Here is a 71903-nt window from a genome sequence, read left to right on the forward strand (position 1 = left end):
CGTGACAGGAGTTTCAGTATCTGTGCCCTCTTCGAGTTCCCTCCCCACAGTTTTGCACCATTATTATCATCTGGAAAAAGCTACCAACCTAGTGGTCTCTACCTTTACGTTTTAACCTTCTGAACATCTTATGTAAATGGAGTGTGCAGGCGGTGCTCTTACGTGATGCCTTTGAGGTCCACCCATGCTACCTGGTGTTTAAGCGTTCCACTCCTGTTTACTGAGGAATAACATCCCTTTGTAGTCATTTGACAGGCCTGAGGATGGTGGTCCCTTTGGGGTTGGTGGGAATAATGTTGCTACAAACATGGACATGCAAGTCTCCCTGTGGGCTGCTGTTCTCCCTCTTCTCCAGTGGATAATTGTGAGTGAAGCTGGGTCAAATGGTGAATTAGCTTTTTTTTTTTTTAAATACAGTGCTCTGCCTGCCAGTACAACTGCAGGCCAGAAGAGGGCATCAGATCACATTATAGATGGCTGTGAGCCACCATGTGGTTGCTGGGAATTGAACTCAGGACCTCTGGAGGAGCAGTCAGTGCTCTTAACCTTGGAGCCACCTCTCCAGCCCCTGTGAATTAACTTCTTAACAAATGGCAAAACTGCTTCCCAAGCTGGCTGTGCCACATTATTTTCCCACCGCCAATACACGAGGCTCCCCTGTTCACCACATTCTCGCCAGCACTTGGTATTATCTGCGCTTTTTAACTAGTGTCATTCTAACAGGCATAAAACGGTACCTCACTTTTCTTTTCATTTGTATTTCCTTAAGAACTATTGATGTTAAACTTCTCACGTGCCTTTGGGGACACATCTTTCCCCTGTTTAAAACTGTCTTGAACAGGCTTTTTCCATTAAAAGCTTGTATGAAAGTGAAACCAAAACCAAAGTAAATGTGTCCATAACCCAGGGACATCAGAGAGACAATAACGGTTGTTATTATTGTAGGTGTCATTGCTTGTGTGCTCTGACTGTAGTCATGGCAATGTCCTGAGACATCCAACTATAAACCTGTAAAGCTCTGTGTTACATGGCTGTATTTCTGTCCCTCTGGGAAGCTGGCTTGGCAGGTCTTTGCTGTTCTACTCTCTACAACTAGCGTGTGTTGCTGTTATGATTTTAAAAATCCAATAGCGCCATTAAAAGCCAGTGCACAGGGAGATATGACAAAGAGAGCATACCAGAATGATAATAACTATGCATATGTAAGATGGCGGGATTTGGGGTACCCACTGCCGATTTTCATTCCCGTGTCATCTCATTATCTTGCCTGTGTCTCTCTCATAATCCTGTATATATGCTTACTTCTCAGCCTGGCTATTTAACCCAGTCCTGTAATTAATCCTTTCTTCTTTGGTGCTTTTTATTTCCTCCCACCTTCTTATTGGTATCTAGTATCTTTTTAAAAAGATTTACTTATTTTATTTATTGTCACATTATAGGTGTCTGTGAGCCACCATGTGGTTGCTGGGAATTGAACTCAGGACCTCTGGGAGAGCAGGTTGGGCTCTTAACCACTGAGCCATCTCTCCAGCCCAGTATCTAGTTTCGTAACTTTAAACCAAGTCCTTTCTCCTTCTTTCTCATCTCTATACTAGTTTGTTGTTGTTGGATTCCCCCACACCCCCCCACCCCCGCTTTGTTTTGCTTTGCTTAATTCTAATTTTATTCCTGATCCTAATTTCCAGTGTTCCTAACAAGCAGGAACACACCTCACTGCTTCCCTGAGGCCCTAACCATGCCACACACAGAGATAACCAGGATGAGAAAGCTTCTGTGGCCATGTACACAGTTGCGCCAAGGCCACAGGCTAAGTTCTCCTGTTGAGAAAGAATGTGTTCCCCATGGTCTGAAGACTCACTACCTCTGAGCCTCTCCAGACACTGGGCTTTTAGTGGCTGAGACAACCTGCACACATCTGGTGATGGCTGCCCGCAGCTCCTTCGCGGCTTCACCTGGGAGCTGGAATAGAGCAGTCTCCGCACTGCGCTGCTATATTTCAAGGCGAGATGCAGCTAAATGGTTCCCGCAGCTGAGCTCTCAGTGTGATTTATACTCAGCACTCTGACCAGTTATGAATCTCTGCATTAACCACTACCCACTGGAAGAAGAAGAAGAAGAAGAAGAAGAAGAAGAAGAAGAAGAAGAAGAAGAAGAAGAAGAAGAAGAAGAAGAAAAAGCTGCTTCTCTGAGCGAAGTTGAGAGCAGCACAAGCCTATGGGTATAAACAGAAATATTTACCAGCAGTAGCCCCCCTCAAGGACACATGATTTCCCCTAGCCATGGCCTTTGGTCAGGTTTACCAGCCATACATGAGGTCTTCCCTATGGATCAGGCCTCTTATCGGGCCAGAGAGCAGTTGCCTGGTCCCCACATAGTTATGCCACCCTACTTCAGCAGTGTGCACATGCTTCCAGGCAGGTTGGAATTGTAGCACACCGGGTGTAGCACTGGGCAAGACCACTGATGCTTTCTTTCCCAGCAGCCTGCCATAGCCTGTACTTCCTGACACTGCTGTAAGCCAGCCAGCAGGGAAAACATTTCCTGGTCAGTTCGAGATTTGTTTCTCTATGTCCGGCATCCAAAGGGAGCATTATCTTCAGCACTAGGGCCTTACTGGATAGGTATGGAAATTGTTTCTTGGGTTGGAAGATCATAGATTTCCACATAGCTTGTCATGCACTGTTCATTTTGGTTAACCTTTCTGCCAATACCTCATTTCCCTAACCCTGCCCTCCTCTGTGCGGAACACTTCCCCTCCTCTACTATCATTTTACCTGTATTTCACTATCCCTCCTCCCTTAAGGTGTTCAAACCAACCCCCACCCCCACCCAGGGGCCTTTTCTAGTGTCTTGGCTTCCACATGTACTCCAGGCTAAACATACAAAACAAGAGATTTAAAGCTAGAATCCAGCCAGGCTGTGGTGGCGCACACCTTTAATCCCAGCACTTGGGAGGCTGAGGCAGGCAAATCTCTGTGAGTTCGAGGCCAGCCTAATCTACAAAGTGAGTCCAGGACATCCAAGGCAACCACAGAGAAACCCTGTCTCAAAAAACAAAACAAAACACATGAGCGATAACATGCAACGTGTCTTTCTGTGCTAGGGTAGCCTCATTCACTATAATTTTTTCAGTTCCACAAATTTAGCTGCAAATTTCATGATTTCATTTTATTTACAACAGAGTAATACTCCATTGTGTATATGTACTACATTTTTCTTGTCCATTTGTGAATTGATGGGCGTCTCGACTGGTTCAGTTGCCTAGCCATCGTGACTTGAGCCTCAAGGAACGTGACTATGCAGTTATCTCTGTAGTAGGATATAAGTCCCTTGGTTATATGCCCGGGTTTAGAGAACTTCAAGGAACAGGCAACAAATAGGGAGGAGATCTATGAAATGCAGTCATGGCTGTTGTATGCATTAATTCACAACAGCTGGTCACCTGTACAACACGTATACATGTCAGAGGTCTAAGATAGCTTGCGGGTAGGGAGCTGAGGGCTGATCCCGTCAGAGGAGCTATCGGCAGGGGATAGTGACTGTGGGACATCACTGTCCATTGAGAACATGGCCACTGGGAGGCTGTTCATGCGCCAGTGGATGACCTCACGCCCATGTGCATATAGGCAGAACAAGCTGGCCTCCAGGGTATTAGTAACCACGTTTAAAAGAGAACATGAAGTTGGGAGGGTGGTGAGGTAGGGGTAGGAGGAGTTGGAGGAAGGTGGCTGTGGTCAGTACACATTGTATAAATTAAAAAAAAAATTCAAAGAATACAAATTATTCAACAAAATATTCTTCAAGAAATATCAACCTTTTAAAAGCATGATTGATTCTGCCGTTTCTCTGATCAAAACTCCCCCAGTGCCTCTCTATTAAACTGGAGAATGATAGAAATCTCCCCCTGGGTTCTTAGGATCTGGCCCAGTCAATTTCTCCTCCACCCGACTCCAGTCCTGCCAGATGCTGACCACATGCCTACCCTGTCGGCCTTCAATTCCTCCCAGTGCCAGGCTTTCCTTTACCCTCTGCTTATTCTTTACCCATCAGTCCTCACTGCTTTCCCCAATTCTGTAGAAGGCCCAGCCTCTCACCCATGAGGCCTCAGGCTAACACAGCTCAGCCACACCTGCCCTGTGCGCCTCTCCACAGAGCCCCTTCCTTGCTGTCCTCTGTGTGAGAGTCTCACCTGCTCTCCACATAGCACTAGCCACATAGTTGTCTGCTTGCCAGTCCATTGTCCATCTCTTCCATCGACTACATGGATGTGCCAAAATCGAAGCCTTGTTTTGTTCAGCACTCTTTCTAAATACGGGGCCATAGAAATTCAGTGGAACCCTGTCCCATGGATGCAGGAAACCAGAGTGGCAGGAACCTTAGCATCACTGGTGGTGACGGCATCCCTAATAGATGTGGCACCAAAACTCCTGATCACAACCGGTTGTCTATTTATTATCATATATCAGTGAATTCTCATGCCTACTGAGAAGAAACCGCTCCACCTGCAATGTCCACCTGTCATTTGAAGTTACGTGGGGGACATCAAGTCTTTTCTAATATTGCTTTAAAATATTCCAATTTCATCCTCATCACATATCAGGTGCATTTTTTTCCCCTCCAGAGAAACCGTTCCAACTGCTGCAGTTCTTTCCCCCTCAGTAATGCTTTTCAAGGGATATTTGCTTCACTTCCGGTATCTCCACTGGGAGTACTGTGGGATGGTTATCTCCTGGCTCTCACCAGTTTATTATGTGGCTCCCCCTCCCCTCTCTCTTTATGGCAAATACACCCTGCTAGTAATTTATATCGAGAATGCGATCAGTCAAGACCACGGCTTTCATTTTTCACACATAGACTCAAGAAATACAAATACATCTAATTTGCTTGAACTTAGCCTGGATTCTGAATTTCATTTTGTTAGTTTGACCCATCCTTCTAGCTGGTCCAGATCTCTTTGGCTTTTACTTCTCAGGCCTGACTTACTAGTGCTACTCCCGACTGAACGCTTGACAAGCCTACCTGCCCTCTTTTGTCTTCAGCAGTGCTGCCTATAAAAACGCTGAGCCTGGCAGAGCATCCCTCCAGGTAAACATGATGTCATGGTTATTCAGTCAACAATGGAGTGACACAGTGTTCGCTCTGTTGCCCTCGTTCATGGATGCTGCCCTAGGGTTGACCCTTTCCTGATCCGAATTCAAAGCCTAGCAGAAAATGAGAAGTGAGGCTAACCTTGTGTGCCTTTTTCTTGGTTAGTGGCACAGGAAGAAGGCCAAGGCCACCGAGGGATGTGGTTCTTCAGGACAAAGCCTTACCCTAGCCTGGTGATTCGTTCAGCCACACCACCTCCTGCCTCGCTGATTTGCCTCACAACATCTGGCGCTCCCTCTTCCCGACCCTGTCGGCCCCCTTTTGCTCTTCTCTCAAGATTTATATGTATTTGGAAGATTCCAAGTAGGGGATTTGCTGCGTGAGCTCAGTGAGAAAGGTTAGATCTTTTGATGAGCTCTAAGGCTGCGTCCTTATGGATCGCAGTGCAGAAGCCTGGCTGATGCACACAGTCCAGCTCGCCCCACTCATCACTTCCTCTGTAATACTTCCTCACCTTGTTTCCTAGACTGACATTGCCTCATTATAACTGGAAGCCAACAGTCTTGTTCCTGTACACAACAGACACTGTCTGCCGTGCCAATGAGGCAGGAAGGCCGCCTGAGCTCTGTGACACTTGCTTCCTCTGCCTCTCAGGCTAGCTAAGGGACTTGTTCCTAAAAGCTTGTGGTCTTCTCTCCCACGCTCCTGGGTAGGAATCAGGGAGCCCACGAGGGGGCAGCGAAACTGGTTCTTCCCTCTGTGGGCTGCCACCTGCTGTTTCTGCTTTCTTGCCCTTAGGAGTTACTGCCCTTGTTTCTTCTCGTCCACTCCTGCTTGTTCCTCTTCCCTCATTCACGCGTTTCCTTCCGTGCAGGGCAGGTGAAGGCAGCATTGCTGGCTGGCTGTGGTGGGAGCGCTTGCACCCCGGCTCTCTGTGGCCCTACTCCAGAGCTTTGCATGCATCCTTAAGCAATTTAAGCAATGCCTCTGCGTCCCTAAACATTTCCATGATGACACCATTCCTGCCACTTCAGTAATCGCTTATTTCTCATGGAAGAGCTGGAGCATAGCTAAGTGGCAGGTGGGGAAATTGTGCTCACTTCATTTGACTGATTTTGCTTTTAGGTTGTACACGCTACGTGTGTGTGTGTCTGTGTGTGTGTGTACTTATACAATAAAACATAACAAGCCTATAGCACTTAAATAAATAGCTTACCTCCATGGAAACTGTTATCAGGCTTGAAGAACATTCACGTAGGGTAAATACAAGACAAACAGCTTGTTGATTATCCTGACAATTCTGCTACGGTCTTATGGTCCCCACATTTCATACACTGAAGCCAATACACTGATACTTAGAGATGGTGTTTGGGGAGGGCAGTTAGATTCAAATGAGGTTCTAAACGTGAGGCTCTGGGACAATTATGAATGCCCTTGCCAGAAGATGCAGTAGGGCTGGGGCGATAGCTCAGTGGGTAAAGCACTGACCTTGCAAGCGTGAGGGCCTGAGTTTGGATCCCCAGAACCTAGGCAAAGACTGCTGCAGTAGCACACATCTGTAATACCAGTTCTCCCACAGAGAGATGCCAGAATCCCGGAAAGCTCGCGAACCCACTGCTCTGGCATATGCAGCTGCAAATAAGACACCCAACATGATGGGAGGCAGAGCCCAACACCAAGGCTGCTGTTCTCTCACATCCATAAGTGTGCATGTATCTGAGGGGGGCCGTTGTTCACTGAGGAGGAAGGCAGCTTATCTCCAGGCCAGAAAGAACCCTCAGCTGACAGTGGGTCAGCATCTTGATCTGGAATTCAGCCTTGAAAACTGTGAGAAAATACATTTCTGTCGCGTCAGTCACCTGCGTCTGGTGTTTTGCTCTAGACCCAAGCACGCCAATACAATCCCCAAGCTAATTGTTTGCTGTCTAGCACAGCATATATTTCCACATACAATGTTTTCCAAACGTGCCATTTGCACTCAAATCTACATGTAAATTGAATTAGCTAATTAATACACGTATAATGTATCCCAGGATAGAACTCTCCAGTGGCTCAGTTTCTTATTATTTTCCATGTATTTATATATCTTTTCTTTGAACCCCTGGACTAGATCACACTGGCTTTTCATTTTACTGAAAAGTGCCCAGACCACATTATCCAAATGTCCCATCATTCCCCTTGCCCTGGTAGCCAGGTCCTTCCCGGAAACCTTCTCTCCATTCGCCTCAATAGCTGAGAAAAGGCAGGTATTCTTGTTTCGTGACTGAGTCTATGACTCTGTTCAAACCCCACATCTTGTTCTCTCTAGCAGAACGCCAGTAATTGAAACACAGGGAGCTAGTGTCTCCTTTTCAATAGTAGAAACGATTAAAATGGGATCTGGTCAGCAATGAGAACAGTGCCTAAAGGTATGAATGCCAACTCCTTCCCCTCCATCTCATTTCAGCCTTACACTGAGCCCTGCTAGGTCCCTGTCAAGGCATTAACCTCACTTTGTGAATCTAAAGGGGGCAAAACGTCAAAACTATTGGTGAGAAGAAGTCGTATTTAGTAGCTTCAGCCTGTCATATTGAAGCTTGCTTCTCTGGTGAGCGCTCCTGTGTTTGCTACTTCCTGTGAGGAAGGACAAACGACTGGACAGGGCAGGTGACCTACAGGGAGCATGGTGGCGAGCGATGCTTATTTCATGCATGGATGGATGCTTTCCTCACTCAAGCACCACAGGTATACGTGAATGCACCTATCACTAGGACAGGATGCTGGGCAGAGTGGCCAGCCCACTCTGCAACTCACATTGGAAGCCAAATCCTGCAGCTACAGATGCCCGCAGCTCCATGCCACCTTTTGCCCCAGTAGAGCTATTCTCTATGGACACAATTGCTCTTTGTCAGCGTTAGGACGTAAAAGGCATTTGAACCCTGCGTAAGGGAACGTGGGCCATTCTGATATCAGCACTCTTTTTATCAAGCAGGCCGTGTCTTGAGCAGTGGCCACTAAAGAACCCTCAACTTTTTGTAGCCAGCAGGGTGGTACAACTAGTTGCTGCCAGCCAGGCCAGTAAACAATGCAAAGACTCCCTAAAGACAGCCTTGGGAAGTTGTAGCATCTGCCTTCAGTGACAGGAGACCATCACAAAACGTACTCTCCTGTGTCTGTGCAAACTGCCTTGTAAGGCAGCGCAGAGTGGCCATGCGTTCAACATGTGTTGGGCTGAAGGAAACTGTGTGGAAGTCAGGGCTGAGTGCAAAGGGCTCCCTTGCTTTCCTAAGCCATATGTGTCTTTCTCTTAAGAGCTGGCTGGCACTTACAGGGTCCTAGGACCTATCATTGCTGGTGTCCCATGGTCCTTTTGTTACTCACGTCTCTCTGTTCACGAGAAGGTAGAGTCTCTGTGTACTGTGATAGAGGAGCAATGCTTAGGGATGTCCAACTCCTGCCCTTGAACACCAGAACTTTTGATCCTTGGGGCTGTAAGGCCTACATGGCTTTGCCCTTCGGTGCTCAGACCTTAGGCCTTAGTGTGGGAATCAACCCCTCAGCTCCCCGAGTTTCTCAGGCCTCTGGGTTCTGATTAAATCACACCGTTAGCTTCACTGGTTCTCTGGCCCACTAGAGACTTCACTGCCTCCATAAGTGTGTGAGACAATTCCCAAAACTAAATTCCTCTTACATCTCTGCTCAGATGCTGTTGTTTCTGTTTCTCTAACTGATGGCATCTTCTTCCCAATGCTGTCACAGAGAGCCAATCCTCCTAAGGCCATGATAGCTGCTCACTGAAGTGAATGTTCACTCCACTTCCCTCTGTGCTAAGAGAGGGGACTCTGTCAGCACTTCTACTGCCTGGCTCTAAGTATAGCCTTGCCACACAGTCAGTACCATAGGATGCTTATTAAATATGTGTTTCTCATAGGTTCTCTTTTACCTACTCAAGCATAATTCACTAAAAGAAGTATTCTATCCTCAGTAAAGTAGCACCAGTAATAGAAATTAGATGAATGTATATGTATAGATTTATTTCTGGTCCCCAATTCTGCACTATTGGGTTCTTTGTTTATATGTAGACATACTTTAGATGGTCTTAATTATTGTTTTACAGAATTTTCTAGAATCTGATCATGTAATTTCCTTCAACTCTTTGTTTTAAACCCAAATAACTTGTATTTTTATTTAGTACAAGAATGAGCATGTTGATACTTACAAATAGCTGGGATTTCAGCCAGAGTTCTGTGAAGTGTGACACTGATGATGTTTGGACAAGTATTTACCATGGAGGGGGAGGCTGTTCTATGCATTTCAGGATGTTCAGAAAATACCTAGTCCCGTAGTCACTAGCACTTCCCCAATATGGGACACCAAAAATGTTTCCCTGTACTGCCACGTATTCAGGAGGGAGCAAATTTGCCCCATCCCTGCATTGTTAACATCTGCTTTCCATCAGTAGATCAACTCAAAGATAATTGACATGCTAATGATACTGAGCCTTTTAACTATGAAAATAGACTCTCTATAATAGGTCTTTTCCAGCCCCGCAATGTCTTATAGTTTTAAATGTAGGATCTTTCCACATATTTTTAAAAAATTTATTCCAAAACATTTGATGCTTCATTCTATTATAAATATTATTTCTAAATTATTTGAGATCAAACTACAGTTCATTTTTTTTTTTTTTTATTGATCTAGTACTTTGATTTGGGTTTCCTGCAAATGTAATCAAGTCACCTGAAAATAAAGACAGTTTAGTTTGTGTTTCCATCTTTTTGTCTTTTATTTCTTTGTTCTGTTGTATTGTGAGGTAAGCCCAACAGAGACAATCAAACAGACATTCTTAAAGACAAAAGTCTTTATTGCTGGCCAGTGGCTGCGCGGGAAACTTGCCCAAACCATGCAGCCCAAAGCATTACAGCCCTTTGTCTTCTGTACACAAGAACTGCGTCCTGGTTGGCATGCTTCAGCTGGCACAAACAGAACTACAGAAGTGAGAAACAAGGTTAGTACATTAAGGGACTATTTACTCAGGACTTTCTTGGAACTGTGGACTATGTCTTTGTTCCCACTTTGCCAGGCATTGGGGCCTACGTGATGGGTTTTAAGGTCAGAATGGTGCCTCTAACACTGCGTCAACAGTGTTAAGGTCTGGGGAACTGTTACAGTATTGCATTACAAGAACTTCCAGTCAATATTTAAGAGATACAGCTCTGGTTAACTTGACAAAGTTTCCCTCTGTTGTCTGTTTTCTGAGAAACGTATTGGACTCGAGCACTAAAAACTATTAAATTCTTTCCTTGCACCTACTGAGATGATGAGGGATTTTCTCTCTGTTCTGTTAACACAGTGATTTACATAGATTGAATTTGCATGGTGAACCAGTTTTGCATTTCTTAATAAAACCCGCACAGTAGTAAATTGTGATTAGATCACAGTTGACTGTGATTTGATGTATCATTAAAGTCTATAGAGCATAGTCAAAGTGTTTTTATGTTTTGTTTTGGAGACAAGGTCTAATCATGATCTCCATATCGTCTTAGCTGGCCTCAAACTTGCAGTGTCCATGCCTCTACCTCCTGAGTCTGGAATTAGAAGCACGAACTATGATGCTTGCCTTTTTCTTTCTTTGAAACAGGCTCTCCCTAGGTAGCTAAGACCGGCCTCAAACTCATGGTCCCCCTGCTACTGTCTCCCAAGAGCTAAAATTATAACCTTGTACCTTGACACCTGGCTAAGCAATGATTTCCTAAATGGTATATACATTATAGCAGCTGTGTCTTTTTTTGTTCTCAAAGTTACTACATGAGGAAGGAGATATACTCTTTAGGGATATGACCCCAGAGGAACAGGATAATTATGGGGAAAAAAATTGGTGTATTATCTTACACTTTCCAAGTGTGTGTGTGTGTGTGTGTGTGTGTGTGTGTGTGTGTGTGTTTATGTACAGGTTAACAGTCAGAGGTCAAACTCAGATGTCTTTCATAGGAGTTGTCCACTTGATTTTGGGGACAGGGTCTCTCATTGGCTTGGAAGCACACTGACTCAGCTCCGCAGGCTGGTTAGTGAGGGCCAGGGGTCCACCTGTGTCTGCCTCCCCAGTTCTGGGATTACAGGCACATGCCACCACACTAGGCTTGTTTGTTTGTTTGTTTGTTTGTTTGTTTTTAATGTGGGTTCTGAGGCCAAACCTCACATCTTCAAGCTTTCCCCAGCAAAGCCTTTACTCTCCACACCACACTTTTCAACGTGCTAAAACTCTATGTAAAACTTCCTATTTTCCCACGTAAGTGCTGCAGGTTTCTGTGGTATCCAGTTCAAGCACACTGCTGTGCAACTGCCGCCATTCAGCTCTGGTGAGTTTTTCATCTTCCCAAAATCAATGGCCTCTAATGAATTAAACAAATGTCCCCTATTGTCCCATCACTTAGCCCTAGAAAACATTATTCTACTTTGTCTCTATAAATTCGATTTCTCCAGGCTCCTCTCACGAGAGAATCATACACCACTTAGCCGTTTATGATTGAGATGTTTCCTAAGAGTGCCTCCAAGGCTCATACACGTTGTAGTATGCGCAATAATGCCCTTCCTTTTTTAAAGGATGACTAATTATATATATATATATATATATATATATAATCATATTCTCTTAATTTATTCATATATCCATGGGCATGGGTTGTCTTAGAGTGTTGGCTATTGTGCACGCTGCTGCTATGAACATTGGGTATACAAAGTCTCTTCTTGTCTTTGCTTTAAAAATTTGGTATAAACCTCAGCAGCAGGGTTACTGAATTATATGGTAATTCCATTTCTATTTTCGCAGTAAGATAATGCAACTACGATAAAGGAAAGAAAGGAAGGAAGTGACTTACTGCCAGTTCACAGCAGCAATGCTGCTTTACATCCCAACCATGCACTCAAGCTTTCTACCTCACGTGTTAGACACGAAATCACTTGCAATGTGTGACAGACATACTTCGAACAGTGAAATAACAAAATGGCTAGGCGTGTAGCCTTCTGATCTGTGGCTGTAGTCATAGCCTTGAGACGCTGTTTTAATGGCGGAGTTGCGGTATCTGTTGATGGCTTCGGGATGAGATGCAGGATTCCAAGGATTGAAGCCATCCTCTTAAGCCTTCGAATTCCTTGCACAATTATCTAATACATTACCTTGGGTCTGAGTGCCTTAAATAGAAATGCATGCTCTGTCTGCATCACTCCCTAAGGGCTCTCCTCAGACGAATTGTTTTTCTTTTAATTTACCTGCTTAAATCTGAGTTGATGATCCTTGCTCTATAGTATTATCGTACCAAGAGCTATTAATGGTACATGTTTCAATTGGGGATTCATTGCACGCCTACTTATGTGTGTTATCAAAGGACACTCTCTGCCATTGTCATAATATATTTCTATCTGCCCAGGACTCTCAATGATTATTCTGTTTGTTTGTTTGTAGGATTTCATAAAGTACTGTCCTTGACCTCATCATTCAGCTGATGAACTCCTGATCACCCTGCCTCCACCTCCCATTACTGGGACTAGTGTGAACCCCAATACCGGTACTCCCAGGGATCTGTGTTATAACAACCAAAGTGTTGAAAATCTCCCATGTTGACAAGTGGCTTACTCTAGTCACCATGGCCAGTTGCAAACTCGCACCAGTGATAAGGGCAGGTTCCATATTCTCCAGTCTCTCCACGTAGCACTATGTGTGACATCAAGCTGTATAGAAACGCTTCCTGGCATCAGCCTCAAATAAGAAGATGACCCAAGAGAAGAGCAGGGGCACTCACAATCTCAGTTACCAAAGAGTGTGCAGGAGAGCACTCTGACAATCTGTCGTGTACCACAACTCTACCTGAATTTCAGTTAGTCTAGAACATGCAAACAAAAGAACAAACCGTACAGCTTTCTCCTACGTCCTCCTAAGACTAAGTGTGGTTCTCAGAAATACTGAGATCAACTCAAGGAATTAGTCAGGGTCATATAAGAAAAATAAAGAGGTTTTCACAAATAAAAGACACACAACCAGAAACACAGTTGGGACCCAGTGAAATGTTTGCTGTAACTGGAGCACAGGGTACCAAGAAGAGATCAGGGCGAGAAGAGTTATCAAGGATCCTGCATCGGATGTGCAGATCAAAGTAGAAACTGCCCACACCCTGCCTCACAGAAAGAATAGTTTTGACCTTTCATACACTGGTGGGGATAGTCTGTCAACTTCCAAAATGACGTCTTTACCTAATGTGGTCTTTTGTCTCAGCAAATGGTTTACACAAAACATCTCACGTTGGTAGTTGGTCTAGAAGTGACCTTGGTTCAGAGGTGGTGTGGTAGAAGCTTCGAATTTCTAACAGGCAAATTAATGCAGAAGTGAGTTAAAAAAAAAAAAAAAGATAAATGGAGGCAGGCATGATGGCACATATACCCATAACCCCAGCATTAAGGATAACAAGGCAAGAAGATTATAGTTCTGAGCTAGCCTGGCCTACATAGCAGGATCCTACCTCAAATAAAAAAGACAAATAAAAGACCAGTTGAGATAGGAAAAGTAACTATTTGCTATTTCTGTACATACCACGATGTGTCATTGGATTCAGCAAATAAATATTAGCTACTTTGTGACCTTCATGTAATACTTAGAATTTCTTTCCGTTTCCTCCTCCTCCTGCTCCTTCCCCTCTTCCTCCTCCTTCTTTTTTTGGTCTGTTTGTTTATATGTTTGTTTTTTGAGTCTCTGAGTCAGAGTCTTGTTACATGGCCCAGGTTTACCTAAAACTTGAAATTTTCTGATAATTTTGTTGTTTTCTAAGGCGTTCACAAAAGTGATGCCACTTCCGCTATTCACAGACGGGAAATGAAAATTGTTTTCCAGCTGCCATGCTTCACTCTGCTGCCTTCCCAGCCCAACTTCAGGCAAACTCTTCCCTGGTAATCCCCATTCCTGAACACTCAGCCTCTCCTTCCTTGTTAAGCCACACTCCGGGGCTAGCCAATTGTCACCATAGGACCCAAGTACCTATACACACTTGAGATCCCCTTCTCCCAGCTGTCTCCAGGGGTGTGGCACTTAAACCAACCCAGAACTATGTTGTGGAGTTTTGGTTTCTTTAAAAACTCCATTACGAGCCGGGCGTGGTGGCACACGCCTTTAATCCCAGCATTCGGGAGGCAGAGGCAGGCAGATCGCTGTGAGTTCGAGGCCAGCCTGGTCCACAAAGCTGGTCCAGGACAGCCAAGGCCACACAGAGAGACCCTGTCTCGAAAACTAACAACAACAATAACAACAACAAAACCCTCAGTTGTCTCAGTTACGTTATGTAAACATGTTTTTGTTTTAATCTCAGGTGTAAGATATGGAGGCTGCTCCAGTTCGTCCACAACTGGTCACAGCCTCGTGAGAGGGTGCGTGATCTTTGTCAGCAGGAGACTGCGTCTTGTGGGGCCGTGGCTTTTGCCATCTGGAAAACATCTTGTGCAGACTCTGAGAGGGTATAAAATAGGAGAGCCCAGAGATGAAGAGGGTGGAGGTCTGCGAGAAGAATGCATGGAGGAGGCGGTTGGAGGAGGAAGAAAAGACCGCTGCTGCATTTCTTGTTGCTGGCTGAATATCCTGAGATGGAGATTGGTCTTGCCCCAAGGAACCCTACAACCTTAAACAGCAGGAAGTAGCCAAAGAGAGCTACACCTCTTCTCCCTAGTAACCTTCTTCCTCTCCTACCTGGAAGGGATTGAGGCAAAGAAGGGAGAAGGAGATATAAGAAACCAAAATAAAAACAGATTTTAAAAGTATGCATACAAAGCTACTCTATGCATTGGTTGCATTTTTCTTGAGTGTTTCCTCTGTCTAGACTGTTTACCTCAACTCAACTTTTCTTTTAAAGATGTGCCATTGCTTTTTAATCCTCCGTCCAATAGTATCTCTTTTATGGTATTTCTTTCATTTCAAAGTGGTCATAGCACTTAGATAATTAGGGGTAAAATGAGCAGCCAATGTAACAGAAGTGCCATCTGAGAGAACAGAGATGCCTTGGAGCCTGTCTGGTGTAGCGCCCCCTCGAGCAGGCTTGTATGACCTCCTTGCAGGAAGCAAAGGGAAAGAGGTCATGCGCACATACCCGAGGCCGTGGGACAGGAAGTGGAGGGATGAACAAGATGCTCGTCTCCCATTCTGGTCCCAGACTGGTCAGTGTTTAGATGTTACAAAGGAGGCATTGGGTCAAGGGCATAGAACTATTTTAGCAGGAGAACAACTAGAGGTCAGAAAGTCACAGTGTCCTTGGATTCATCACCTTCTCTGTCCATGTGACACAGGTAGAGAGTCACCAGTGAGTGCAATGCTGCCTGCCCATCTCTCCTGCTCTAGCACCTCAAACTCCATAAAGCCCATGGTAGTCCACTAAAGAGTGGAATCACAGGAAGATACTTCACTTTGTGAGTGCATGTGAATCCTCAGAAATCTGCAGAATCTTTAGATATATTTGAAGGACATTATTGATGGCTAAGAACCCGTTGTAAGCAAGCCATGACAAAAGCCTATAAAGTCTGAATTACTACTACTGATTTCATTTCATGCAAGGACAGGTGTAGCCAAAAACAAAACAAACAAACAAACAAACACAAATGAGATTCAGTGACATTTGCTTATGATCTGAAGTTGTTTAAAATCTATTTGTAAGTTGGCTTCTGAGACATGAACAAGCTGCTTTCTTGGGCTCAACTATTATGGGCTGGAGCTGCTTCTACCACCATGAACCCTACCACGGAAAACAAACAAGCTCCTTTGTCTACATAAGCACCCATTTGGAACCCCATCATGTGGGTATTACCATCATCAGAACCCCTATGCTGCCCCCCATTGGGTGCTCTCCATAGCAGTGAATTTGAGCACAGCGTTTGTGGTAGGAAAGTCTAGGACAGCAGTTCTCACTCAACCTGTGGGTCGTCATCCCTCTGGGGGTCGAAAGGGCCTTCCACGGGGGTCACATTTCAGATATGTACATCACTGTTCATCACAGTAGAAAACTTGCAGTTATGAAGTAGCAATGAAAATAATGTTATGGTTGGAGGTCACCACAGCATGAGGAACTGTATTAAGGGGTCGCAGCATCAGGAAGGCTGAGAGCCAGCAGCTTAGGTAAACCTATATTTTGGTTCTTGTTCTTCTGCATAGTCCTAGTTGATCCTGGATAAATCCTAACTGCTCTGAGCCTCAGTCCCTTGCTTGCAGGACAGAAACAAGCCCTTCTGTGAAGCATGCCAAGAAACTCTCTGATGATGGATAAATTCTGAACAGTCATGAGGAATTAGCACAGCTTGCATCTTTTCACTATGGAGTTCATCCTCAGCAATAAATCAGTCAGGGTCGCACATGTCTCCAAAGACTAAAAATAAGGAAAGGGCCGGCGTGCCTTATTCATCTCCGTATCAGCTTGTCTTGCTTAGAGAAGGTTCTCAGAACAGTGGTGGCAAGCTTTCTTGCCTCACTGCCATCCTGCTTGGGAGCATCCCAAGTGCAGAGCGGCTTGGACCACACATCAGTCCAGAGAGCCTAAGACTGTTTATTAAGTCAACCAAATAAGCAACAACAGTAGATAAAACAGGTCAAGTCTAGTGTTTTGGGAACACAATACATGGCTACAGTGGGCAGAACATTCACCAGGAGAGACAGAAGCTGGCAAACAGTCCTCATGAAGAGTCAAAGAAATCGTTTTAGGCTTTGTTAAGTCTCATGGTGTTCCAGTTTTCTTTCTGTTGCTTTGATAAAGACATTCTGACCAAAAAGCAACCTGGGGAGGAAGGGTTTATTCGCCTGATGCATCCAGCTCACAATCCATCGCTGAGAGAAGCCAGGACAGGAAACTGAAGCAGAAACCACGGAGGAGCACTGCTTACTGGTCAGTCTCTGGCTCGCTTAGCTAGCTTCCTTACACAGCCCAGGCCCACCTGCCTAAGGACGGCACTGCTCACAGTGGGCTGGCCCCTTCTGTGCCAACTAGCAATCAAGAAACCCCGCCCCCCATAGACATGCGTCCAGCTCAGTCTGATGTAGGCAATTCCTCAATTGAGGTTGACTCTTCCCGGGGGGCACTCTGAGTTGTGTAAAACTGACAAGAAAAACTAACCAGCACACACGGTCCCCTTAGCAACCTCCCATTGTGGTCATCATTCCTCACAAAGGCAGCCATGCAAAGAATGTAAGGGGAAGAGAACAGCTATATCCCAGTAAATTGTATTTAAAGCACGGGTGTAAGGCTGCATCAGGCCCTTGGACTGTGGCTTGCCAATCCCTGAGAGAAACGCTTGTCTGGCTGCCAAAGAGGATTGATAACAAAGCTGAAAATAAAGCCAGGTGGGGACACAGAATAGGAGAGTTGCAAGCACTAAGCACAAGGGAAGCCCTCCATGAGGTTCAAACATAAAACAAAGAAGGACACAACTGGAGAGAACTGTCCCAGCCCAGCTGTGGAAGGAACTGTCCCAGCCCAGCTGTGGAGATGGCTTGCATGGTAAAGCGCCGGCAGCACAGGAATCAGGACCTGAGTCCCCAGCGCTCACATAAGAGCAGAGTATGGTAACGCTTGTCTGTAATCCCAGCCCTGGCTTGTCATAAGTGTGTGCATGTGTGTCATGGGGGTGGAGTGGGGGGGGGGACATAAGACCAGCACATCTTGGCGGTTCACTGGCCAGCCAGTCTAACTCAAAGCAGGTGAGCTCAGGCTCTGTGAGAGATTCTTCCTCACAAAAATAAGGCAGAGTATCGACTGAGGAACACATCCCAGGGTCTACCTCTGGCCTCCGCACATAGGTGCACACAGGTGCACATATCTACACACGCAGGTCAACACAGGTAGGCACGCACACACATACACGAAGTTCAAAAGTTAGAGTTTGGGGGTTCAGTTGCCTAAAAACTGACTGTTGGACCAATAGTACAATGTAATTCTAAGGCAATCAGATGTGCCATTCATTCTGCTTATGAAAGAAAGCACCCAGAATGGACCAGGCAACATGGCCACGGAGGTGGACGTATTTGAGTCACCACCCTTCAGCCTACCACAGTGCCTGACAAGCAGGGAGGGTTTCTGGGACATATTTTCCCTGGCTGCACTCTGACTGGAAAAGTTTGGAGTCCTGTCTCTTCTAAGAAAGTCTGTCCTGGGTTCAACAGAAAAGAAGTAACGCCTAAGCCGGGAGTTGAAAGGTAAGGACAGAGGGGCACCATTGGGAGAAGTCTCCAAGCAGACTGGATAGGAACTGCTGCGGTGTCTTCCAGGGTTCTCTAGCCAGGGTTCATTTCAAAGACAGTTTCTTCCAGGCATGGTGGCCCATGCCTTCTCAGAGGCAGGCAGGCAGGTCTCTGTGAGTGCTGGGTTAGCCTGGTTGACACTGTGAATTCCAGGTCAGCCATAGCTACATAGTAAAAACCCTGTCTTTAAAAATAAATAAATAAATAAAGGCCTCTGGGGCTGGAGAGATGGCTCAGGAGTTAAGAGCACTCACTGGCTGCTCTTCCAGTGGTCTCAGGTTCCTTTGCCAGCACCCACCCACACAGAAGCTTACAACTATCTGTAACTTCAGTTCTAAGATTTATCATGCTCTGTCCTGACCTTAGTGGGCCCTGCATATATAGGGTACACAGACATACATGTAGTCAAATTACCCTTACGCAAAATAAAAAATAAAAATTTAAAGGACTCTAAAAATGGGGGTCGGGGAGTGGGGAGCCATCATATTTGTTTCTGAAGAACTCCTCGGTTTCACTTTTCTTCTCATCCTTACCTGGGAGAGAAGAAGTTAATGTGTTGGTTGGGTGTTTAAGAAAACATTTGGAATGTTTCAAATGAGGCCTTAGGGGGAGTTGGATTAAAGAACCCGCAGGTCTACAGTGGGAGTTCTCACAGCCACCGATAATCTGCTGGCAAAGGAGCAAAGGAACTAATTATCTTTGGAGAGGACTGTGTGCCTGATAAAATAATTAAAAATAAATGGCTCTCCTTAGAAATGCAAATTACCAAGTACTGCAGAAACCCTGGTGGTCACACAGACAATAAATAGATGTGTTATCTGAGGTGCTTTACTTGATTGACTTTCAGTTCTGGCTATGAGCAGGCTGGTGCAGTGGAGACAGCTCCTGAGAGCCTCAACCTATGACGCCTCCCCCTTGGGACTTTCTAGGGTGACATTAGTAAACTTGGGAACCAGACTTGACCTGCTGTTTCCCTTGAGCACAAACTCCGATAACATGAGATAGGGGGCATTACTGCAGACCCCTCTCCCAAGTTCTACGGAAACTGTTTCCTCCTACCCAGTGCTGTCAAAGAAAAGAAGGCAATTGGCCCAGCACTGCGGTGGTAGGGTGGGGGTGGGGGTGTGGAGTGGTGTGAGGAGGAGATGGAGGCCTTGGAGGCTGAGTGGAACACTGTGGCATGAGGAGGGAGGATGTTTCTCAATGATGACTACTAACTTAAACCAAGCATGCAGAGGGGATGCTCGCCCCGCCCTCCTCCCCCGCCTCCTCACCTCCCCTTTCTCAAGCGGCCTCCCCCTCCCGTTGCTCCCCCCATCTTCCCCCCCTCCCTTCTCTCCTACCTCCGCTCCTCTCCCTCCCGCGCCTCCTCTCCTCTTCCTCTCCTCCCACTCCGCCTTCTCCCCCCTTCGTTCCTTTTCCTCCTCCTCTTCCTCCTCCTCTTCCTCCTCCTCCCCTCCCTCCTCCTCCTATTCCTCCTCCTCCCCTTCCTCCTCCTCCTATTCCTCCTCCTCCTCTTCCTCTTTCTCTTCCTCCTCCATCTCTTCATCCTCCTTCTCTTCCTCCTCCTCTTGCTCTTCCTCCACCTCTTCCTCCTCCTCTTCCTCCTTCTCCTCTTCCTCCTCCCCCACCTCTTCCTCTTCTTCTTTTTTCTCTGTGTAGCCCTAATTATCCTAGAACTCACTCTGTAGACCAGGCTGGCCTCAAGCTCAGAGATTCCCCCACCTCTGCCTCCTGAGTGCGGAAGATTAAAGGTGTGTGCACCACAGCTCAGTGCCAGTTCATCTTCTAATGCCAGCACCCCGGAAGCTGCTCTTGGGAAAAGGAAGACTGCGGTAAGCTGGAGAGCAGCCTGGACTCCACAGTGTAGGGATACACAAGGAGACCAAGGGTGAGGCTAGCCGGGGCTGTATCATAAGACCATTTCTCAAAAACTAAAAACCAAAACCAAAAACCACCCCCAATTCAGAAAGCATAAAGCCAAATAAGAACTTCAAAAAGGCCACAACGTGTTATACTTTGTCAAAAGAACCATTATTGATAAGACACCTGCTCTTACACTTTTCAGCATGCATTTGTAAAAGGGATTGGGGGGGGGGGGGAAATTGGATTTCTGCCCAGAAAAAAGTTGCATCCTGACTGGGAAGTCCATGCTCTCAAGTCCTTGCTTTGCCGACATCAGGTTTTTCCTACATTTCTTATCTAGAGGAAAATGGTTTCCCTTGTGACTGGGCCAGGCTGATGTTTCCAAGGGAATAGATGATGTTGGAGAGAGCCGAGAGAGGAAGGAAGGAAGGAAGGCTCACCAGCTGCTGTTCCTCTCTTTCCAGAGGAGGGTTGGACCTCCAGGAGGCGAGGTCTGTGCAGGCTGGGGCAAGGATGCTGTCTACTGCTGAAAGCCGCAAACATACTAAGGTGGGTGCTACCCAAGGAAACACTTATCAGGATCTGGCTAACAACATATGCCTTCTGGTCCCTGGGTAAGGTGGCCAAGGCCTAGAGCAGAATTCATTCACCCTGGTCAGTCCAATCTAATCCAATCAATCCCTCCACACTCCTTCCTCTAGCACAGGCACCTCGTGTTCAGCAGCCGTCAAGGTTCCCTCCTACTTCCTTCCGAAGTGTGGTCCAGTCTCCAGTGGTGCTTTCCATGTCCACCCAGAGAGCTTTTTCTTTCTTTGCACTGAGGCTCAGCTGTGACAACTTCCTGGCCTTCCAGTAGAGGCAGAGGAGGGGGATGAGCAGAAGCGACAGCACGATGAAGGGGCAGACAACGAGGAAGTGGAGTAAGGGCTCAGAGGAGCAGATCCGGGACAAGAACGTGGGCTCTGCAACCAAAGAGAAACACAGAAGAGAGAGATCAGTGTCCACATTGCCTGGCCCGCGTAGTCACGTCCACCTCCCTATACGTTATTATAGGCAGGTCCATGGAGATGACAGGGTGTGGTGGCTCAGGCCTTTCATCCCGTGAGGAGAACAAGCCTAGGACATTCCTGACGCATACATTCTCCCCCCCCCCCGCCCCCCGCACCCCCTGCACCCACTGCTCGACCATTGCAGCTATAAAGCTGCCGATGACCTACTTACAACCATCAGCCAAAAAGAAAAGCAAAACAAAAAAGAAAACCTTTCCTTTAATCTTCTTCCCTCAGAAAAGATATGTATAATTCAGCCCTCGTTCTCAACTGCGGAGCTGGCCCTGAATTTTTAACTGAGCTATTCCCACCGCTGCTCCTGAAACTCACAGCTCACTGTGCTGCCCCCGCCCTCAGCAGCAGCCGTACCCACAGAGGAGGGTGTTTCTCCCCCAATCCATGCCACATAGGTAGCTCAGCCCTTAGCTCCTTGTCCTCCATGCTCAACCGTCACTTCCTATATCCAAGCCCTTGGGAATAGCCCCTGTCTGGGTGGATCTCATTTCTCCCAGACTTCTCACATGGACTTACACACACACACACACACACACACACACACACACACACACTTGTTTAGTGCCTCGTCTTCCCTGGATCGAGACTAAGAGTGTCCTGGGTTCCTGCATCACCCACAGCGCCTAGATATGTGCTCAAGAGCTTTTTCTGATCTAACTGACAGCTGCTACAGGGTCTAGACTGTACAGAGACATTCCAAAGCATGTGATCCCCAGGCAGGGGCAGGAAGCTGGGAGGGTACCATCAGCAGACAAACGTGGGCCAATGGGGCTCCCAGCCTTTTCCCACGGAAGCAAAAGAGGGAGGGCTACAGACAACGAAGGTCCTGGGAAACGGCCCCCTGAGCTAATGGCCAAAGGTCCACGTTACAGGCACTCAGCAGAAAGCCACATGTGTGACATGCTAGCAACCACTCGCTGTAGTTTTCCAACCATGATATCCAGATAGCCAATTATGATATATTTGAAACTGGGAGTGTTCTGAGCAATCTGACACTAACAACAGCTGTGCTTTCCTTGGGAAACTGTAATGACATGAGCCCTCTCTTCTTCAGAGGTTAAGCTACAGAATTTATGAGATTATAGATTCTCCGTGATAAAAACGGGTTTAACAGGTCATTCTGACCAACCTCCTGCTGCTGAAAGAAATAAAAAAAAAAAAAAAAAAAAAGAAGAAGTTCCTTTGGGGCCTCACTGATGCACTTTACAGTTCAAAGACTCTTTGCCAAAATCAAGAGAGAACCCAAAAATTTGCTTGAGGCTGGCACTGGGATCTCCTTGAGGGTCAGGCCTGTGTCATCTGTCTTTGTCTCTTGTGAAACACTTCCTCTAGAGGCCTCCAGGGTCCTGATGAAGGAATCAACTGCCAAGTGTATCCCCCATGCCAGAGGCAGGGTGGCCAGCATCACGCTATGCAGAGTGACAGTCCTTGATGAACAGGAGGCTGTTGGTTCTGGTTGGGGTTGGCACAAAGCGGCAGATGCCTCAGCTCCTCAAAGGCTAGGATTATAGGCGTGTGTCACCAAGCCTGGTTTAATTGTTAACTCTTTTCTGTCCTCTTTCTGCAGTCTTCTCCCAAATGATCCACTTGGACTGTAATTAGTCTCCCAGGTCTCATGTGATGACGTTTGCGAACATGGTCAAAGGAGGCAGAGCCTGCAACACTGTGTTAGAATAGGCCAGACTGCTCAGCCATAGCTACTGACAGAAACTTCTTTTTATAGCAGCAGCCACTGTCAGGAAATGGCAAACCCCCTACGGGGAGCCCATCCAGGAGTGTGTAAACAGTCTCCTCAGGAGTCCAGACTCCTAGAGAATGACAGCCAGCCAGGATTGTCACCTCCCCAAGGAAGTTTACTAACCTCAGGGTTGGACTCTCTGGGATATCAAAGGGTACCAGTGTTGATGCAGCCCTCCCCCCCCCATACAATGGGCACACTGCCACTAGATGGGACCTGTTCCTCACTTTCCCCACATCCTCAGAGCTGTACATCCTCCACCTTGAATCTTCTCTGCTCTCCACTCCACCCACTCTGTCTGGCTGCAGGCTCATAATGTGAACCCTCCCTTTCCTGAGACATCTAAGAAGAGACCTCCTGCTCTGCTTGAGGGCTTGAACTCTCCTTGGGGCTCCCAGGATGCTGCTGTCTGTCCTCAGCTTTAATGACGCTGAGAGAGGGTGGGGCCATGGAGTCCCAGCTAAAAGCCTGGCCGTTGAGCATCACTACAGAGGAGCGAATGAGCACTGGCTGTACTGCAGAGAGAGCTTGGCTCACATCCTCACTCCTCAACTCACTCTTACGAACAGTGGATAAGTTATTCCAACCCTTTGTTGTCTTATCAACTAAGCAGGGATAATAACTTATACAATACGATACAATGATACAATATGTAATAAAACATTTAATACAATACCTAGGCCACTTGGTAAGCGGACATGCAATAGACATTAGCTAGGATGTTCCTAGGAATGCTGAGAAACCCCCAGGCAACTTACTCCTAAGCTTCCTGATTCCTCACAGAGACCTCAGCTCTCTAGTTTGGATCTGGAATGTCCACTAAAGGGCCTGGTAGTAAAAATTTGGCCTCAGCTTGGTGCTACTGGAAATTGATGAGACCTTTAAAAGGGTCAGTGGGAGGTCATATGTCATTGGAATTCTGGTTCTCTCTCTCTCTCTCTCTCTCTCTCTCTCTCTCTCTCTCTCTCTCTCTCTCTCTCTCTCTCTCTCTCTCTCTCTCTCTCTGTCTGTCTGTCTCTCTGTCTCTCTCTCCTACCAAGATGTCAGGAGGCCAAGAAGCTTCTTGAAGTACCACACCTTCTTACCCACCTTGATGCCAACCCAAAGCCATGGACCCACCAACTGTGGCCTCAAAACTCCAAAACTCAGAGACAAAATAGGTCTTTCATCCTTAGATGTTCTCTCAGGTTTCCTATCCCAAAGATGGGACACTGACGAACACAGCAGACTTCACACGTTCTTCCATGGCTAAAGCTTTCCTCTGAACAGAAAGTCAAGGGAGGCTTCAAAGACTCTGGCTGTGGTGATTTGATGGACATATCCCCATCCATCGCAGACATTTGAGCACTTGGTCCCCAATTTTTGGTGCTGTTTTGGGGAGGCTTAGGGAGGTATGTCCTTGCTGAGGAAGTACGTCACTGTGGCAGGCTTTGAGTTTAAAGATCCATACTGCTTCTAGTTCACTTCCTCTGCTCTGCGCTTTCAGTTCAAGATGTGAGTCCTCAGCGGCTACCTGCTGCCTCACGGCTACCTGCTGCCTCGGCTCTGCTGTCATGGCCTCGAGCCCTCTGAAATCCAAAGCCCAAACAAATTCTCTCTTCTATAAGTTTCCTTGGTCATGGTGTTTTATCTCAAGAACAGAAGAGTAACTAACACACTGGCTTTCTCTCTAGTCAGGGGTGGTAAGAACCAGAAGGAGAGTCTTGGCAAGTCTTCCAGATGCTAGGATGGCAGGATGACGAAGGAGAGATGGGGCAGGCACACAGGAAGTAGGAAGAAATCTGGCATTGGGCTAGTCTGCCCCTGAGACTCCAGCCTTCAGCATGAAGGGACTGTCTTCGTGGGAGGAGGATGCTCCATTTAGAGCAATCTGCCACCAAAGGGCAGCACAGTGCCCTCTGCACAGCACTGAGCAACTGTCAGCTCCAGTGCTTCTAAATTACCTCTCGGGGGAGGGCACTGCTTGCCCTAGATCCTGCAGTCACCATTTCCCACCATCTGCCTCTCACCCATATTTGGATGAGACCTGGTGACACTCAAAACCATTACAGTTTGGCATTTTGAATCAATCCAAGTAAGTGCCCCAGACTCAAAGTACAAGGCCTGCAGAATGGAGCCAAAATCATAATGAACACACTTCATCTTCAACAGCCTTTTATAACTCGCTCCCTTCTGCCCAGAGCTAGGCACACCATGAAGAGCTTTTCCTCTGGACACTTCCTCAGAAACGCTGATATGAGGGAGCGGGGGAGGAGGGAGGAAGGGAGGGGAAGGGAAAGAGGGAGGGAGAGGGGAAGGGAGGGAAGATGAAAGTGCTTCCAACCTCTCCCCACCTCCATTCAGAACTTGGGCCATGTGAGGTCATTTGTGAGAGCTAAGCCCTGCCAAGAACTAGAAGCGGAATCTGGATCTCTGTAGCAAGTACATCCCAGAGTAAGTGGCCCCTGGCAGCTTCCTGTTTTAGCCTAATTGGAGGCGTGTGTGTTCATTCTATTTTCAAGTGTTAGCTGAGTGCTTTGTGCCAGACCTTGTTGAGTGCAGGGGGGAAAGGTAAACAAATGGCCTCTCTAGAAACTTCAGTGTGGCAGGAATGCAGGTCCCCTATAAGAATCCATTTCTAAATAAATCCTTGTCTAAATAAAAGCTGAGATATAGTAATGAGTATTATGCTGCCACAAATAAGCCAATCCACCCCCCTCCATGCACACCCACCCCTGCCCAAAAGCCTTATGGATTGGCTTGTCACTGTATTGAGCCAGTTTCTCAGAACACAACATTTAGGGGCTGGGTACGTAGCTCTACTGCTAGTGTGCTTGTCTGGCATGCCCACAACTCTGGGTCTAATCCCCAGTGTTATATAAATCTGGCGCCATGGAGCAGATGTGTAATCCTAGCACTGAGGAGATAGAGGCAGGGGGATTAGGAGTTCAAGGCTATCCTTGGCTATATAGCACATGTGAGGACAGCCTGGGATCTATGAATCCTTAACTCAAAAAGAGAAAAACAAAAACAAAAACAAATCAAAGGATAACTCATTTGTATTTAGGATCTGAAGGTGAGGTCAAAAGAGCCAGCCCTACTGCTCTTACCCTATTGAGTCGTTGTAAAGAGACAATATGCCGGCTGGCGGGAGGGGTGGTGGTGGTGGGGTGGTGGGGTTATAGTCTGTTCTGCCTCAGCTCAAGTCATGTGACCCACGGTTCTTTGGTGTTGTCCTAAACTAATCACATCCGGTGTGGTCAAATAGAAGAGGGGGCTAAGTAAAGAACAGAGGCAAACTGTCATTGATTTGGATTCTATCAACCTGCAGAACTGGCACTCAGAAGCATAACTGTGAGCTGGCAAACATCTGCGCCTCTCCTGGGTGTCAGGCCAGAGCTGAAAGACACACGGTGTCTGTGCATTCTCGGAGTGTGCGTCCACTAGTGGTGATGTGTGTGGTACAGGGAGAAGCAGGTGAGGGCTGAGAGAAGGCGGGTCGGAGAAACGTGACGGCTTCCGTGAAGGATGGCATGGAGGAGCGCCATCGCCTCTTAGGCTGCCCGCAGAGGCAGACACGAGGCTGCCGGATGGACTGCATCTCCTCACTACTGCCCTTTCCCCTCTGCACTGCTCCTCAGCCTACCAACTTGAACCCCAAACAGAACAAATAAGTAAAATCCACCAGTGCTTTCTGCCATGTGTTATGGTCTCCTCTCTTGCCCTTTATAGAGCTTGTTGAGAGAGCATCCCACCCCTCACGCGCCTGCTTCCTTACCCCGCAGGCTCACATTCTATTGCTTTTCTGCCCCTACATGCTAGATCCAGTAGAGATGTTCCTATGCTTTGTGTGTGTGTGTGTGTGTGTGTGTGTGTGTGTGTGTGTGTGTGTCTGTGTGTGTGTGTGTGTGTGTTATATGCAGGTCTTCCTCTGCCACTCTGCCTTGTCCCTATAAGGAAAGGTGTCTTCTATACCTGTAACTCACATCACTTTGTGCCTAGGCTGGCAGCCAGCAAACTCCAGAGAGCTCCTAACTTTGCCTGCAACAGTTCTGGGGTCACAAGCACATAGAGATCGTGCCTGGTTTGTTGCATGGGTACCAGGACCCGAACCCCAGCTCTCATGGTTGCACAGCAGTGTGTCTAAGCATTCGGGCATCTCTTCAGCCCTCCCATTTTCATCTTACAAGGCCTTTTTGTATTGTTCAGTCCCTTGGGCTTCCCTTGGCCTTCATATGCTGTTGTGATTCTCCACCACTGACACACGGCATTTTACCTTGGGTGTCCTCCCTTGAGCGTCATTGCTGGCCACACACTGATAGCTCCCAGTGAACAAGTCAGATGCAGTTCGCATTTGGAATTCCCGTTATCTCCCAGACAAACACTTCTTGAAAACTGTCTTCGAGTTGACTTCCAGCTCAACTTACACAGACTGGACCAGTCTCCATCTCTAACTAAGGCTTGTTTGGTAAAAGGCCTCACAGTCCACGTAAGCCCCAACATGAATTTGTCTCTTCTGCTCCCTCACTCCCCACAGATGTCTGTCGAATCAATCTCCTAATGCCCACTGCCTGTTCTTCCCTCATTCTCAATACACTGCTTGGGCCGCCATCTTGCTTCCTCTTGGCTCTGTCTGCCTCCCTCCACTTCTGCTTCACCCAATGGGAACCTCCTAAATGTGACTCCAAGTGTATCTGTCACTGCCACATTTGCATTCATTCAGTGGCACCCATAACGTCATGACGAAGGGCCCCTCCCTCACCTTATACACTAAGCACATACACTGAGCCCTGTGCGGTCCACGCTGCCATGACCTCCTCTCTTAGCCTTGTGCACTGAGTCTCAGCCCTTCTTAACCCTTGAGATTCCTTTGCTCTGACATGAAGTGTTCTATCTTTTGGGCATCTGTGTACCTTTTCCTAAAACAGTTTTCTCTCTTCTCATAATCCATGTTCTAGAAAACCTTCCTAGAGCGAATGCCTGACCTTTCACTCCAGCTCACTTGCTTCTTCAGCATCCGGGACTACTTCTCTGATGACACTTATCACAGTGCGTTCAACTCTCTCCATTCTGTGGGAACAATCTTTGCCACACGCAGTTCCGTGTGCTCAGATCTCACGTGATTATTTATTGAGCAAATTAAAATAGTCTGCAGCATAGATGTGGATACGAAACCATGCATGCATGTGTGTGGTGGTTAGAGTTCAGCTTCACAGAATCTGGCATCCACCTCGGAGACAGGCAAACCTGTGGAGGATTGCCTTGATTATGCTAATTGAGGTCAGAACGCTTGCCCACCATGAGCAGCACCATTCCTTAGACTAAGATCTTAAAAAGGAAAAAGTGAGCTGGGTAGAAGCACTCACTGCTGCCTTCTTCCTAACGGCAGATACAATGAAGCCAGCCACTTCGAGCTCCTGCCACCTTGACTTTCTTACCATGAGGAACTGTATCTTGTGTCTTTGTTTTGTTTTGTTTTGTTTTTCCTGAGACAGGGTTTCTCTGTGTGGCCTTGGCTGTCATGGAACTCACACTGTAGACCAGGCTGCTCTCCAACTTGCAGATCTGCCTGCCTCTGCCTCCTAATTGCTGGGGTTAAAAGTGTGCGTCACCACTGCCCAGCCGAACTGTATCTTTGAACTAGGAGCCAGAATTAACCTTCTTCTCCTTTTAAGTTGCATTTGTTAGAATGTTTTATGACAGCAACATGAAACGAAATTATAACAGTGTGCGTATGTGTATGGAACAAGTTTGGTTGGAGGCATACAGGAAAAGGGGTTAACATTTATCTAAAACTTACAATGTGCCAGTGTCACTATGTGGTTTGAAAAATACATACTATGATCCTCTTTTTATGAAAAAAGCTGAACATCATACAAGTTAAGTAAACGTGGTGTAATGTTTGTAGGTGGTAGGTCTGCAATCTGAGTTGAGGCTTATCTGACCCACCCCATAAGGACTTTTTATCACTCAGATTGGCTCCCCGACCACCAGCCAGGAGCAGCAAGGTGGAGCAGGCCAGTTGCTCAGTCCCAGACTGATGTTACTGACAAGGAAAACCCTGTTGGTCATGGCACAAGCCGGTGAGCTTTTCCAGAGGAGACAAAAAGGACTCGTTTTTTTGTTTTTGTTTAATGTCTCCTTCCCGAGTTCATCTCTTACACCTGTTCCACACGATCTCAAGTAGATTATGCTGTGCGGCATCTCACCTGCCTCAGAGGAGATATGCTTCCTAGGCACGGAGTCTGCCCTTTTTATGGTTGTTACCTATTTAGTCTACTGTAAAAAAACGACTGACTCTAAAGGGCTTGTGAGTTCCAGAGGAAAACATTCTTGGGGTGTGCCCAGATGCGTGGAACATCCTATAATTACTGGAATCAAAAGCTGATAAAGGAAATCTGCCTGAACACTTGGAATAAAAAAAGAATTACCAAAGAATGGGTATGGGGCAAGGGTGAGGGAGCCCCAAAGAACAGACGGGGGAGGCAGGGGTTGGGGAACCCTAAGGAACAAGTCAGATGGAGCCTAGCTGGCATACAGTGAGGCTCACTTTGCCTGTGAGAAATTGCCATTTACAGCCTTCCTCTTACAGGGTGGTCTCCTAGGAATGCCAATTTTATGATAAACTCCATTTATCTTTCCTATGGTGGAGTACCGAGACTCTGCCTTACTTTCTTTAGTGATTCTTTCCCAACATAAGCTCAGCCTGTAGTTCACCTTTCACCTATTTCTTACTGGAATACAAAGACATAGCTAAGATAATGAGCTGGCAGATACTATAACCGGCCACAATTTATTGGTCTAGCTGGAAGAGACCACTCTTATTATTAACACACGCGGAATAGATGCCCTTCATATGTCTGATACTGCAGTAGGCTGAGATGTTGGCTGAGGATGACTTTCCCACACAAAGAACTGTCACTCTTTGGTCAAAGGCCCTTGAGTGATGGTTCTCTTTGTTGGAGCCTATATGGCAGCTCTAAGCAACATCCCCCTTTCTTTTATTTCTTCCAGGACACAACGACACAATGGGAAGAGGACACCAACTGACTATTGCTATCATTTGGGTCTTAAGTGAGCATCCCAGCCCCTAAAAGGTCCATGTGGGAAAGGCCTCCTCCTCAGTTTGATTCTGTTAGAGGTAGAGGTGCCTTTAGGAGATGGTTCTAGCGGGAGAGCTTCCTGTCATTAACGGCATGCCACTGAAGGGGATAGTGAGACACCAGCCCTTCCTTTTTCTCTCTCACCTATTTCCTAGGCGTGAGGTGAGTGGTTTTGCTCAGACACACACTCCTGTCATGGCGTGATGCTGCAAACTCAGAGTCACAGGGCCAAATGATGGTAGCCCAGAGTCTCTATAGCTCTGAGCCACAGCAGTCATTCTATCCCTGTAAGTTGGACATGTTTGACTGGCAAGACGATCAAAGCTTTGACAGTTTGGTGAGGAGGCAGACAGACAGACAGAAGAGAGAGAGTTAGAGAGACGAGGGTGAGGGAGAGGGGGGGGGAGGGGAAGGAGACCCCAGTACTAATTCTTTGAGGAAGAATGTTTTTGGTTCTTCTCTTGATCAAAGGCGTGTTGTGTGTAACTGAGTGAGGTCCAGTTGTGTAAAAATACAGCGTTATCATCACAGCCATCATCTTATTCTGCCTTGTTTTCTTTTCCACTATAGCATCCCAAGATTAGAGGATCAGCCAAGAAGTAAGGATGCTGGCTGTACGTGCTCTTTGGATATCGGAGGCAAACATGATGCTCACAGCCTTTTGCCTGAGATGAAGGTCAGACAGGTCAGATGTGTACTTCCGTCAAGTGCGCGCGCCCGAGCCTCACGTAGACCTTGCTGGTTGAAGTAAGTTACTATGGGGAGAGGCAGAAAAGCCATCTCCTTCAAGGAATCTGGTAAAACTGTCATTAGCCTGAAGAAAGAAAGGCTAGTAGGAAGCACAGGGGGGAGCTGGCTATCTCCGTGAGCCAGTGGCTCATTGACCCCGCCCCCGCCCCCGCCCCCGCCCCCACCCTACCCCTGCCGAATTACCTGCGGCCTGCACCCTGAGCACCAGCCGTTGCGACTCATCTGAGGCTTGGTTGATCCACTTGCCTGGGTGGCCATGTTGCTGCCACTCGGCCACCTTGCACCAGTACACGCCAGCATCCTCCATCTCCACCTGCTGCAGCTTCAGGACGAAGTCTGTGGGAGAGGCTCGGTAGCAGAGCAGGGGCCTGCTTCGCCCCTCTTGGCCGTACTCCAGCAAGCCGTCGTACTGCATGTGCACCAGCATTCGACTTGCAGCGTTTCCTCCGCTCCGGTACCACGTCACGGAGTACAGGGAGGCTGCGCTGCCTGAGCTGCCGTCCAGGCTGCAGCTGATGCCTACCTCTCCGTGCTCGGTAGCGTTTCCCATCCAGCTCACTCTGGAGACACGAACCTGACTTCCTAGGAGGAAAATGGTGGGCAGTTAGAGAGAAGAGCAGACTTTTGGTCTGGTCACCTGTGAGCCACATCATGTCCACTGGGAGATCTCTCTGGTATTCTCCAGACATTAGGACCTTCATGTTAATGTTTCCCTTTGATCCTTCTCCTTTCTTCCACACTTGCCAGACCATTCTCTGCTCTGAACCAAGCTAGCCACTTCCCTCTTTTAGCCTGACCTCTTGCCTGGTAGATCCTACTACTGAAATAGACACAACTTCAGCCCGGCTCGCAGCCTTTGCCTGACTTTGAACTTCCTCTTTTATTTCCCACAGGCACTGTTCACACCTTTCAGTACTCCACCAAGTTATAATTACATCAGAACCACTCCTCTTCTCCCGCCTCCCCCCCCCCCCCCCACACACACCTAGATACTATCTCTTGTTCAGAATACCACCCAAGGGCCAGGCGTGGTGGAGCATGCCTTTAATCCCAGCACTCAAGAGGTGGCAGAGGTAGGTGGATCTCTGTGAGTTTGAGGCCAGCCTGGTCTACAGAGATATTCCAGACCAACCAAGGCTGCACAGAGAAACCCTGTCTCAAAAACAAAACAAAACAAAACACCCCAGAACCCCACCCAAGGGAACTGTTTCAGTTATTAATTCGTATGCCTTAAACAGTTTTGGGCTTTCCTTCCTCCCCCTCCCCGACTAACCAGCAGGTGAGGACTTGGAAGGACACCCCCCAGTATTTGTAACAAAGAACAGCAGAAAGTTAAGGCAGAAAATTACAGTGCACATTAGATTTTCAACTCCACTACAAACTCATTTGCTAATCTTCTTCGTTGTTTTTAAACTTTCCCCCTCCTGGTCTTAGACTATGTTTAGTCTAAGAAGTACTTACTTGCTTTTCATTCATAGAATCTTAATTCATGTAAAATTCTCTGTGTCCTTGCCTCAAGTTACTGCCTATTTGATTGCAAACTGGTTTCTAATCCACCAAGATCCAGTTCCGAGCTCAAGAGACCCCCTTCAGCCTTGGTTTTGTTTTCTCTTTGGCTTTTGTCGCTAAGGTTTATTTTCTTCTTGAAAATTGAAAGGAAATTCACTGCTACAGTGATGACCAGCCTGCTAGGTGGACAGGGCCAGCACACAGTGGCATGGAACTCGGTATCTGGGTGTTTTATGAGAATCGGGATGACTGGTAGCATTCCCAAGTTGAGAAATGTCATTGTATTACATTAGTCACTTTTGTCATCACCGAGACACAAATATCTGAGCAGAACATCTTAAAGAAGGAAAGATTTATTAAGTGGCTGATGGTTTCAGGCTCCATGATCCAATAACCCTATATTCTACAGTCTACAAACCTCATGGTCACGCGGATGGCTGAGACGCTTATAAGCAGTTTGAAATGATGAGGAATCCTTGGACCACGGCTTCTGTGGCCTCTTAGTGTTTATGCAGCTGAGCCCAGTAAAATGGATCCTACAGAACCAACTTCCTACAGAGCTCAGGGTGAGCAGGGAACGCCATTCATGTTCGCGCATGCGCGCGCGCGCGCGCACACACACACACACAATCACATTAGCTCAGGGTAGTCTGTCTGTAAGTCAGAATGTCTCTGAAGTTGTCCTCCTCCTGTGTTGGTCTTCCTAGCTGAATGTCACAATACCTGGCTTTCAAGAGAAAATCTTCTCAGTGAATTTACTCTTTCACATCCTTGAGTCTTTGATGGGTGGGTTTGGCCAATTCCTGAGCTGCCTTCCAGGTACCTCTCTCTTTGTGCTGGTGCAGGTACGTGGCACTAACCTCTAACAGCCACGCTTTCCTTGACCCTCTGTCCCAACTTTACATGAGCCTTGTTATTGGGCAGATGCCAAGGTTTTCACATCTTTCTGATTTGTTTTGCTCTTAATTGTCACTGTAATCCTGGCTAAAAGGAGTTAGCAGTAACTACACCATATCCCGAGCCCTGATAGGGATTTTTTTTTTTTGTTTGTTTCCTTTTGAGCTCAACCTCACTCAAGACTCAGGGAATGACTAAATATTTGCCTTTAGTACATTTCCCAATAGAGTCCTCATTTCATGAGTACAGTCTCTCTGTTCATATTCCTATCAGATTTTTTTTTTCCACCAGAATTTCCCATTAGGTTTGCTTGAAATATTCTGGCAATGTTTTGGCCTGCTTCTCCAACCTCTTCCAAACTCCTCCCTCAAACCAGTTTCAAATGCTTAAGAATCACTTTGTCAGGCTGGGTCACAGCATTGACCCTACCTCTCTGGAATCAATTTTCTATATTGTTTTGTTGTTGTCATTGTTGCAACAAATACCTAAATGGAAGAGTTTAGAGGAAGAAATGTTTATTCTGTTGATAGCTTCAGAAATTTTAGTACAGATTCATCTAGGTCCATTGCTTTGGGCCTAAGGTGAAACAGAATTTCATAGTGGCAAAAACTGCTCTCAGGATGGCAAGGAAGTAGAGAGAGAGCAAGCCTATGCCTGTGGGCTTTCTTCTCCCATTTTATTCTGTCTGTGATCCCATCCTATTTAATGGCACCACCACACACATTCAGGCAGCTCTCCCCGAGCCTAGCCTCTCTGGAACTGTTCTCATAAACACACCCAGAGTGAACTTTGCTGTCCTCCCACGCACCTCCCAATCCAGCCGACTTGGTGCAGACTGTGAGAATTTTGTGATACACCAACAGATCTAGTCATGAGGCCATATTTCCACCTGAGAAACATTGGCTTGAACCAAGCGATGTTACCTCCTTAAAAGATGCCGGCACACCCAGACAAGTGTTTGGCTAGGACAACTGGAGAGCAAGAACATCAGTCACAGATCGAGAATGTAGGGAGAGAAAGGAATCACGGGGCAGAAAAGATAATACATGCAATGGGGGCGGAGCCTGTGGGGCATCCACATACTAGTGAACAGTAGGGTCTAAACGCCTAAGGCTCAGAATATCTAGGGTGTTTTATCTTGTAGGTGATCGTTAAAGCCAGGGCAGTGTTTTAGAAGTTCTGAGAAAAGCAGAGACTAAGAAACAGAAGAGCCCAGGATGGCTCCCCGAGGAGCAATCAAGTTTAACAGAGAAGGGGAGGGACTGGAAGAGAAAGGGAGCCAGGGCAGAGGAAGAGCTCTCTCCTCCTGTGTGTTACCTCTGCTTCACACAGCCCTTGAGCTCACCAAGGGCAAAGGCTGTGTCTTACTATCTCTACAGTCCTGTTTCTAGCATACGGGAATGTCCAGTTATAATATTAGGGTCTTTTTTTTTTTAATGTCATCTTGAAAATAGTACTTTAAGCACCACATTAGATAGAGTTATTTACATCATACTGTTGCATCGTATCCAGTTCCTTAGCTGATTTGACTTTAATCAACAGTCAGAGGTGATCCAGCCAGGACTGAGAGACCCAGGTAAGCCTGTCCACATTCAGACAGCAGCACTCGTGGACTGGCTGGAATGGATGGAAGTTCCATTACATTTTTAGAGATCTCCAGAGGTGGAGAAGACTCCCCCAGTAAGCCATTCCAACAGTTAACTACTCTTATTTGCCTTATGTTTAGGCAGCCAAATGTTGAAAAGCAATTTCTCCACACGTCCCCACAGAGTTGTACAGTCTCTGTTCACAGTGGGAGAAATATGCTTCGTATTACTCTTTCCCTGCCAAATTACAGTAGGGCCCCACTGGAGTGACACAGCTTGTTATTATAGAGATCTGAAGATACGATTCCCTGGGCAGCTGCATGGACCAGGCTGCCAAGCTGATAAGCAAACCAGGCTAAGGGATCTTGTTCTCTTCTGAGCTTGAAACCTCATACTGATTTACCTTAAGCAACCTCTCCTCCTCTGGTGGCTTCCAGGCCCTGTAGTCATTTGTAGGTGCCTCTGATTTCTATGGCCCGGACTACATTTGTAATCTTCTCATAGTCACATCCCTAAGGCTGCTGGAAAAAAACCCCATAAAAAAGATGTGTGACAATACTCTTCTAAGATTTACCTGTGGGCCTGAGTTTCAGTTCTGTGAGCCCTGAAGTCTTTCTTTCAAGCCTTTGCCAAATGCCATTGGTAGACCAGAGCCATTCCTCCACAGCACAGTGATAGCGGCCCTGGTCACTGTCTTCCACGCTCAGGATGCTCAGAAGAAATAAGTCTTGGGAAACTTTCTCAGAATGAAATTTCTGCTTGCTCCGAGGGGTTTGAAAGTCATCCCCGTATTTTACAACATGGGTTTGGTCCATTTCTAGGATCTTCAAAGAGGATGCGTTTGCAGACACGGGAGAGAAGTACCAAGTGATGGACAGCGAAAGGTTTCCGGGAGAGCGGGACAGGATGGCACATTCTATGTGAGTGCTGGAGCTGACAGAGAGCTCTTGGACCCGACTGCTTGAGCTCACTCTCAGTTTTCTCTCTGAGTGAAAAAAATGAAAAGAGTTACTTTCCTAGGGGGGAAAAAAAGACCTCACAAAACCCAGAACTTTAAGCTAGCGTGTCAACGAGGGCAAACAGCGTCTACAGCAGCAGTGGCTCTCAACCTTCCTCACGCTGTGACCCTTTAATACAGTTCCTCATGCTGTGGTGACCCCAATCATAAAATCATTTTGTTTACTTTATAACTGTAATTTTGCGGCTGCTATTAATCATAATGGAAATATATGATATGCAGGATATCTGACATACGACCCCCAAAGGGGTCACAACCCACAAGCTGAGAATGGCTGCTCTCCAGCCATCGTGTGGGTGACTTCCCTCCCCACAGCCACCCCAACCGTCCATTCATCTTTGCTATGGCTCATGATCTGATGAAGCTGGCCTGTCCATCTCACAAGCTGCACATGGAGAATAGCTGTGGACGCAGCTCCAGCACAAAACTGTAAACTTGCTTAAAATACTATGAAATTTTGTTTTGTTCTCGGTACTTTGTTTGTGCATAAGCTTTGTGGGTGACAGTGTTGTGCCACAACGTCAAAAAGCCAGACACGCCTGTGAGAATTCTGTGTGGTTACAAGTTGGTGCTTCTCTTGTCATAACGTGTGTCTGCTGGTCCTCCTTCTACCCTTACTGTGTGGGGATGGAGAGAGCCATGGAGAAAAAAAAAAAAAAAAGCCCAGCTCTCCCCCACATGATAATACTGTTCTATTTAAGCAAAAGAATCTGTTCCATAGAGTGTTTGCATTGTTCTGAGAAAAAAATGACATTATGAGCACTCTGCCTGCCTGTGTTTCCTGTATGAACGACTTCTGGATCTCCAATTTGTCAAAGTCTAGTTAGGGCTGGCTTCAGACATGAGCAAAGGAGAGGAAGCTGTGCATGGGCTATTAAAATCCTGTTGCTTTGCAACCACTCGCTGTGAGACTATCACAGGGGTATGGACTCTGCCATCTTTTACACCAGCGGCTTTTCCTTTGTCATAAGATGCACAGTAAATCTCCCAAATCTCGCTACCATTGCTTGTTGATTACTCTACTTTTGTTGATATTGCCATCAGGTCCCCTAATTTTCCCTTCAACAAACATTTCCCAGTTACATACTATGTCACATATCAGACTATTCTACATATTTTGTAAACACCTCCTGTTTAGAGGAAGATATAGGACAGGGACAAAGACTTCCATATTATATAATTGATTACCAATGTAGGACAGAGATATGCAGAAATGCCACAAATATCAGGACCACCACACAGTAGATTTACCTAACCCAAAGATGGGGTGAAGACAGACTTCCTGGAGCAGGCAACTCTGAGCTAAGTCTTGAAGATTAATAATAGCCATTCGGGCTGGAGAGATGGCTCAGCCCTCAAAGGCTAGGCTCACAACCAAAACTATAATAGCAGCCATTCAGCTAGATAGAAAGCAAAGGAATTCCACATAAAAAGAACAACTTAAGTCCCTGAACGTGAGAGTATAGTGAGAATTTTGGAATTTTGGTTTCTTTAAAAACACAGAAATACTATAAGAATATGTTTTTGTTTTAATCCCAGGGGGGGGGGGAGGATATGGAGCTGCTTTGCAGCAGCTGACTATGATCTGCCTCATGCTCTGGCGGGGGCGTGATTTTGCCAGCTGCAGAGAGTTTCTATGATTGTGTGACATTTGGAATTCTGGGGACTTTTCAGAGAAGGTGTAAATACGAGGGCCCTTAAAGGGGGGGGGAGATTCTTGGTTGCTGGTTGGTTGCTGTTGGTCTCAGTTTGTTAAGTAGTCATGCACAATGAAGAAACAAGAAGTAGGAGGAGAACAAGGAGGAGAAGGAGGAAGAGGAGGAAGAGGAAGAGGGGGAGGAGGAGGAAGAGAAGGAAGAGGAAGAGGAGGAAGAGAAGAAGGAAGAGGAGGGGAGAGAGGAGGAAGAAGAGAAAGAGGAGGAGGAGGAGGAGGAGGAGGAAGAAGAAGAAGAAGAAGAAGAAGAAGAAGAAGAAGAAGAAGAAGAAGAAGAAGAAGAAACAATTAGATATTTTGACAGAGAAGATCAAACCTGCCTCAAGGAACTCCACGCCCCTAATCAGCAGGAAGCAGTCTGACAACAACATTGGCCCCTTTGCAGCCCCTGACTTAATTCATGGATCTCTTTCCTTTCCTCTATCCCTCCCTCCCCCCCATATCTGGTGTTAGGGGTTTGAGAGAGTGGGAAAAAGGTGGAGAGGGGTGGAAGAAATAAGAAGCCACAAAGTAGGAGAAGACCAGGTAGAAGAGAGTAAATGTGGGTTATCGAGCCAGGCAGTTCAGTGTGGCTGGAAGTCAGATCTAAGCTGGAAGGCAGGAGGCACTGGAGAGACAAGTGCACAGGCTTATTGAAGAGCTTTCACAACCTGCCGTGGGAGTTTGGATAATGAAGCGGACCAGTTACTAAAGTGCTGCCCTGGGATGTGGTGAGGACCACCGCATCATGAGCCTAGCAACCTATGAAGGCATTACCTGCCTGCCACTAGGTGGGCCAGCTGCCCAGGATATAAACAGGGCAAATCCACCTCTCTCTCTCTCTCTCTCTCTCTCTCTCTCTCTCTCTCTCTCTCTCTCTCTCTCTCTCTCTCTCTCATCCCTCTTCTTTTCTTATCTCTCTCACTTTGTTTCCTCTCTCCTCTCCTGCTTCTCTCTTCTGCTGTCTCTGTCTCTCTCTTTCTCTCCGGGGCACCCCTCCCCCTCCCTTGCTCTCCCATGCTCCTATAATAAACTTCTCCACATCATATCTGTTGCCTGGCGTCTCATTTTTAATCATTACAGTTGTCCTGTGTAGACTAACTTCATGGTGATGCCATTGCGTCATGCTTACTTTACCAATACAAACTCGATGAGTGGATATTTTGTTTCTATAGTTTACACAAAGTAGGAGGAGTTCTGTTGTTGTTATTGTTTGAGACAGAGGCTGGTGATTGTAACCTAGACTGACCTCAAATTTTCAATCCTCCTGTCTCAGCCTCCTGATTATAAATGTGCATCATCACACATGACAAAGAAAGAGTTTCTTTTCTTTTCTTTTCTTTTTTCGTTCTTTCTTCCTTTAGCAGGGATCAATTTCAAGTATCACTTACCTGGAAAGGTGACAGTAATCTTTAATAGGTTAGAGGTGACAGATACCCTGGCTGGGCTGCCTGTGCACAGGGCATTTCTGTCATAACCTTCCACTTTGCACTGATACACCCCTGTCTCCTCCATAGCAGCATCATGGATTTGGAGTTGAGAATGGAGGGAAGACTGTGAGACCTTCATCTTCCTGTGGAACTGGGAGAGGACATCGCCCCATTCAACTGTGCCATTGTGGGTGATTCGGATTAGCTGATGAAAGGCTCCAGAGCTGGCTGGTTGGAACTGCCATGTCACTGAGAACGGCAGCTTGAGGTCTGAGTAGTTGGCCCTCACTATGCAGAACAGCTCGACGGTGCTGGCTAATGTCACTTGTGGCCGACGGCTCATCAGGTTAACTCCTACACTTGATTCTGTTGGGGGAAAAGTGAGATGCACTTCATTTTTACCAACTCCAAGCACAGGGACTTCCAAGTTCTCTCAATGCCACCCTTCACACAGGGCCACACATTCGTGTTCCTGGAGTGCCGTGAATTTGGGGGTAGAGGTTGGTCCACGGTACAGTGTGTCCCGAATTCCAACTCAGCTCTCCAAGTCTCCCCCCTCGCCTACGACTGTTCTCATCAGCCACAACAAACAGGCAGTGTTTCCTCAGTGTGCTGCTTAGACAGCTGCACTGAGCTGGGACAACACTCACAGCCAGAGTCTGGCCTCCTTCCTCTCCCCTCCTCCCCCAGGGTCTGGTGTCACTCTCTTGCCCACTCTAGCAAAGGCTTCGTGATGTCCTGGCTGCTGCTGGAATGGGACAGGCTTGGCTATCGTCATCTCTCTGTAAGTGAACTCAGAGTCATAGGGGTTTGTTTTCAACTTTGAACAACTTACAAGTTGCACTCGAGAATGATCTTTATAAAGATGAATAAACTCAAGAGGTTGGTGAAGGGTCTGATGTGCAGATCCTGCTCTGAGTGTCTCGGGGTACATACACTGACGCCACTCAGGGTACATATATTGCTGGTAAGGGTTCTGGATGGCACCACTCAAACTGCAGTCTAGAAGGAGGTGACTGATACACACTCAGAAAAGGATTTTTCTCGGGGACTCACTCAGAGATTTTACTGTGACTGGTATCTTCTGGGTCCACTGCACATCTTTGTCCTGGTACTGGGGCCTCTCGGACACTCTGCACTCATAGGTACCACTGTCTGTGACCATGGCAGAGGCGATCTCCAGCCGAAAGGTGGCCCAATCCACTTTCTCCAATCTCCTGTTGCTATGGTAACTGGAGCCCAGAGAAGAGGCTCCCAGCTGCACAGTACCATCTTGCCCCATGGCAGCCACGAACACAGGTGTGGTTTGGTCCTGTGGGATGAGCCACCAGCTCACAGTCAGGGGACCTGCATCCCCAGCTGCCTTGCAGAGAAGGGTAAGAGCCTCTCCTTCCCACACGTCACACTGCTCGGCAGACACGGCCACACTTCTTGCTGTGGATTATAGAAGAAAAGTGCTTCACGTAAACACAAACATTTCTAAAATACGGTGGAACTGAATTGTAAGGATTTTACTTGTTTGGGACAAATCAGAGCTTATTGACTCCTTCTGTGCCAAGCCCAGAACAGAGATTTGCCAAATACTTAGATTGTAAATGTGTGGATGGATAGATGGATGGATGGATGGATGGATGGCAGATGAAAAGATAAATGATGGATGGATGGATGGATAGATAGATAAGTGTGCATGGATATATGTGTGTATATTCATGTGTGTAAATAAAATAAGAATTCCCTAAGGTAATTATTACGTAGAGGAAACAAGACAGCAGACAGATGGTCCGGAGAGCCTATGGACGTGATGCATAAAATACACTCATTTTCTTATGGTTTTGATCAGTTGGCCCATTCTGAAGATCTAGTTGGGCAAATGTCTGATAGTATTTTGTTTGACTCATTAGGGTAAGTAAATGAACCTGAAAGTAATGAATTATTTAAATTATTTAAATTTTGAGGATGTTTGTTTTGTTTTTTAGAATAAAGGCTGCCAGTGTTTTCAATATACTCTCTGTCTTTCTGCTTACTTTTTCCTAGCCAGTCCTAATTAGCTTAGTGTGTGTTTTGAATAGGGAAAGAAAATTATTAATTAAATCTCTGTTTGTTATACCACCATAAAAATAACTAATTTTGTGGCACATTTACACTATGGAATACTACTCAGCTATTAAAAACACAGAAATCTTGAAATTTGCAGGCAAATGGATGGAACTAGAAATGATCATCCTTAGGGAGTTAAGCCAGACTCAGAAAGATACACATGGTATAGACTCACTTATAATTGGACACTAGCCCAACAAGGATGTCCTCTGAGAGTCTTCATTTAGTGGGGGATTGGGATAGATGCTGGGACTTCCTATTGGGACTCCAGGTGATAGAGGTATGGGAGAATGGGGACATGGAAGGACCCAGAGGGTCCTGGAACCCTACAAGAAGACCATCAAGGCTGGTGGATCTGGACACAGGGGGTTTGCTCAAACTACTGTGACAACCAAGGACAATGCTTGCAGTAAACCTAGACCCCCTATTCAGATCTAGCCAATGGACAGCACATTCTCCACAGTTGTGTGGAGAGCAGGGACTGACTCTGACATGAACTCTGGTGTCCCCTATTTGACCACTTCCTCTTGGTCGGGAGACCTGGTGGCACTCAGAGGAAGGGGAAGCAGGCTACCAGGATGAGACCTGATAGGCTGTGATCATATGGTGGGGGAGGAGGTCCCCTTCTGTCACAGGCCTAGGGGAGGGGAATAGGGTGAAAGAAGGAGGGAGGAACAAGAAGATACAAGATAACAATTGAGATGTAATCTGAATAAATTATTTAAATAAAAAATTAAAAATAACTAATTTTGTAGAAATTTATATTTATATACACATATATTATAAATGCAGGTGCCTATCTATCATTGGCAAGTGGCAGTCTTCTAATGTTTAAATTACCGTGTATATCTATAAATGTAAAGCTGGCTTCCAGATGGGAAATTCAAGATGTAGAGAAACACAGTCATTCAACAAATGCTTATTGGCCAAGGTCCTATTCTGGCTGCTCTGGGGGCCACGTAGGTACGTCAGGAGATCCCGTGTCCCAAGGCAGGCCAGCACTAAGTACAGCCAACGCACACCACTACCCAGAGGCTGACTTCTCTGAGACTTTGTGTTTCTTTCCAGGAAAAAAAAATGAAGGTAATAATAGCATCCACTTTTTTTTTTTTTTTTTTTTTTTTTTTTTTTTTTTTGCTTTGCTCAGAGGACTGAACAAAGGCCATAGTCAGGGCTTAGGCCTTGGGGTACAGAGAGCACTGAAAAGGGGTTAGTTATTACCTTGAGGGTTTAATGAGAGGCACTGGGAGTTTCAAAGCAAGAGAGAAGAACAAAACAGACTAGGCATTAGGAACCTAAAGGGTCTAAATGAATCTGCAAATGGCTCTTCCCCACGGAGGAGAGAGATCCCCCCAGTCTACCCCCATCCCCCACATTCCCCCCAGCCTCCCTACCATCCCCCATCCCACCCCGCACCGCCGTGCTTCAGGCATTCAACAAAGGCAGATGATGAGCAGTCTTCAGAAACAGGTTGAGCAAATTAGCAAACTTGTGTCAGCATTTTGGACGTCAGAGACAATGATCATGCTTTCTGGGGGTTTTGTTGTTGTTGTTGTTTCTAATATAGAAATGGCTTTAAACCTGAAGTTTAAAAGTGGGAAGGGAAACGGCTAGTCATAATCTCACCGGGTTAACATGACCAGTGTGATTAGTTTCAACTAGCATCACTCCCCGAAGCCACTGTGTTCATTAGCCTCATAGTAAGAAGTAAGAAGTGTGGCACAGTGATGGTGGGTGTTCCCTTCTGTTTAAAATATTCATGGGACAATAAAGTCTGCACATATTTCAAATAGCAGCTTGACTTTCAAAACAGAATGTGAGACAAGGCCCTCAATAAATATGCTAATAAGTTTTCCAATTGCTACATGTTAGGCCCAGTTTGGACTCCAGCCTGAGGGGGGAAAAAAATCTCTTTATCTTTGAAAGATAACCCTCTCTGTAGGGCCAGGAGCAAGACTCCATGAAGCACCTTTGGAGCTCCTGGGAACAAATTCTCACACACCAGGTTTAAGGAGTTTCTAGATATTTTCTCCAGGGAGATCAGAGATTTAGCAAGCTCTGTGCCAATATGTAAACCGCCCACACTGTTTTTCCTGAATCCTAGAAACTTCCACCAAATGTTTAGTGTGGAAACTAACAGCACCACACTTCCTGTCTGCCCCTTTCATCCAGAGCTCTGCTATGTTCCTCCCCAGCCAATGGGAAGAGGGAAGCAGACCTCGAAAGGGGTATCTATCTATCTTTGGAAATAGTGTGCCAAGAATAACTTTCATTTTAGCTCAGTTTATTTTTATTTTATTTTTTTATTTTTTTCGATTTTGAGCAAATTTTCATTCTAGACTTTGAATTTAACTCTCAGCCCAGAGGATTCTAATATTAGCTGTGTGTGCATCTGTTTTTACTTTGTACATAAAGCATCGATTATCTGAACATATTTAAAGTCACTCAGCCTTCACAAAGCAACAATGAACTAAGTGGCTGGCTGTCCTGAGTCTGTTTTGGTTTTTCAAGAACAAAATAATGGAGGCTGGGCCATGCCTAAAGACATTTCTGGTGCTCAGAAGTCTGGTGGCTTAAGGATTCAAATATTGGGGTATTGGCATGGTGGAGACGCTACTGCTGGAGCAGAAAGTTGTGGTGGTGGGTGGGGGTTGTGGGGTAGAGGAAGCAGGAAGGACAGCACACGGGGGGGGGGGGGGAGGTGGCCTCATACAATCCTGTCCCCCCAAGGTGGCACTGATACGTTGCTGAGGGTGGAGCTCCCATGATCCCATTCCATCCACATCGCCAGACTGAGGACCAGAATCTGAGCCCTTGACGGACAGCAGTGGCTTGCGCTGTTTTTCTCTCACAACGATGCCCGGAGCCAGCTGAGCACACATCTCACAGTGTTATGGACAAGCAGAGAAAATGGAGTCTGTCTACTTTCATTTGTCCCTTCGTTTCTCAGGATGAGTCAGAATTATGACCCATTGCAAGTTAACGTAACAAGATTAGCAGAGGACAATTGAAAAATGGCTGCCCCGCCTCAACTCAAGGTCAGCTTACTCAGCTGTGTGCTCCCCAGGAAAAGAGTCTCTGCTCTCTCCCTGTCCCCCGGCCCCCCCTTCCCCCCCCCCCCCCCCCCCCCGCCCATCCACACTCAGAAATATTCACACACTCTGGCACACACATGCACAGCATATTCATGCACTTCTAAGCATATGCTTATGTACACACATGTGTGCAAACACACAAAGTCAGAGGACCTTATTAAACAGAAAACCTCACAAACAAAAATTATAACAAAACCAAAACAAGTAAGAGCAAACAATGGAAGATGGTGAGAAAGGGACTTGAAGGTCAGCTACATTTGACAGACAAGTGAATTGAAATTGAGAGAACTGTACTCCAAATGTCTAGGCTAGTCTTGGTGTTTTCTCAGCCTTTGCTTCACCTTCCAGTAGGGTCCAGCTGGCTCCAGACTCTAAAGGAAGATCCCGCCCGCCACACCACTGTGTTCCGAAACTGCCCAGGGAGGAGGTCTGAAGACAGCACCATCTATGGCTGTCCCTAGGTCACGTACCTGCTGGCTCCTTCAGCTGCACCTGGTTGCCTAGTGACTGCTTTCTCTGAAGTACCTGCCAGGAGCCGGCCTGAGTCCTCACCACCTCTGACACTTGGCAACTGTAGGCGCCTAAGTCCTCTGGACCCACGGAGAAGATCTTAAGAGAGAAAGTCTGGGCGCTTAACTTTGAAACCTGCAGCTGTCCTCGGCTTGCTCTGTCTCTGTAGTCTCTCTTCAGATGCAGGACGCCACTGGCATCAATCTGGGCAATTTCCTTCCCGTTGAGGAACCAAATGCTCTGAAGCTGTGGGTCACCGTCTCCACCAGTGACCAGGCAAACCAGTTCCAAGGGTTTTCCTTCATCTGGTGAGCTACTGGCTGTGACGCTCACTTCAAAATCTCTTGCTGGCCAACAAAAGCAAGGTAGATGTTTAGAAAGCCCACCGTACCTGGCCCCTTTCAGTACAAGAAGGGTGCTGTCTGTGATGACGACACCATTGCTGCATTTCATGTAGCCTTTCAGTTCTGTGGTGGTAGCAAGTTCCCTACTCCGAAACAGCCCCACAGGAAAAGAAAATTACAAAGTCCCTGACTATTCTAGTCACCCAGAAAGGACAGGATCCATGGTTTTCTGAAAGCAGTCCCAGTAAGTAAAAGACACACACAGATGTGCCCAGTGTCTACTTAGGCAGGCCTCCTTAATTAAAAAAGTCAAGTATTTCGTGCATGTTGAAGTGCTGTAAATTATGACTTCTGGTTTTCTATTTTATTTTCATGCCAGAGAATAAATCTGGGCCTCCCTATGTGTTGGGCATTTTCTTCTTTCTCTGAACAGCAGTCCCTAGCCTTTACTTCTTACTTTGCTCATTTGAGAAACACCCAGTAGAATTTCCCTAACCCCCAGGTACATGTGATATGGCCTTGTAGGACCCACTGAGCGTATCCTGGACACTTGAGGGCCACCGGCTAATGTGCAGTGGAGCTGGGTATCACATGAAGTCAGTGATCCACCCCTGGGGTATTGCTTCCCACAGTGGACACTCACGTTGTTAGCAGGCCCCTCTTATTAAACCAATGCATATAAAGAGACCAGAAATGCTGGGCCTTTCTGTCTGATTTTGACAAACATGCCAATGGATCATGTGATGTGGAACCATTTCAATGTAGAGATGGGACCTGGTGGAAGGGCACCCCGCCACCAACAGGGGCGAGGCTTCATGTTGGAAACTGGGCAACAAAAGCAAGGCAGATGTTTAGAAAGCCCACTGTACTGGCCATCTCAGCACAAGAGGAATGAGACCCATGATAACACTACCATAGCTGCTTTGATGCCCCACTGCCCATGGTAGGTGGCTTGGGAGAGAGGCAGACTCGGCTTTGGACCAGCACCTCCCTGTGTGTCTGTTACTGGGGTCCCTTGTTTTTATTGTTTTGGTTTTTCTTAGCTTTTTTTTTTTTTTTGGTTTTTTCAGACAGGGGTTTCTCTGTGTAGTCTTCACTGTTCTGGACTCACTTTGTAGACCAGGCCAGCCTGGAACTCACAGCGATCCACCTGCCTCTGCCTCCCGAGTGCTGGAATTAAAGGGGTGCGTTACCATGCCTGGCTAGGGGTCTCTCGTTTTTATTTTTTATTTTATTTTATTTATTTATTTATTTATTTATTTATTTATTTATTTTTGGTCTCTCGTTTTTAAAGTGAGAAGCCTTATGGGTGAGTATTTGGACCACAGTTAAATAATGGTGATAATGTGTTTACAAAGGGCCTGACTAACATGGTCATAAAACCGTTTCCATGGCTGGCTTATAGCATCCCTAACTGCCTCACATTTCTTGTCCCATATAAAATCTCCCATGAACAGAGCCAAAATGTAACATTCTGGAAAATCGTCTTAGCTATGCTTTCCAGATGACAAAAACAAAATTGACTTAAACTTTTAATCTACCTTCTAGAAAAAGTCAACAAAAGGTTGAAAAGAAAAGAAATCCCTACATCCTCATTGCGGGGCTACACAGATTTCCTGAGAAGATAATTACCAGCTGGCTGGATCCTCAGTGCTGTTTGATCTGTCTGCTTCCTTGTGATCAAAGTCCACGTTTCGTCTGGATCCTGGATCCATTCTGTGGCCTCACAGAACACCTGGCCTTGATCTGAGGGTTGGAGCCTGCCCAGGGACAGCTTGAATAAAGTGGCTCCAAGCTTGTCCAGGCGCACATCACCGGCCGCGAACCTATCTGCATAGGAGGGCCCAGGGGTCAATATAAAATCCTTGGAGAGAGAGATGATCTCAGTGGCTTGGCTCCCTCCTCCTTCCTCCATCAGGTACCAGGCGAGAGACAGGTGGGTGTGTTGAGCTGTGGCTCTGGTTGCCTCACAGGTGAGTTCCAAGGACTCGCCTTCCTTCTTACTGAGCGTCTGGGAGGGCATGGTGGCAGTCAGGGTGTCAGGAATAACTGAAAACGAAACAACAGTGATGATCTTACTGGTTCGTGTTTGTCTCCTTCGATCTTCTGGGGGCGGGGGGGGGGGGAGAGATGGCGCCTGAGCCTCTACAAGGCACATCCTTTGACTTTGCTTTCGTGGCCATATGCTTTCCTAATGTGGGCTTGACCTATCGCTGAGGGGGGATGGGAACGTTGGAAAGCGAGTGGCTCAGTGATAGAGGACCCTGGCTTTGCTTCATCTGCATAGGCTGGAATCTGGTTAGCTACCGAGCCACCCACCAGTGGGAGGAACTAGATTCTGGCCCTCAGCCATTTTCTATCTCACTATATGCACCTGAGTGGATCACTTCATTTCCCTCCTTCGACCCTAATCTGCCTTTTCTATTATGGAGCTCTAAAGTAAAGCAATTTGTTATTCTGAGACCAAATGCAATCTTTCCCAAAGATTTCATAGCTAGCTTAGGACCTTACTATTCCCCTCTTCCTTAAATGTAAACCACACCACACAGTCTATGCTCATGGGAAGGCAGCACCAAGTCAGTGACTATTGTAGACACTACCCTAAAAGCTGAGTGTTCCCAGGAAGCTCAGTGGATAGTGGAGGAATATGCATATAAACAGTCGATTATGACATAACTGGGTGAGTGCTGGTAATTATAGGACGAACCAGGCGTTAAAAAGAACCAAGTTGGGGCTACGCCCTGAGGTGATCGAAACGGTTCTGCAGAGGAGGTAATGTGGGGTCTGCATCCGGAAGTTCATATAGGAGTTTGCTAAACTGCAAAAGAAAACTAGATATTTCAGGCAAGTGACAGTTGCAAGAATTTGATCCTCTCCCTGTAGGTAAATGGGCTGGAAAATAATCGCCCTGTAGTTGGTGACACCACCTATGATATTTGTGCCAGCTCTCTTGTCAGGTTGCGAGATGATATGGGGGTGAGAGGACATGCATTTGCTACTACTAACTTGTGAGTGGGGCGCTGGGAAGCCCCGCCCCCACTGGCTCAGTCTGTGTGGCATATGTCACTGGGAAAAACGAGACACCTACTTGTAACATGTCTCCAAAATACTCAGAGTGGTAGGTTGGCACTTTACCCAGGGCAGGTAGGGAGACTAGCGGAATGCCTTTCCTTAGGCAGGACACTGTGATGGAGGAGACAGGCTTGCCAAGCGGCTGGCTAGTGAATAGCTCACCAGTTAGATTTGTCTTCGCGCTGTAACTTCCCAAGTACTTCGCATCCGTGTTGGGTGTGTGACACTCGTACTCGCCAGTGTCCCTCATCTGGACCTTTGAGAAGCGCAGCAGGACCGAGTCGCCCTGCAGCCTTTCCACATAGATCTCCTTGCTTCGCACCCTTGGGCCGTACACTGCGTAGGAGAAGCCCTCATCCTTCGTACTGATGATCTGGACTTCCTTGGTCGGAGCAGTTGGCAGGTAAACAGACCACTGGAAATCCTGTGTGGAAGGTCCCTGATAGCCACTCACGTTGCAGCCGATGCTGACAGGGTAACCTTCGGCTCTGTACAGAGGTCCTTCTTGAATTTTTACTTCCCTCTGGCCCGTGCTGAGCTTAGCTTGCAAGTAGGAGAAAGAGAGGGGGGATAAAAATAGATGAGCTTTCTAAATCCTGGGGTACCACACTGTACGGGTCTCTATACTGCCATCCTGGTAAATGAGACTGCAGGTTACTATCTGTAATCACCTCACATCTTCACCACCTTCCTTAGGCTAGATGGCGGCAGTGGAATGGCCAGTAGTTAGGCCACTGTCCCTCTGTTACCGAAGCCTGCACAACCCCAGTCTCCTCTTGGAAATGTTTAGCTTCAACTATGCACCACAAGGCCACATCTACAAAGCAGCAGCTCGTCTGAATGGATGGACTTGAAAGGTAATACAGTATCTGAGCATTTGCCTTTTCCAATATTGATGGGAAAACAGCATAAACTTTCTCAAATCTTAAGTTCCAAGACACACAGTCTCTCCCACGGAAGGGCTTTCGAGGCAGGCGGGGTCCCCGGCTCCCACGCCTTAGTCCTTCCTGCTGGTTGGCTGCAGGTACTTGTAGCTCTCAGCCGTATCTGGTGCAAGACTAGATGAAGATAGCACCGGAAATGGTAGCAACACTTCCTGTCTCTACCGCAAGGGCTCCCCCCCCCCTCCTAATTTGCTTTTGCTCATTTTGCTGGCTTTTCTTTTCTTATTTCTTAGAAAGGCTCTCTCCTTTGAAACCTGAACACGGATGCTTTATGAACTCCAGGTTCTAGGCTCAAGAGTTCAATTCTTTTCTTACCCGTGGCTTTCAGCTATGATGCTTTCTCACTGAAACTGCAGAATATTAGGTCTAAAGGAGAAAGTGTGGTTAAAAGGTAACATTTCCATAGAGAAATTTTTTAAATTCAGCATTTCCCCCGCCCCAACCCCAGAAGCTAATACAAGTTTGTTTATTCCAATTAATCCTGAAAGTGAGCTTGCTTAGTGTTTCTGAAAGAGCAGAGACCAGTGACAATGATTGCCACAGGCATGACCAAGATCTTCTCCAAGGGCCCAGGAGCCCTCAAAGCGCAAGACAAGGCGACATCAGAAGACTCCATTGAAAGCAATGGCCAGCATGCAGGAGCTGACAAAACAGACTCCTTCAAACAGGCGCCAGAAGAGGAGAGCCGTGACAAAGAGTTAAGGAGACGAGATGTCTGTGGGGAGCAAGGGACAATCAGTGCAGAGCTCCTGAGGGGAGATAGAAACAATCTAAAATCACAGATGCCGCCCTCCCCCACAACAGGGTCTGTGATTAGCAGATAAAATCACCTCGAAACTTAAAAATGTCATCGGAATACACGCAACTAAAACTGGCCAAGAAGCTAATCAATACCCAACCACACACATTTCCAGTAATAATTTAAAAATACATTTAAGTATTCATAAATCTCAATGTTATATATTTATATCACGCTTTCTGTGCTGAATATCTATAAATAGGAATTAGACTACATTAGAAAAAATTAAATTATTACTTACCAGAAAGTGACTACAGAGAAGTTTAAACCATTCTCAGCAAGGCAACCTAAGTGAAATGTGGGCACTGTGTACCAGGCTATGAGTGAAGGAATATTTATAGCTGTGCCTCTCACGGTCGTCCCAAACAAGGGACAAACCACATGTTCATCAACAATACAACAGACACACTATAGTAGTGTACTGGAAGGTGAAATTTTATATGGAAATTAAAAATAAAAACTTTAGTGATTTGCAGTAACATATAGGATTATGTATGATCAGACATAGCATACTTTTGAATCTCTTTGGCTATCTACAAAAATATTCTATCCTTTTTAAGAGCACTGATTGTTTTTCTAGAGGACCTGGGTTCAATTCCCAGCACCCACACTGTGGCTCACAACTACCTGCAACTCTAGCCCCAGCAGACCCAACATCCTCACACAGAAATACATAAAGGTAAAACATCAATGCATATAAAATAAAATAAATAATTAAAAATAGACGAAGCCACATTGTATTGTTTAGTTGATGTATGAGGGTTAAAAATTGTCTTTAAGGCTGAGTGTGGTGGCGCATGCCTTTAATTTCAGCATTCAGGAGGCAGAGGCAGGCGGAGCGCTGTGAGTTCGAGGCCAGCCTGGTCTATAAAGCGAGTCTAGGGCAACCAAGGCTACACAGAGAAACCCTGTCTCAGAAAACCAACAACAACAACAAAAAAGTCTTTAAAGAATTCAGGAAGTGGTTATTATGAGAATCAGGAAGGTGATGTGAGGGAGGGATTATGTCCTAATGATGTACGGGGCAGGATGGGTGAGCACTTCTAGGGAGCTGATGATGTTTCTTGAGCTGTATAGTGATTATACAGGCTTTATTTTCTGCTTATTTGTCAAACTGCACATTTATGTTTTATTAACTTTTTCTTACATGCTACATCTCACCATGAGATTATTTTTTAGAACTGAGGAGATGTCTCAGTCAACAAAATGCCTGTTCTGCAGGCATAAGAACCTAAGTTTGATCTCCAGTAGCCAGGCAAAGCTGGACACAGTGGTGCACCTGTTATCCAAGTGCTGGGGACACAGAGACAGGAGGACTCCTGGGGCCCGTAGGCAACTGCATCTATTTGAACCAGTGAGTCCCAGGCACAGTGACAGGTCCTGTTTCTAAATATAAGGTGGATCCCTAACTGTGACCAATTTGGCAAGCTATCCTAAGACTGCAATACTGGCACTCATACCTTGGTGGTAACCAACAGCTCCCTAATTGGACTTGAGGCCTACTACACAGGAAAGAACTTATGCTTAGTACTGGAAACGTAGCCAACCACCCAGGGCCAGTGAGGTCATGGATCTCACAGAACAGTCTACTACTGCCTTTTTTTACTAAGCCAGAATAATTCCTAACTACACTCATTTTTCTTTAAGATTCATTTATTTTATGCATGAGTGTTCTATCTGCATGTACCCCTGCATGCCAGAAGAGGGCATCAGATCCCAGTATAGATAGCTGTGGGCTACCATGTGGTTGCTGGGAATTGAACTTAGGACCTCTGGAAGAGCAGACAGTGCTCTTAACTGCTGAACCCATCTCTCCAGCCCTCCTAATTACATTCTAAATATTTATCCTTGTATCTACAGATAAGTGTAACTCTCACTCCTCATCAAATAAACTTATCTTGGCAACAAAAGGAGAACACTACAGAAAAGCCCAGTCTAAATGCAAAGTCCCCAGCTCCAACGGATACATTTACAACACAACTTCTGCAGCTAAGACTCAGGGAACATCATAGAAGGGGGTGGGGGTGGGGCAGAAACGCTGTTAGTGCAAGAGGCCCAGGAATATGGTTTCACCCATACCTCAACAACATGAGTGCATACACAAGACCCAAGGAGTACCCACCCCTACAGACACACTCATGCGGAAGAAGGGAATCTCTCCAGGCCCCACTCATAGACAAGGAACTGGTAACTAAGGATTACCGAGAGCAGGGGAAATATTCATCCCCAGGGATGAGCCCTCTAATTGGTTATCCAGCATCAAGTGGTCAGCCATAAATTCCCATACATACAAGTGAAACTAAATGAACTGACCAGGTTGTATTTATATATATACATGTAACGATGACAAAGAAAACGGTGCCATAAATTTGAGAAGGGGGGATGTAGGAGAGGTTGGAAGGAGGAAAGAAAGGGGGAATGATATAATAATTATATTTTAATTTTTTTAAATGCCAAAAAAAAAAAAAAAAAAAAAAAAAAGAGATGGAGGGAGGTTGAGAAAGGCACCTGGCATTGGCCTCCACAGGCGCATACACACACACACACACGCACACACACACACACACAACACACATACACACACAACACACACACACACACACATGCATGCATGTACGCACAGACACAGACACAGACATGGACAAACATATATGCAAGTAAACTGGCATTTTTAAATATACATTTGAGGTACCATTAATCCTTTTCCATCAAGGCATGTTACATTGCTATTTTTATTGTGGGCAGCGTGGCAACGCTTCTTCAACATTTTCCCATCACCTCTCTGTGAAGTAAGTGTGCATTAGAACATTTCTATTGTGCAAGCTAGCACTTCATTTTCCCCCTTTATTTGCCAAGTCAATAAATATTTATTCAGCCACTTAGAGTCTTTCTGATACTTGAGAGACTAAGATGTATAGATGAGTTCAGAGTCATCTCTGACCTTGAGCCGTAATAAGTGAGCCAGCCAGCTAGAATGGCAATCGTCTCCTCCATGAGCAGGATGCAGATGAACGGCCCTGGAAGAGGAATCTGAAGAGATTTCACAGCTGGGGGGAAGGAAATAGGTGGGGCTTGTAGGAGGGATGCTAACCCAGTTTCCTTCTGTTTCTGCGACAAACACCACGACCAAAGTCAATTTGGAGGGAAGAAGAGAGTGCTTGATTGAACTTACAACCCACAGTCCATCACTGAAGGAGGGATCTCAAGGCAGGACCCTGGAGGTGGGAGCTGAAACAGACTGGAGAAATGCATCTTGATGGCTCTGCCCCAGGCTCCTGTTCTGTTACTTTCTTACACAGTCCCAGTGCCCCTGCCTGGGGATGGTACTGCCCACAGTGGGCTGACCTCTTACCTTAGCAATCAAGTCTCAATGGATATGCCTACAGGGCAATCTGATGGAAACATGTCCCCAGCTGTCATCCCTCCTCCCTGGTACATCCAGGATTGGAGTCAAGGTGACAAAAACTAACTACCACGAACACGCCATTGGGATTGAACTTTGGAGAACTGGGAAGATTACAGGCCAAGTGGAGACGGAGCCTTTTAGGTGAAGGAAGCTTTATGACAAGATGGCATGAGTTAAAATGAAGAGATCTGCTCAGAAGTAGGAAGTGGTTAACTGGTGGGTAAGAGGTGTGAGACCGATGGGTGGGCACAAGACTGGCTAGGAGCATAAAGAATTTGACTACTGTGGCTAATATTTGGAGTTAACTAGGCAACAGGCAATTGGCTGAGAGGGTCGGAAAGATTTTAGGAAAAGCAACATGACGCTTGTGTGGAGAACATCAGACATTGGGTATAGGCATCAGGTAACTTCTAGCTCAGGACAGAGGTGATGGCAGCGCAAAGAAAGGGGTTGTAACCTGAGAGCTATTGTGGACATAGTGTCCATTGAGGCTGCTGTTCTGGATGCTTCAGTGTAGTGGGGATGACACTGGACATCCGGTATAGCGACAGGAAGTCGGAGGAAATCAGATACCTGAGTCTGATAAAAATCAGCTGGAAGATTAATGGGACTCGGCAGGAAAAGGGCTATCAGTGAGAATTACCACTGTGTATTCCAGGGTGGGCGAGAAGATAACCCATTTAATTTTAGAGGCAGGGAGTTTGAGTGCTCTGTAATAAACAGGAAAGATAGCCAAAAAGCATTCGGGAAAATATTTAAATATGTGCATTTGACTTTAAAGACTTGGAAAACACTTGTAATTTAATCCTTTCAAAAATTCTATTATTCATGTGTTTAGCAATGTCAAAATTCAGCAATGATTCAGCCAGACTTGAACCTATGCCTTCACATGCTCAACTACTCTACGGCCCCGCCCACTGTTTCTCACTGCCCTGGCAAGTCCCTGAGCCTGGGCTGTAGATGTAGACTGGGCCCATTTCCATGGAACTATTCAGGAGTGTCAATGGAGTCTAAAGAAGACGGCCAATGAGAACATCTCCCAGCATTTGGGGAGGCAGAGGCAGGTGGATCTCTATGAGTTCGAGACCAGCCTGGTCTACAAAGTAAATCCAGGACAACCATGGCTACACAGGGGAAACCCTGTCTTGAAAAAAGAAGAAGAAGAGGAAGAGAAGGAGGAAGAGGAGGAGGAGGAGAAGGAAGATCAACAGGGATGAAACATACAGATGGAGAATAGGAAAATGGGAAAGGCAGGAGGGTGGGAAGGCAGGAGGGTGGGAAGGCAGGAGGGTGGGAAGGCAGGAGGGTGGGAAGGCAGGAGGGTGGGAAGGCAGGAGGGAGGGAAGGCAGGAGGGTGGGAAGGCAGGAGGGAGGGAAGGCAGGAGGGTGGGAAGGCAGGAGGGTGGGAAGGCAGGAGGGAGGGAAGGCAGGAGGGAGGGAAGGCAGGAGGGAGGGAAGGCAGGAGGGTGGGAAGGCAGGAGGGTGGGAAGGCAGCCACCACACAGTGGAAACCAAAGGTTGTAGAATGCTCGAAGAGGAAAAGGCCTGGTCAGCACTGCTGAGGGCTGCTGGAGGGCAGGGGCCAGGAGAAGCCTTCTGGTAGATTGCTGTGCAGGCCATTGTAAGAAATTCCAGTAGAGCAGAAGCAGCAGCGGGTGTGAGGCTAAGAAGTGACTGCAGGGCACACAAACCACTTCATTGTAGGGGGCAGGAGGAGGCCAGCAGCCTGAAAAGATAACTGAGTGACAAGTAGTGAGCAGTGGGATGGATAAGGATGCCTTTGCAGAGGCAGCAATGAAGAGGACAAGACAGATGGAGCCAGAGCGGGCAAATGGAGGAAGAGTCTGGACCACAAGAATGAAAGCCACTGTGTAAAAAGCCTGGTCATCTATCCACTAAAAGAGAAACCAATGGCCTGTCCCTGAAGTGTCATCCTCTCTAGGAGGAAGAGAACGACCCTGACACAGCCCACAGAGAAGGTAATCATGACAGTTAGACACGTCAATGTGTCATCCCTGTCAATTGACTTCTGGAAGCCATTTTTTTTTTTTCCCCTCTATCTCAAAGATACTGGCTGGGCCAGGCGTGGTGGCAGGCACTCAGGGAGGCAGAAACAGGCAAATCCCTGTGAGTTCAGGGCCTGCCTGGTTTACAAAGTGAGTCTAGGACATCCAGGCTGTCACACAGAGAAATCCTATCTCAGGGCGAGGGGGAAGGGGGAAAAGATACTGGCTGGGATGTAGCTAAGTGGCAGAATGTTGGCCTAGTATGCACTAGGCCCTGAATTTAACCCCAGAACTGCAAAAATAAATATGGGTAAATAATTACCCATAAAACCTCAATACTTCTTTCACTTCTGAAAAGGTCTATGTCTTAGTCTGTTGATAGAATTCATTATCATCATCATCATCATCTTAATGGGACAGTGCCTTAGAAACAAGCCCTGGAGACTAGACATTCCAAGATCGAGGCACTAGTAGACTTTGTGTCTAGCAGGAGCCCAACTCTCATACATATACTTTCTAGTTGTGCCCTCACACATTGACAGGGACTAACTGGACCTCTTCACTAACCATTTCCGCCAACCTCCTTTCAAAAGGTCTATCCCCCTAATGCCATCACTCTCAGGTAGAAGTTCTAACAGGTGACTCCTGAGAGGACATAAACGTTCAGGCCACTACACAGTCACGTCCAGGGCTACGTAGTGAGACTCTGTCTAAAAAACAAGTGAAAGGCGGGGTGGTGGTATATTTGGAAGACAGGGGTAGGCAGATCTCTGAGCTCAGTCAGTCTGGTCTACAGAGCAAGTTCCAGGACAGCTACATCTACACAGAAAAACCCTGTCTCAAAAACAAACAAACAAAAAAGACAACCGCAATCAACTCAACAGACAGACAAAACAAAACAAAACAAAAAACCAAGCAAAAGAGTTTTAAGTAGGCGCTGGAGGAATGGCTCAAGAGGTTAAGAGCATTGGCTGCTCTTCCAGAGCACCTGAGTTCAATTCCCAGCACCCACATGGCAGCTCCAAGATCTGACCGTAACTGTCTATGACTCCAAGATCTGACACCCACAGACACACACGCAGGCAAAACACCAATGCATATAAAATAAAAATAAGTAAATTTTTAAAAAATTTAAGTAATTCTATCTTATATAAAACCTACATAGGGAACGACCAATACACCAAACAATTGTTCTTTCTTTACACATTAAAAGCTCTGTGGTCTATATGGGGTCTGAGACGTCATCCATCCAGAATGAAGTGGAATGGTTTTCTGCTTTTCCACAAACATAATCTCAGTAACACAAAAATAGCCCCTCTCCAAAGGCCTCTTGTGTTAATGGCCCCCTTAACTGTTTGGCATCTGGTCAGGCTGATGGATGGAGCTAAGTCTGGGAGAGCATTTACCCATCGCATTAGCTTCCAAGAATCACATTCTAATTTGTTACTTAGTGTTCCTGACTAATAGAATTAAATAAATAAACACGCCGGTCTGGTAAGGTGGCTCATCAGGTAAAGGCGTTTATTAAGCAAGCCTGATGATCTGTGTTCAACTGCCAGAACCCATGAAATAGCAGACGAGACCCGAGTCCATAGAGCTGTCCTCTGACTCTGCATTGCCCACGTACAACACACACAATAGTACTTAATCTAAAGAAATAATAAATTGGGGCGCTGAGTGTGGCTCAGTGGTAGAGTGCTTGGTGAGTGGGTGCTAGGTCCTGGAGACTTAGTCCCCACATTCCAAAATCACACAGTGAAGTTGGGACAAAGAATAGATTTGCCAAACAATGTGACTGATCACTTTATCATCATTCATTTCCTGCATTTTCTCTCAATAATCATAATGAGACACAGCAGGCTTCAAGTTTCTTCTGGATTTATGTATGTCTCGTGGAAGACCTGTGAATCCATGCAAAATTAGAACTCAGTATGAGTCAAAGTCTAATGTAGAACTGGGGTCAGGCAACCGTGGAAGTGGGCTGGGAAGAACGTCTTCCTCTCCATTTTGAATTGTTGTTGTTGTTGGTTTTGTTTTTGTTTCTTGAGACAGGGTTTCTCTGTGTAGCCTTGGCTGTCCTGGACTCACTTTGTAGACCAGGCTGGCCTTGAACTCACAGCGATCCACCTGCCTCTGCCTCCAGAGTGCTGGGATTAAAGGCGTGTGCCACCACACCCGGCTCCATTTTGAATTTTTACTGTTATGATCCTTCCTCTAGACCTTTCATCCTGCTTATCAAAAACAAATGGACAACTGAAAACTAAACGATAATGATAAGAAGATCAAGAAGTGCAACTTTCTGCATCACTGTGCAATGTAAACCCATTTCATTCCCATACAAGGCAAACACACACAAAGCGTGCGCACCCGGTCAGGGTCAGAGACACAGCAGTCCATGTAGGACTCCCCGACGCAGGCACCTGTTCATCAATGCCTGCACCCCTCTGCAGGCTTCCTGTCTCTTTCTCAGGCCCCATGTGCCCTCTGAGACGTGATCTGGGTTCAGCTCCACAGCGCTTGCTCCAGTGCCACCCTCAGTGCAAATGCTGTGCTCCCTTCCACCGTCTTATAAAAGCCACAGCCTTGGCCACACTGACCACGCACAGCCTAGCTCAGTTCCTCCCCCGTCCCAGCTCTCCAGGGCTCTGCACTAACTCCACCCAGTCTCTTGGAAGCAAAAGTTCTATACTTGAATCCATGGGTTCCTAAACCAGAGTGAAAAAACAAAAACAAAAACAAAAATAAACCCTTTCATCTTTATTTTTATTAATTGCCAATGCAAATGTCGTATTTCCTTCAGTGATGTTGGTGGTTAATAGATATTCCTCCAGATCTTGTTATATAACACATAAACAAAAGAGGAAATAGGTATATTTTGATTTTTTAAAAACATTGTTTAGATTCAGCTTACTTTATAACTCAGGCTGACCTTCTGCTTTAGACTCCCGAGTGCTGTTATTACAGATGCCACCACACTGGCTACTGAAAATATTTTGATAACTATATTTCACTATGGCCAGTTTACTCTACAGGCCTATGCATTTGTATTTAAAATGTGCACTTTTACGTTCTGCTAAGATGGCCTTTGTATATGGCGCACAGCATCTCCGGTACCTGCCCTATGTGGTAAGGAACTATTTCATTCCTTGCTCAATTCATCGCTTCTTCCCTTTATTTCCAAATTTTCCTCCCTCTACCTTGTTCAAACATGTATCAATATCCCTGGGCCAGATGAAGGCCCTCATGTAGCCTTTGGCAGAGCCAATTATTCATCCTGATTCTTCTCTTCCTCTCTCTTTCCCTCCTTCCCTCCCTGTGCCCCCCCCCCACCCCCTCTCAGGTGAAGCCCAGAACCTTCTTTTAGCTTGGCCTAAACTTCAGAATGTTCTCATCACCTTTTCTTCCACCTGGTCACACCCACAAGGCACACACATCCAGTTACACATCAGGCAAACCTTGAGGCCTCTTTGTGTGGCAGTAAAACCTCTTCCTCTCCCACAGGATGGTCAGCCCAGCGAAGGTGAGCTAAATCCAGGGATGTGCAAAGCCCAAAGACAGACAAACTTGAAAAAAAAAAAAGATATTAGGAGTCCAGGACACAGCAAAGTCTCCCACTGCCCTAGATCACAAAGACATGTGAGGAAGCTTAAAACTGTCAACAAGAAGGAAAAGATTAGCACAGAGTCAGGAGTCTATAACCTAGTTGTCCCTGTGAAGACCCAACTGTCCTGCTCCCTCACCCAGCAGCCTCTGGATGACAAGCTCCTGTGATGGTAGAAACATTAACGCTATAAAACTTACTCAGAGAGAAAAAGAGAGATGCCACACACAGGATGCATGCCATCTGGACTGGCGCAACCTTTCCGGGCAGTTGTCACTGAAGTTGCTCAGAATCCGAGTGACAAAATTCTGTGCTGTCACAGCAAAGGTGAAGAGGAAGCTATGGTGTGGTTTTCAGCCCACTGAGAGACGGAGATGGTTTGAAGGAAGCAAAGGTGGCTACATTCTTAGTCACTCAGATTGGGTGTGAAGTAACTAGTTATTGTCACAGTGAAGTAAGCACACACAGAAGTGGGGGTCCTCCTGGCTAAATAGGAAGAAATTTCAAAAAAACTGAATTAAACAAAAACTGAGAATCGTTCTGCTCCCCTCTCAAGGGAGGAAGCATGAGAGGGGCCCCCAGAAAATGCCAACTCATGAGGTGTGAAGACAGAAGGCTCCAGAGTTAGGTTGCCTGGGGCGTGGGACAGATTCCACTGCTAGCAGCTGTGTGGTTTTAGAACCGCTAACCTTTTCTAGCACTCATCTGTAAAGGGGAGCTACTCATGACACATACCCCACAGAGAGCTAAAAAAGCTCATTGGTGTGAAGCACTTAGAGCACATTTGATCCACAGTAGTATTCAATGAATATTAGCTCCATCCTCAGCACCAGAAGATCTCTGAGGTGACTCTTATCTTCCCACAGTGGGTCTGGAAATCAAGGATAGGATAAGTGTGCCTACATGCTGCTGAATCCAGAAAAACTGAGTCTTCTAGATCTAGGAGGCAAGATCCCCTCCCGAGGACATCAGCCTCCGTCTCCAGGATCTGGTAAAGAAAAGATCTAGGTAGATTAGTAACAATTTAGTCTGTTTCAGGGCACAGTAACAGGAAGACTCCTTCTTGTTCCATCCACCCACTACCATCTACTCACCCATCATCTATCTATCTTTCCACCATCCATCCATCCATCCATCCATTCATCCATCCATCATCCATCTGTCTGTCCACTATTCATCAGTCCACTCACCATCTATCCATCATCCATTCATCCATCCACCATCTGTCCACCCATCTAGTGATCCATCCATCGATCCATCCAACCATCCATATGGCCATCTACCCACTACCCACCCCATCCATCCATCCATCCATCCATCCATCCATCCATCCATCCATTCACACAGTCATCTTTTCCTTCCCATGTTCTGATGTTGTAAGAACTTGCACACACAACGATATCCACAACCTTCCCTTTATCCTCAGGAAATCCCTTCTTCATCAGATGACCACAAGTGCAATGTGGTCACAAACAATGGCCACATAACGGCAGAGAGGGAAGCTGTGCACAGGAGGGAAGGTCAGGATGTATGGGGCTGGGCTAAAAGACAACTAAAGGCAAATAAAATTTAAAAATTAATAATAATAATAGTAGTAGTAGTAGCAACAACTCGGGCACAGTTGGGAAACACTCTAGCATAGTAGGGAGGTGCTAACTGTCCCTCCCTCTTGGCGACACTTGGGGCTGGTTGTTTGGGACAGATCTTAGTGGGCTGTGAAAGTCAGCCCAACTCTAATCTTGAAGAACAGAGGAATATCAGGAGGGTTCTTAGCAGGAATACAGCATGTCCCCCCCCCCACTTTGGGAAAATAATGTTGTATTATTGTTAACTGGTTGGAAGGTGAAGGATGTAAACAAGGCTATAAACAAAAGACAAGATATTTTTTGTAGTTGTTTATTTCATCAATGATGAGTTCCCAAATTAGGGCATTTAAAATAAAGACAGGATGAAGAGATGAAATGTCATATCCTTACCGAGTTTCTCTACATGACAAGATACTAACTGCTGGACAGCCTTCTGGTAAAGTACAGTCTCGCCTCTCTACTTGAGACAGTGGGACCTGATGGAGGTGAGCAGGAGAGATCATGACAGGTTGTCACACTGGAAAAGTAGGGGAGGTCCCCTAGGGGATGGCTACAGTTGCAGGAGCTAGAGGGCATATCTTGTTTGGGGAGGGGTTAAAGGAACCTTCAGGACAAAGGCACTTTAAGGTAAAATTTATTTTCGTACTGGAATGATCACAGATCAAGGAGGCATCTGAAGACATGGGAATGGAGGTATTTAATCCATCCATCATTCTCATCCATCTACACACCTACTCACTGAACCATCCTGCCCCTGGTTAAATTCACCAGCTGTTGTCTCTTTAAAAATGAGGTCCCTGAAGCCAATTAACCTGCAAGGGCGGTTGTGAAAGATTCTGAACTTCTCTCTTTGAAGTTCTGGGGAAGATCTGGAAGGTAAAGGAAGGGCAAGAAAGCTCCACCCCTCAGGAACCGGAAGCCCACTTTAGTGAACCACTGGAGATAAGCGACAGAAGCCCCAGGAAGAAACAGGACCCAGGGCCCCGCCCATGCCCAGCCAAGAAAAACCCTAGAAATGGATGGACAGAGAGGCAGGCATGGGTACCAACATCATTTAGAAAACACTTGCTTTTAAGTAGGTCCTTGCAGAGCCAGTGTGATTCCTGTAGGTAAGAGGGGATAAGAAGGGAGTAAGAAGTAAGATCCCAAAGACAGGCAGGGGCATGCTGGTTGTGTGTGGGAGGCAATAACCAGCAGGTCATCTACGGCTGAGATTTCAGACTCACCCTCCAAGTTGTTAATTACAGCATCAGCACAACTTGTAATGCAGGAATCTGTTTCCCTTTTTGGTTAGAAATGTTGTAGGCCACTTTCTGGTATTAATATTCTGTATCACAGCTGTAACAAGCAGTTTTAAGACTTGGTGGCTCAGTGGTTAAGTATTTATTTTTACTGCTGAGCCTGTGGATTAGCTGGGTGGCTTCACTAATGTGTCAGGTAATGGGAATAGTAATGACCTAGGATGGCCTTGGGTTGGACAGCTCAGTGCTTTGCCATGTGCCTTAAATATTTTCACATAAAGGATCCCAGAGATCTAGAGGAAACATTCCATCCTACAGGGAAGTTCCTTAAGACTCAGGAAGTAAACAATTCATAAGTCTCAGGAAGTCCCTGAAACTTACCACATTCATAAGTCCTCTCCTCTTCCCCAAGGTTATATAAGCAGCAAGGATGCTAAGGAGAGGGGACCCTCCAATATGTTAAGCTTCCTGTAGGCAGTGCAAAGAACTCCAGGTATCTAGCTTTCAGGAGCTTTTGCCCGTGTTGGGGTGGGTATCCAGTGACATGGCTGCCTTTGGACCATCTCTGCACCTGCAAGTAACCCCTTAGCCATGGAGTAAGTTGTCTCAGTAAACTCGCTGGTTCACTAGTTGGACTTTAATGGTATTGTCACTTTGGTCTGTCATTGGCTCCTATCTGAGGTGAGCGGATCTTGCCTCAAGAATTATGCCACAGAACAAGACCAAATCCAAACTAAGAGATGGGTTAACAGGCTCTGCCTCTTTGTTGAAGAGAACAGCAAAATGACTCAGCAAAGGGGGAGATTTAAAAATTAGAGTGTCAGTGCACCTGTCATGTGCAGTGAAGAGAGAATTATCTTAGAAAGAAGCATGAACCGTGCTGCCAATGACATGGGCTTCTGCAGCCCTGAAATGCATGTGACCCAGTAAATACTCTGCGACTTCAGATTCCTGGCTCTTGCCAAAATACTGTTTTCTCTTCCTATTTTAGTTGCCTTTGTTTCTGCCAGAATCGAGCACTGACAGGGTGAAGGGAGGGAGGGTGGGAAAAAAAAAAAAAAAGCTTTCTGTTGTCAAGGGAAAAAAAGAAGAAAGAAAAAATTAAAAAAGAGAGAAAGAGACAAAAAGATGGCTATTGTGTTGCCTTGGGAATCGCTGTATGGCAGTGGCTGAAAGGCTGTAAGATGTAGTTTCTCCCAGAGCAAGGAAGAGAGAGGACAGGGCAGGGGAGCTTAGAACGCACCAGAAGAAAGACTGTCCGAGTTCCTGCAAGACAATTAAGAAGAGATCTATTTTTCCTTCAGCAGACACACCTCACTATTAGTCCCACTGAGTCACAAAACAGAGAGCATTATGATCTCCTGGCATACACATCCAGCCCAGAAAACAAACGGGGCTTTCCTTACCAGGTGCAAGGCAGCTTCCTAGACCAATATGACAGTGTGGCAGGCATTGTCCATCCCACTTTACAGGCAAGCAAACTGAGGCTCCAAGTCCAGGGCTGATCTACTGAGACCCGCAAGGTGGCCGGATTCCAAAGCTGCTGTGTTGCCTAGTTTCTTTCTTTCTTTCTTTGTTGTTGCTGTTATTGTTTGGTTTTTTAAGCCAGGGTTTTTCTGTGTAGCCTTGGCTGTTTTGGACTTTTGTAGACCAGGCTGGCCTTGAACTCAGAAAGATCCACTTGCCTCTGCCTCCCTGAAAGCTGGGATTATAGGTATGTGCCACCGTGCCAGGCTGTGCTGCCTAGTTTTATGTCACCTTGACACAACCTAGAGTCATTTTGAAAGAGGGAGCCTGGGTTGAGAAAATGCCCTTCTAGGTAGGCCTGTGGTACATTCTCCCTAGTTGGTGATTGATGTAGGGGGGCATGCCCCTTGTGGGTGGGGCCAAATGTGGGAGGGCCTGCCTCTTGTGGGTGGGGCCAGATGTGGGAGGGCCTGCCCCTTGTGGATGGGGCCAGATGTGGGAGGGCCTGCCCCTTATGGGTGGGGCCAGCTTTGGACTGGTCTTCTGAGTTAAGAAAGCCAAGAGGAAGCAGCAGGGCTCCTTTATGGCCTCTGCATCAGTTCCTGCCTCTGGGTTCCTGTCCTGAGTTTTCTCAGTAACAGAGTATAACCTGAGAGTTATAAGCTGATAGAAACTCTTTCCTCCCAAACTGTTTCTGGTCATTGTGTTTTTATTACAGCAAAAGAAACCCTCAACTCCACATACCTACCTTTGTTGCTACAGAAGGCCAAGTGTAGGATAGTGAGCGACTTTCTGAGGGATGCAAAAATACAAACTGCCCAACGGGTCAGCAGTACACAGATTACCACTGTAACCCCTCCTGCCCTGGAATCTTGTAGTCTTCCCCTAAGCCCAGACTTACTAGTGTCAGGCAGCCTGTGACCAAGGCCCATGGCTACCTGTTCACACCACCAGTCACCCCACAAGAAGGGGCCAGAGTGACCTCAGCCAACCATTCCCTGACCCCAGGAAGAAACTTACACTTTGAGTGACATGGCTGCAGTCTTGTCCCCAGCCCCACTGCTTTGACTGCCCGCTGCCCTGGCCCCATCAATAAATTTACTAAGGCTGAAGAAATTTTCAAAGTCAGGAAAAGTGTGAACTGAATTTCTGTGAGCAAAGACAGAGGCCGGAACTTGGCACAGAAGCAGGGTGGGTACAGGGGATGGAGAGCCAGAGATGTAGTTAGCCTTTTGGAAGAAGAAAGGAAGGAGGCACACCAGGGATTCTCGGGTCATTTCTTGCTAAGTGAACACTCTCCCCTCCCCACCCCCCAAAGGGCAACTTCATAAACTTCCTGATTGACAAGCAATTTTGAGGCACAGTTTAGAGAAGGCTCCAAACAGGCTCTGGTACCCATCCTTAGGGACAACACACCCATCTGCCATGGCTTACTTCCTCTGCAAAGTTCAAATGTCCATTGTACCACACACAGCAAAGTTATTTTAATATAGTGTATGCTGGTGGGGTGCACGAGCCTAGCATGCATGTGGACGTTTGCTGCTTACACTGTGGGCTTTATGGTCTGAATTTAGTAGCCAGACTTGGCAGCGAGTGCTTTTAACCCGCTAAGCCACCTTGCCAGCCCCAAGCACCCAGAGTTTTACCCTCCTTGAAGCCACACTATGGGTACATAGCCCAGGCCAGCCTCAAACTCACCACATAGCATAGGATGACCTTTAACTAACTCATAGCAATACTTCTGCCTCAGCGGCCTGAGTTCCATGATGACAAGGGTATGCCACCACACCCAACTTGTCTAGAACCTACTGTCTTGCATAAGCAAGATCACTTATTCCTTTTCTTTAAAAGGCAAGTAGCTAGTTAATAACATCTGTGGAGCAATTGGGGCCACTGTGCCCTTCCATGTATTTACACCTGCCCCCCAGCTCTTCTGCAGCCATTTTGCCCATCACTAAATTCTAATGGCACACATTATGCTTAAGCAGTCTCTATGGCATAAGACGCACAACTTCAGTTAAGATCACACCATTGCTCAGCAAGTCTCCATCCTTTTCACCCTGTAACATTGGAATTCTTTGGTTTCTCTCTTGGCTCTTAGCCATCACCTTTTTGCTTTTTGCTGCTCTGCTTTGGATGGTCTGTATGAGGGACTGAATAGATCTTGTGATTAGCTCACATCTCTTGGTATAACATCATTAAGGTTCAATCATGTCGCAGCAGGCTCAAGGGTTATCTATCATCTATCAATCTATCTCTACCTATCAATCTGTCATCTGTCTATCTAATCTATCATCGATCTAATCTACCTACCCACCTTTGTATTTTGATGCATGTGTTGGGGGAGAGGGGCTTTATGCCCCTGTGTGAGAATAAACATGCATATAGAGGCCATGAGGTAGATATTAGGGTCTTCCTTGATCGCTCTGCTCTACTGTTTGAAGCAAAGCCTCTCACTCACAGCAGAGCTGGCTGGGTTGACCAGAAAGCCCCAGGGAGCCTCTTGTCACTCCCTTCCCAGTGTTGAGATTACAGGCATGTGCTGCATGTCCAACCATCTCCACAGCCCAGGATTTTCTTTTTAAAAGCTAAATAATATTCCACTGTGTGTACATACATTTTGTTTAATACTCACCCATCTGCCGGTGGAATTTTAGGTTGCTTCTACCTCTTGGCTACTGTGATTATAATGAACATATGTATCTCTTGGAGATTGTGCTTTAAGAAGACATTTTCTTTGGGACATATTCCCAGAAGTGGGATTGCTAAATCATCTGGCAGAACTACTTTTCATCTCTTTAAGAACCTCCATACTATTTTGCATAATGGCTGTACTTTACATCCACATCAACACTACTTATTCCAACATTTCTTGCTTTTTTTTTTTTTTTTTTTTCTTTTCTTCCCAAGACATGGTTTCTCTGTGTAGCTTTGGCTGTCCCATACTCACTTTGTAGACCAGGCTAGTGATCAGCATGTCTCTGCCTCCCTAACTGCTGGGATTAAAGGTGTGCACCACCATGGCCAGCTTTCTTGCATTTTTAAAAAGATTTTTTCACTTTCCTGCTGTGGTGTGTGTGTGAGTGTGTGCACATGCACACGTCTTGTGCCACATGTGTGAGTGCTCCTAGAGGTCAGAAGAGGGCATTGGATCCCCTGGAGCTGGAGTTACAGGCAGCTGTAAGGCACCCAATGTGGGTGTTGGACACTGTGGGTTCTCTGTGAGTTCTCTGTGAGAACAGCAAGTGCCCTTAACCACTGAGCCACCCTTAGCCTTAGCTGCATTCCTGCACATGAATAGCACCAGGCATTGTGTTCCTAATGCATGTCAAATGACATCTCCTGGTGGCTTGAACTTGCATTTCTCTTGTGGACAGTGATATTGGACATCTTATTTGTATGTACTCTTTACAGAGTCTTCCATGCTAGTCCTTTCCCATTTTTTTTGTTTTTTGTTTTTGTTTCATAATCAAATTTCTTCTTACAGTCTGGGTATTAACTTGTATCACATATATGCTTTGAAAATATTGTCTCCTTTTCACTGTCATTTTCTTTGACACAAGAATATTTTAGAGTTTGATTTGGGTTCACCTTCCTATTTTTGATTTTGCTACTTATGTTTTTGGTGTCATACTCAAGAAATAATGATCAAAGGCCGAGTTATGAGTATTGCCCCCACATTTTCTCCCGGGACTTTTATAGCTTTCATCTTACATCTGGGGTTTCTGCCCATCTGAGACCATGTCTGTACACGATGTGAGGTACCACTTTATTCTCACCATATGGATACCCAGTCTTATCCACGTGCTTCCGATGACGCTCCGACCTTGACATTCCATTCCTTCACCAATCATCACAGGACTCAGGGTGACCACAGTCACCAGTGCTGGTGGCCCAATAGGTTTGAGACTGCACAGAACTGGGGGGACTCTGGTGAGCCGGGCCTTGGCCGGCCCCACACTCCATGCAGTAAACTCATGTTCACCATGCTGCTTTCCTTTCAGACTTGATTTGCTTGTTTGTCTGAGACAGGGTTTCTCTGTATTAGCCTTGGCTGTCCTAGACTAGCTTTGTAGACCAGGCTGGCCTTGAACTCACAGAAATCCGCCTGCCTCTGCCTCCCCCAGTGCTGGGATTACAGGCACACGCCACCACACCCCTCCAGACTTGACACTTTAACATTTAATGTCTTCCTAATTTCTCATAGGGTTGGCCAGATATAGCAAAGAACATGGTGCTAAGGGCAGGCCGCCCAGTTCAGGGCCACCCCATTTTCTCTCTTGTGCGCCCAGGACCACCTTCCTCCTGCCTTACACCAAAGTTAGGTCCAGAGAAGTGGGGATGGTCTGTGCCCCAAATAGGTTGAAATGATTGTGCCTAACCACCCTGAACCCTGTGCTCTCTGTGGGCAAACATGTAACAGGATCTCGCCCATTTTGTATACTTTCTCCTCCCTGATGTGGGTGTTGTCCGATGTGGGCTCCACAGTGGTGCATGTATCCCTCCACATGCCATCTGTGAGTACAACCATCGTCTCAGGTGCTGATGTGGCGGTCCTGCCACACCCAAAGTCCCTTGAACACTGGCCTATGGTTCCAGGAGGCAGAGCAGCTGTCATTCAAGAACCCGTCCTCGGAGTGAGCTGAAGATAAAACCGCATTGATGTGGTGACTATCCCAGTGGAGGGCACATCCCAAGAGTTCCAGAGTGGGACCAGGTGCTGGGCCGTAGCAGCGAATGCCTCAATCCTCACGGTTCTACCAGGCTATCAGAACATTTGCCAGGCAGCCTCTTAGACCCAAGGGCTGAGTCCCTGGAGCCTGGAGAAGTACAAGTTAGACAGACAGGAAGACTTCTGCAAGCAACCAGTGCAAGGAGGGCCCTGGAGCAGGCCTGTGGCAGGCAGCCAGCCTCAGCAGTACCTGGGCACATCATCGGTGTGTGAGAAAGTCTGTTTTGCTTTTGGTGTTGAGAAAGGAACAGTTAACAGCAGAGGGTGCCTGCATCCGTGTATGGACTTGAGGGAATGTAACGAGGGGCCATCTTGATAGCCCATTGTTTACCTGAAGACTTATGCATGACTGGGATACATACTCCATCTGAATAAGTCGCCCAGAGCGGCTGCTAAATGGGACACAGAGATACAGGGTACAAAGCAAAGCTGGGACGAGTGAGCGTCAGTCCGGGAGGCTGGCTGCACGTGTCTGGCGAGCTGCCGCAATGCAGGAGGAGCTGCTGGTACCCGCTCCTGCCCGTGCCTGCTGGTGGACAGTGGTGCCTTCCAGGGTTGGACTCCAAACAGCAGTGTGAGTCAGAAAAACCACCTGTTCCGGTCTCAGCCTGGTCACAGGACTTGGGTGTGTGTTTCCTCATCTGCAGACAGGAGTGGTTTCCAACTTCTCGTTCCTGAAAGGAAACCTCTAAAGGTCGTGGGAATTCAGCAGGGGACCGAGAGGACCCTGAGCCGAAAGAATCCTAGCCTCTGCCTTTCTGCTTGCTGGGAACCTTATCGTGGATGTGATGGCTGGCAACTTGACTCCATAAACCCAAGCATCTGGGCACACCTGTGGAGGACTGTTCTCACAATTAAATCCCTTAACACGGGAAGAACCCACTTTTAGTCTGAATCGTTTGGTGGGCCACAACTTCTGGTGGCAGCCTATAGGGAGGACATGGAAGATGGAAGCTTGTTCTTGCTGAGAAGTCCATTCCTTCCCTGGCACTAGAGCCCACTTCTCTGGGATTCCATCATATTCCGGTGACCAGGTGAGGCACCCAGCCTTGGGAACCGAACAGCTGCCAGATGTTTAGGCCTTCTGTTTGTAGCCAGCCATTGTTGGACTAGCTGAACCATAACCTCTAAGTCATTCTAATAAACTCCATATATATATATAAATAAAACATAATATATATATGTTTATTCTGTAAGTTCTGCTCCTCTAGAGAGCCCTAATGAACTCTATAAAATGCGGCTGTTGCACTGTAGGTCAAATTCTACAACTGTGTGTGTGCGTGCATGTACACGTGTGAGCCAGAACAAGTCCTACTGTTGTTGACCTTTTTACTGGATAGGAATCTACCTGTCCCTATCACTTCCTAAGTCCTGGGGTTCTAAGTGCATGCCACACCAGGCCCTGCCCAGCGTGTGTGTGTGTGTGTGTGTGTGTGTGTGTGTGTGTGTGTGGGTGGTTTGCCTGCATGTCTGTATGTGCACCACATCTGTACGTAGTGCAGAAAGACCTCTGAATAGGGCAATGAATCCCCTAGAACTGGAGTTACGGGTGGACAGTAGGGATTGAACTGGGGTCCTCTGCAAGAGCAACCGGTGCTTTTAACCACTGAGCCATTTCTCCAAGCCCACTCACCCCCACCTAAAAAAAAAAAAAGGGTTGAGGCGAGTGTGTCCAGGTTCCTCTGCTTGCAAGGCAAGGGCTTCGCTGACTGGACCACCTCTCTGGCCTGACCTTACAAGCTGCACAGGAACTGATGTGGAACTGGAATTAGCCACAGTCCCTCCTGCTGGTGAGAGGAGAGGCTCACGGAGCCAATATCAACTTCCTCACACAACTTCAATTTAAATTAAACTTCCTTTAATGAAATTAAAAAAACAAAAACAAATGGTGCGTTGCATAATATTTGTGGCCACGGTATAAAACAACACAATTAGTTTGTATAACACTGGATATGGACAAAAATACACAAGACCCTCTCTTCGTCTATGGAAAACTCTGCAGATCCTTGTGTTATACACCAGTAAAGAAACCCAACCTTGTTCTCCTAGTGATCTGCACAGATGTGTGTCACACAGCGGAGGAGAACTTAACCTAAACCCCAGTTCCCTTCTTCCTCTGTTGTCATCAGTGAAACTTTAAAAAAAAAAAAAAAAAAAGGAATATCCCCCCCACCCCCGAAAGTATCGAGTTGTGTAGTATTGCTTACTATTCCTGCTCCGAAGGCGCAGTCTTTGGCTCATGGACGCCCTAACAAAATCATGGCTGCAGGCGGCCTGCAAAGCAGGAGGCAAAAGCCACCAGAGAAACAGACAAGGTCCGGGCAGGAGGGGGCCGTGCGGCTGGTAGAAGAAAGACACACACATCGGGACGTTTCTAACTGAGGATTTAACCCGGCTGGTGAGTCAGCGTGCCAGCGTATCCCATGCATGAAAAAATCTGAAAAGTTGTTAAAAAGCCAGAGTTTGCATTTTTCTTATTTCTTTTTTTAAAAAAGTGAATTCTGTGTGTGTAAACATCATAAAGTAAACAATTTAAAGTAATTTCAAGGCTTCGATCTGAACATAGCTTAGGCTCTTTCGGGGGTATGGGGGGCTGGGGGAGGAGATTTTTGAGATTAGGAAAAAAAACCTCAACCTTCTATAAAGTTTCTCTTTAAGAAGTGCAATTTCATATGCCAAGGCCGGCTTCGGCCTCTCCCTCCCTCACTAGGGTGCTGCAGGGCGGGAGCGTCAGGAAGAGCACTTCATGGGAACCCTATTTGGTACATCAAGAGTGTTTGACCACACTTAAAGAGGCGCACACCCCCAGAATGTCAATATTCTCAAAAGAAGCTAGTTCCTGGGGCTTCCGGGCCCCCTCTCAGCCCTGGGCCTCAACAACTCAGACTCAGATATCAACATCAGTTGAAAGGTGGGCCTGAGCACTCATCTCTGTCACCATCGAGTGCCTGCTCAGACCGTCTGTGGCTTTATGTCCGCCTAGGGTCTGCCTCATCCAAGTCCCCCTCTCTCTCCTCCTAAGGTGAGCTGAACCCCATCAAACCTGATCATTAGCAACTGAAAGGGCTCAGAGACTGCTTCTACCTCTAATTCCTGCTTGTACAGTCACCTGTGCCCCACCTAGGAGCTAGCAATAAGGAAGTGACATGTAGAAGCACCCATATCTGCTGATGGCTCTCCTCTTCCTCCAGCCTCTCTTGCCTGGGTGGGGTGCACCTGCTGTCCCTCTCTTCTTGCTACCAACTCTACACCTGGACCCCACCTGGGCTAGAGCCACTGGCTCAGAATCTCATCCCAGGAGCAGTGCTGAGGTGGCAAAAGAAGCCGAGGAAACAGAATACAAAGGCCACCGTGGACCATGAGGAGGATAGGTGGGGGGATGGGGGGGCTCAGCTCATCCCAGCCCATCGTGACAAAGAGCCGCACAGGAACGGCCATACTTTTGTATTTATGGTATTAACTTTATTGCTCAAGACAAAGGGCTCTTCCCCCGCCCACTTTGGAAGACAACAGTGTTAAATCCTTCAGAGCCAGGGACAGAGTAAGGGTACGGTTGGTGAGCTCGGCACCCGGGGAGGCCTGTGGAAAGCCATCTATGGCTGGGTGAGAGACTTGGGGTGGATGAACCTGACGGAGCAGGCCCTGGGGCCCTAGAAGGTGTGTCTGTCCGCTGTCCTGTTCCTGCTGGGCCCTGCCAGGCAGAGTCAAGCTTATTTTACAGGCCATTCACATAACAGTAAATTGCTGGGTTCCCTTCTGTTTCTAATAGGAAAGCAAACGTCCCTCTTCGCTGCCCCCTGTGGGGATCTTAAAACGACTTCAAGGACTGAAAAGGTCATGGAAAAAAACACACATTTGCTCTAGGAAATTTCGGATTCCTTGAAGCCAGTCAGTCTCGCAGGCAGCAACCTGCCTTTGTGTGAAGAAGCTCAGTGCGGCCCATCAGTGGGTGGCATCCTGAGCAGGTCCTGTGGCAACCAGGGGCAGTGCCTCTTGCGAAGGGAACAGGGCACTTGGTTCTGCTGCCCTCTGCTCCTATTCTCCCTGT

The 71903-nt window shown here is 46.6% G+C and overlaps 1 protein-coding gene across 1 annotated transcript; it reads right to left on the reverse strand.

The window, feature by feature from the left end:
• Positions 1-20430: 20430 nt before the first annotated feature.
• Positions 20431-59162, reverse strand: Cd101 (CD101 molecule). The gene is made up of 9 exons (XM_051165787.1): positions 59030-59162; positions 48236-48616; positions 46634-47050; positions 44618-45004; positions 40012-40389; positions 38917-39321; positions 35389-35799; positions 31006-31404; positions 20431-21150 (listed from the first exon to the last, which is right to left on the reverse strand). Exons 1-9 carry the CDS (start codon positions 59070-59072, stop codon positions 20906-20908), a joined length of 3066 nt encoding a protein of 1021 aa, XP_051021744.1. The 5' UTR covers positions 59073-59162; the 3' UTR covers positions 20431-20905.
• Between the last annotated feature and the right edge of the window lie 12741 nt (positions 59163-71903).

The sequence above is a fragment of the Acomys russatus genome, chromosome 23 (assembly GCF_903995435.1).
Source record: "Acomys russatus chromosome 23, mAcoRus1.1, whole genome shotgun sequence".
Lineage (NCBI taxonomy): Eukaryota > Metazoa > Chordata > Mammalia > Rodentia > Muridae > Acomys > Acomys russatus.

What these genes read in the sequence shown, in the direction of transcription:
- Cd101 (XM_051165787.1), bottom strand. Translation starts at nt 59,072, where the DNA reads ATGGCATGCATCCTGTGTGTGGCATCTCTCTTTTTCTCTCTGA. An exon ending in GCAGCTGAAGGAGCCAGCAG is followed by an intron (nt 40,390 to 44,617) that starts GTACGTGACCTA and finishes TATAATCCACAG; the next exon opens with CAAGAAGTGTGGCCGTGTCT. An exon ending in GATTACTGTCACCTTTCCAG is followed by an intron (nt 35,800 to 38,916) that starts GTAAGTGATACT and finishes TTTTTCACTCAG; the next exon opens with AGAGAAAACTGAGAGTGAGC.